Source organism: Ceratotherium simum, chromosome 8 (assembly GCF_057802395.1).
Source record: "Ceratotherium simum simum isolate JZ-2026a chromosome 8, ASM5780239v1, whole genome shotgun sequence".
NCBI lineage: Eukaryota > Metazoa > Chordata > Mammalia > Perissodactyla > Rhinocerotidae > Ceratotherium > Ceratotherium simum.
The window spans coordinates 59863769-59935857 of record NC_141907.1 but is presented as its reverse complement, the minus strand read 5'-3'; the positions used below and the strand labels follow the sequence as shown (position 1 = coordinate 59935857).

Below are 72089 nucleotides of genomic sequence, written 5' to 3'. Positions count from 1 at the left end.
ACCACATTCACACAGAAACTGAGAATGTGTAAGGGGATGTGTGTTGGTGACACTGTACTTGTAGCTATTACCCCTTTTTTTAGCTGGTATCTTTAGTGACTAGGAATCTGCCTGCATTTGTAATTTTCTCAGATTGTTATTAGGTGAATATTTAAGGCAAGAATATCCGGTTTAAGATTTAACCTGTATTACACATTTTTCTTGCCATGAAGTAGTTTCTTTTATTCTAATAGTACCGAGTATTGAACCATTTCAAAGAATTTCTATTCTTCAAAACATACTAATCATGGATCAATGTCCTTTGAGAATTTGTAATAAAAAAAAAGCAACTTTTCTCAGAGGGTATAAAACACATTTTTCCTCAATTTTTTGGACTATTGTAAGGCATGAAGTATCTGATGCATTTATACTGTAGCCAGGGTCATTAGTCATTTGAAATATAAGTATAAAATACAAAGTTTTTTTTTTTTTTCTTTCAGTCTCCATTGCTGGATCATCTTCAACTTTCTGACTCCTAAATGCTGGCATGTGCCCAAGTCCATCCCATGACCTCTTCTTGATTTTATCTACAGTCAAGATCTAGGTTAACTTACCTAATTCCTTGGCTTTAATTACCACTCATATGCTGATAATGCTTCCATTGATATCTCCTCCTGTTGCATTTCCTCTGCGCACCAGACTCAGACACCTCTGACCTTTTCTCTGAGCATCAGAACAGGTGTTGCAGCTGTCCACCATGTCCACTTAGATATCTAACAGACATCTCAAATCTTGCATGTCTAAAAAAAGAACTCTAGGTACCCTCCAACACAAACTTACTTATTCCTAGTCTTTATTTAGTAAAAGGCACCACCATCCACTCAGTTGCTAAGACCAAAACTGTGTGGTCTACCTTGATTCTTCACTTTTTTTTCACACCCAGCATCAAATCCATCAACAAATCCTCTTGACTGTATCTTCAGAATATATCACTCATTCAACATTTCTCACTCCCCCTACTGTTACCTCCTTAGTCCAAGCCACCATCACTGTCTCATATGAACTACTGTAATAGCCACCAAGCGTTTCTCCGCCCACTCTCATCCTTACTCTCCATTCTCTACACTCTAGCCAGAGCGATATTTAAAATGAGACCAAACATTTCCCTCTCTTGTTCTCAGCCCTTCAATGGCTTCTCACGACACTAAGAATAAAATCTAAAATCTTTTCCACGGATGCAAAGTCATTTATTATAGTCACTGGTTACCCCTTCAGCTTCATTTCTGAGACCCTTCCTCTCACTTATTTCACTATTTCAACCTTTTTTTTTCTTGATTTTCCCTAGAACTTGCCACTCACAGTTTCATTTCAGGAACTTTGCTCTTGGTCTTCCATCTGCCAGGAATGTTCTTCTATCAGATACTCACTTGACTTGCTCCCTCAAATTATTTGGTTTTCTGTTCAAATGCCCCCCTCCTCAGGAAAGTCTTTCTAGAATATCCTAGCAATTTCCTTGTCTATTTATTTTTCTTCCTTGCCCTATCTCATTTTTCTGATATAAATATCAGAATTTATCATAACATAATCTGATATTATGTGATATATTTGTTTCTTTGCTATTGTCTTATCTCTACCACTATGATATAAGCTCCCTGAAGATAGAGTTTTGTCGTATCCTCATTTTCTAGAAATAGTGCAAGCAAATGGAGGCACTCAACATATATCTCTTGAATCATTAAATGCATGAATGAATAAATGCAAGTATGTCAGGTTACATGAAATGGAGTTTTCATTTATTAATAGGCCTCAAGCTGGCTTGGTCCATGACAGTGAAAGATTCTGTTTTCTCTCCATTTTCCAGAACCTGAGCTTAGAAACCGGTTAAACTTAAAACAGTTCTTTGTTCATTCTGCATAGCAAGATTATTAAATCTCTTCATCCTACTGTATCACTGCTCAGGGGAATAATAGCAGTACCTACTTCATAAGATTGTTGTGGTGATTAAATAAATTAATGTAAAAAATATTTTAAGGTGCCTGGCATAGAGTAAGTGCTCAGTAAGTGTTATCTATTGCCGTTATTATTATTGTTGTTACTTTAAATTTAGAATTGCCTTCTACATTTATTTGAACCAGAAATGGGTTGCTTTCATTCTCGGTATCTGGCATATGGAAGCATTCATTGAATGTTACTGTAATATTTACTCTATCTGATGTAGGCTGTTCTGTCCTCACTTTGCATGGAAGTGTGGAGCCACATAAATGACTGTGCAAGCTGCAATTATGCAAAGTGATCTCAATAATTATTGGAAAAATTATGATTTTTCCATCACCCTTAGTATTTTTGTCAAAACGTTAAAATCTCTCTTATTGTCAGTTATAAATGTGTAGGGAAATGAAAAAATAGTAAAATTAAAACTTATTTAGTACACTATAATTTTAAACATTATAAACTTTGAATGTTAAAGTGTTTTATTTCTTTGTAAAAAACTTATCAAGAGTAGTTCAAACAGTGCTTGCCTTCTCATTGTACAATTATGCTATGGACTGAGCATCTTCTCTATGCCTTGGCTATTAGATTCCTCTCTAAATTTGAATCAGCATTTGTCATTTTATCCTTTGCACTTTCAGTGTCATGAAATATCTCTGAAGTTAATTTAATGTGAAGTTTTTTGCTGGCATCACTTCCTCTGGGATATCCTCATCCCTTTCATCACAACCACTTTCCTCATTGACGACAAGTTCACCTTTGCCAAGTTCCTCTGGCTGCATAGCTGGAGTCTCTTCAAAGACATCAGCGTCAACATTCCTGTGGTCAGCTATGTCTTCTATAACTCCATCTACATTTGATTTTAATTTCGCCTCCAGATTTATCATTTTTCATTTATTTGCTGCACTTTCTTCTTTGTTGTCCAATTCCCTGTTTTGATCCATTTTTGTAAAATATCATGTGGCTTTACTATTGGGAGGACAGGGAGACAACAAGACTACACTGGTCGCTGTCTGTATGTGCACTCATAGCAGATGTGCAGTGACCACTCACCAACAGACTTTGTAAGAAGTGCCATGATTGGTCACTGATCGTGAGGTTCATCTGTTATTTACATACAATTGTACAAAATTTGTCAGACCACAAAATTCTTGTCATTCTCCAAATGGATCATGTCAATATAGGTAAACATAATCTTTTTAAAAAATAAATTGATAGAATAAATTTTCATTAAGCATTGTTTGTGCTAAGCCTTGCCAGGCATCTCAGGCTTTGTTTTCTAACCTTATTACCTTTTCTCCACTGGGGTCCTAACCAACTTTTCAAGAAAGAGACAGGTGACATCAATTCTTCCCTGCTGGCCTTGTTCTCTGTGTTCCCTCCTTATCTCCTCTTCCAGGCCATCCCCTTCTGCCACCCAAAAAAGATATCAGTTGATGAGTCAATGCAAGCTGGGAGTTGCCGGCTCAACAGTTACACAAATAGACTCACAAGCTTTAAAATCCAATTTGGCCTTAACTAGAACACCCTGCTATAGCTACTTAACAGATGGAAGAGTTATTTCTCCTAGAAATACAATGACATGGTACACATACATATGAAAACAGAATTCCAAAATGTAGGAAGTAGTTGCCTAGAGTGTTGACAGTCACCCATTTTGGGTGTAGGGTAAAGGATGGGGTAGACGTGTAGTCAGAGAGCAAACTTGACTTGGCTTGGAATGACCACGGCTTGAATAGATAGCACTTACCTCTCAGATGTGGAGAAAGCTAGTCATTGTCTACATCCCAGTTGTATTAAATGCTGCACCATCTCATTTATCCATCCACAAGGCTAGAAGTCCAGGCACAAAAACTTGTTCATAGCTGTTAAAATATAGGTATTTTGGGGAATATTTCCTAAGACAATTCCCATATAAAGGAGAAAAGTCTGCAATAGCAAAGTCAGATGGGGTGACATCCTATTATTTAAGCAAACAAGCTGGGAACACATCCTTATGAAATATAGTCCCTTAGCCAGCAAGAACCCTATCTGCCCAAATAGAATAGAGTTAACCTTCCCCCTAATTCTCCAGCTGCCCACAAATTTCTTCCTCATTGCCTTATCATAATGCCTGCCATTCTACTTTTTTATTCGTTTTGGGGAGCTAAGGTTTATTTGGTTTCCAAAGCCCGCTCATTAGTAAAGGCCTACTTCCTCAAGCTCCCACTTACCTTTCAAATGTCAGCTCCTGTGTGGCCTCCTCCCCAAACCCCAACCCCTGGCCCTCTAGGGCAGCTGTAGCCACTCTCACCAGGTTCTCACTACCCCTCCCCTGTCTGAGTCCCTACTCTACATCCAGCTCCTTGTAAAGTATCTTAGAAGGTTATGTGGAACAACCAAGGAGACAGCAGGATAAGGGGACCAAGGATGCTAGTGAGGGTAGGTAGCAATTGTAAATAGACTGATCGAGGTAGGCTTAATTGAGAAGTTGACATTTGAACAAAGACTTGACGGAGGAAGGGAGTTACCCATGGGGATATCTGGAAGTAGTATATTCCAGGCAGAGGAAACAGCCAGTGCAAAGGCCCCAAGGAAGGCATATGTATGAGTTATTCAAGGATCATCAAGCAGGTCAACAGAGCTGGGGATAGTGAGTAAGGGGGACTTAGTAGGAGATGAGGACTTATTGTTAGTGACAATATCATGGACTGAATGTTTGTGGACTCCCCAAAGTTCATATGTTGAAGCCCTTACCCTCAATGTGACTGTATTTGGAGATCGGGCCTGTATGGAAGTAATTAGAGTTAATTGAGGTCATAAATGTAGGGCTCTGATCCAATAAGATTAGTCTCTTTACAAGAAGAGACATCAGAAAGCTCGTTTTTCTCTCTTTCTTCCTGCCCTGTCAGGATACAGCAAGAAAGTGGCTGTCTGCAAGCCAGGAAGAGTGCTCTCACCAGAATCTGACCAGGCTGGCACCCTGATCCAGCCTCCAGAACCGTGAGAAAATAAATTTCTGTTGTTTAAGCCACCAGTCTATGGTATTTCGCTATGGCAGACTAAAACAGGATGAGGTAGGGGGAATGGAGAAGGGCAGATAACATAAGGCCTTGTTGGCCATTGTAAGAACTTTGGCTTTTTTCTGAATGAGATGGAAAATGATTGGAAAATTTTGGGTAAAAGAATGACACTATCTGATTTGTGTTTTAAAAACACCACTATGGCTACTATTTTGAAATACACTGTGGGAGTGAGGGTGGCAAGTATAGAAGCAGGAGGTCAATTGGAAGATAGTGGCATCTCCAGGTAAGAGATGATGCTAGCTCAAACCAGAGAAGCAGTAGTTGAGGTGGTGAGAAGTGGTCAGATTCTATATATATTCAAAGGTAGATTCCACAGGATTTCCTGACGAAAAATAATATGCAATGTGTGGGTAAAGAGAAGTCAAGAAAAACTCCAAGATTTTTGGCCTGAACAATTGGGAAAATGAAGTTGCTATCAACTGTGATGGAGAGAGTTGCAGCTAGATCAGGTTGTTGGGGGTGATCAGAGTACAATTTTGGACATGTTAACTTTATTAGATATTCAAGTGGAGATTCTGAGTAAGAAGTTAGATATACAAATTTGGAGTTCAGGAGAGGGTTCAAGGGTGGAATTAGAAGTTTGGGAGTCATTGACACACAGATGATATTTAAAGTGATGAGACTGGATGAAATCACCAAGGTGTGTTCTTTTTCTCTTCCTCTACTTTGAAATTCCTCTCCTCCTCCCCTACTCGTTCTACTGCTTCTGTATTTCTAGGATAAGAACAGGGATAGAAGGATATAGAGGAAAAGGGCAAAAATTCTTTTTACTTAATTGGTACTACTTGTGATTCTTTCTTGGCTGACACTGGCTGCTCATGCATTATCTTATAGCAGGCTACATATGTTAGTTTTTTATGGATATGTGGGTAGTTCTCCAAATATACTCATAGAAAATGCTCTGCACCATTCCATTCCCTGATGGGGACAGGATGGGATGGAGGCTCCACCTAACATCTTATGAACCCCTCCCCCTAACTTCTGCCCTCAAGGAACTATACCTCCAGCTTCCTTCTGTTGGTGTTTCCTTGATCTATCAGGAATCCCCTTGGTAATGTCCCTTAAAGATGACTTATGCCATTACACTTATAACTAAAATGTATATACACATGGGAAAACAGACTGGAAGGAGAAACGCTAAAATGATGGCGGTAATTATGTTAATATAGTAGGACTTCGGTAATTACTTTCTCATCTATTATCCAAAATATATTGTAATGTGGCTAAATTTCTTTTTCAGGGAAAAATTATACGTATATAGTATTTTTGTATAAAAATATATATAGTATATTTTGTATACAAGTATATATATAGTATTTTTATATAAAACACAAAATATTTATATACCTATATATTTAATACAAAAATGGTTTATGTATATAGTTTTTACTTAATATATATGCATACACAAATACACGCATATACTTGTGTGTGTGTATATCACACACACACACAAATAAACACGCACATATCCCTATGTTTAAAGTTTAAAATTACCTTTGTTCTTCCGGGAAGATGACACTGACATAATATATCAATACATTTTAAAACATGAAGTACTTTAAAACATCTTGGATTGACAAGATCTTTTAAACATAGGTTCATTATTCTTAGATATGATGTGTGTGACCCCCCCTCATTCAAAAGCCTGTTTTCCAGGACTCCTAATTTAAAGAATGTATATTTTGGAGATGGGTAGATGGTGGGAGGCAGTATCCTTTTTCCTTATCCCAATAAACTCCTATTTAGCATATTTTTTTAAGTAAAGGGAATCTGGCATAAGTTTTTTTAAAAGGTAAAAAGATGACTAAGGAAAACCTTTTGAAGAATTGAGTCATCAGGCTTAAGGTGGATCTCCTGGGAAAGGAAAACTAGCTTACTTTCCAATACAAACTTGCCAACTATAAGGTGTTAATTAATGTTTAAATGGTGAAGACAATAAGATAGATAGGAAACATTAAATTTTGAAACTTGTTTAGAAAATATGAAGCCTTGATTTAGATATACAGGAAAAATAAATATGTAGATCTTAACTGAAAGGAGCAAAAAGATGATAATTAACCACAATGTTACTATATGAAAAATAACAATAATATTAACAACAAATAATCACTACCATATACTGAAAACTTTATATATGTCAGGCACCTATGTTAGCACTTGGTGTGTATCCCTTACAGCACCCTTGGTAGTGGTGGTGGAGAGAGGCCACTATTTTTCTTTTTTTTTAAATGTCACTACAATTTTAATGGTTCCAAAATATTCTCACATTTAGATAGATGTGTTTTTAACCATTTCTCCATTGTTTGGATGTTTGTTTCCAATTATGAGTTGTTCTTAGTTTTGTTTTTCAAATTGTCCAAATGTTTTATGTATTTATTTATTTATTTATTTTTAATGGTGGTAACACTGGTTTATAACATTATATAAATTTCGTGTGTACATCATTATATTTCGTTTTCTCTCTAGATTACATCATTTTCACTACCCAAAGACTAATTACAATGCATCACCACACACATGTGCCTAATCACTCCTTTCACCCTCCTACTTCCCCCCTTCCTCTCTGGCGACCACCAATCCAATCTCTCTCTCCATGTGTTCGTTTGTTTTTGTTTTTATCTTCTATTTATGAGTGAGATCATACGGTATTTGACTTTCTCCCTTTTACTTAATTCGCTTAGCATAATACCCTCGAGGTCCATCTGTGTTGTCACAAATGGCCAGATTTCATCATTTTTTATGGCTGAGTGGTGTTCCATTGTGTATATATACCACATCTTCTTTACCCATTTGTCCCTTGATGGGCACGTAGGATGCTTCCATATCTTGGCTATTGTGAATAATGCTGCAATGAACACAGGGGTGCATATGTCTTTAGGCACTCATGTTTTCGTGTTCTTTGGATAAATACCCAGTAGTGGAATAGCTGGATCGCATGCTAGTTCTATTCTTAATTTTTTGAGGACTCTCCATACTGTTTTCCATAGTGGCTGCACCAATTTGTACTCCCACCAGCAGTGTATGAGAGTTCCTTTTTCTCAACATCCTCTCCAACACTTATCATTTCCTGTCTTGTTAATTATAGCCATTCTGACAGGCTTGAGCTGATATCTCATTGTAGTTTTGATTTGCATTTCCCTGATAATTAGAGATGTTGAACATCTTTTCATGTACCTGTTAGCCATCTGTATATCTTCTTTGGAGAAATGTCTGTTCAGATCTTTTGCCCATTTTTTAATTGGGTTGTTAGCTTTTTTGTTGTTGAGTTGTATGAGTTCCTTTTATATTTTGAATATTAACCCTTTATCAGATATATGGTTTGCAAATATCTTCTCCCAATTGTTAGGTTGTCTTTTCATTTTGTTGATGGTTTCTTTTGCTGTGCAGAAGCTTTTTGTCTGATGTAGTCCCATTTGTTTATTTTTACTGTTCTTTCTCTTGCCTGGTGAGACATGGTATTTGAAAATATGCTGCTAAGACCGATGTTGAAGAGCATACTACCTGTGTTTTCTTCTAGAAATTTCATGGTTTCAGGTCTTACATTCAAGTCTTTAATCCATTTTGAGTTAATTTTTGTGTATAGTGTAATATAATGGTCTACTTTCATTCTTCTGCATGTGGCTCTCCAGTTTTCCCAACACCATTTATTGAAGAGACTTTCCCTTCTCCACTGTATGTTCTTGGCTCCCTTGTTGAAAATTAGCCATCCATAGATGTGTAGGTTTATTTCCGGGTTCTAGATCCTGTTCCCTTGATCTGTGTGTCTGTTTTTGTGCCAGTACCATGCTGTTTTGATTACTATAGCTTTGTAGTATATTTTGAAGTCAGGGAGTGTGATACCTCCAGCTTTGTTCTTTTTTTCTCAGGATTCCTTTAGCTGTTCGAGGCCTTTTGCTATTCTGTATAAATTTTAGGATTCTTTGTTCTATTCCTGTGAAATATGTCATTGGAACTTTGATAGGGATTGCATTGAATCTGTAGATTGCTTTAGGGAATATGGACATTTTAACTACGTTAATTTTTCCAATCCAAGAGCATGGAATATCTTTCTATTTCTTTGTGTCTTCTACTTCTTTCAACAATATTTTATAGTTTTCAGTGTAAAGATCTTTCACCCTTTTGGTTAAGTTTATTCTTAGGTATTTTATTCTTTTTGTTAATTTCTCTTTCTGCTACTTCATTGTTAGTGTATAAAATCACCACTGGTTTTTGTATGTTGATTTTGTCTCCTGCAACTTTACCGTATTCATTTATTATTTCTAAAAGTTTTTTGATGGATTCTTTAGGGTTTTCTATATACAAAATCATGTCATCTACCAATAGTGACAGGTTCACTTCTTCCTTTCCAATTTGAATCACTTTTATTCCTTTTTCTTGCCTGATTGCTCTGGCTAGGACTTCCAATACTACTTTAAATAAGAATCGTGAAAGTCGGCATGCTTGTCTGGTTCCTGTTCTTTGAGGGATAGCTTTCAGTTTTTCTCCATTGAGAGTGATATTAGCTGTAGGTTTTTCATATATAGCCTTTATTATGTTGAGGTACTTTCCTTCTACACCCATTTTTTTCAGAGTTTTTATTGTAAATGGATGCTTTATCTTGTCAAATGCTTTCTCTGCGTCTATTGAGATGATCATGTGATTTTTTTTCTTCATTTTGTTAATGTGGTGTATCACGTTGATTGATTTGCGAATGTTGAACCATCCCTGCATCCCTGTAATAAATCCCACTTGATCATGCTGTATGACCTTAATGTATTGTTGTATTCAATTTGCTTGTATTTTGTTGAGGATTTTTGTATTGATGTTCATCAGTGATCTTGGCCTGTAATTTTCTTTTTTTTGTGTTGTCTTTGTCCGGCTTTGGTATCAGGGTAATGTTGGCTTTGTAGAATGAGTTAAGAAGCTTCTCCTCCTCTTCAATTCTTTGGAAGAGTTTGAGAAGAATAAATATTAAGTCTTCTTTGAATGTGTGGTATAATTCACCAGGGAAGCCATCTGGGCCTGGACTTTTATTTTTGGGGAGGTTTTTGATTACTGTTTCAATCTCCTTACTGGTGATTGGCCTATTCAAATTCTCTATTTCTTCTTGATTCAGTTTTGGAAGGTTGTCTGATTCTAAGAATTTATACATTTCTTCTAGATTATCCAATTTGTTGGTATATAGCTTTTCGTAGTATTCTTTTATAAGTTTTTGTATTTCTGAGGTTTTCATTGTAATTTCTCCCTTTCATTTCTCATTTTATTTCTTCGAGGCTTCTCTCTTTTTTTCTTGGTGAGTCTACATAAAGGCTTGTCAATTTTGTTTATCTTTTCAAAGATCCAGCTCTTAGTTTCATTGTTTTTTCCATTGTTTTTTTAGTCTCTATTTCATTTATTTCTGCTCTGATTTTTATTATTTCCTTCCTTCTACAGATGTTGGGCTTTGATTATCTTCTTTTTCCAGTTTCTTTAGGTGCACTGTTGGATTGTTTATTTGAGATTTTTCTTGTTCGTTGAGGTAGTTGTGTATTGCTGTAAACTTCCTTCTTAAAACTGCTTTTGCTGTATCCCATAAATTTTGGCATCTCACGTTTCTGTTTTCATTTGTATCCAGGTATTTTTTGATTTCTCCTTTGATTTCTTCTTTGACCCAATCGTTGTTCAGTAGCATTTTGTTTAATCTTCACATATTTATGGCTTTTCCAATTTTCTTCCTGTAGTTGATTTCTGATTTCATACTGTTGTGGTCAGAAAAGATGCTTGGTATTATTTCAATCTTCTTAAATTTAGAGAGACTTGTTTTGTGGCCTAATATGCGATCTATTCTGGAGAATGTTCCATGTGCATTTGAAAAGAATGTGCATTCTGTGGTTTTTGGATAGAATGTTTTGTGTATATCTACTAAGTCCAACTGGTCTACTGTGCTATTTAAGGCCAATGTTTCCTTATTGACCTTCTGTTTGGATGATCTATCCATTGGTGTAAGTGGAGTGTTGAAATTCCCTACTGTTATTGTGCTGCTGTGTATTTCTTTATGTCTGTTAATAATTGCTTTATATATTTAAGTGCTTGGCTACTGTTTTTCTTCTTATTTTACTGAGGCAGAAACTGAGGCTCAGAAAGGTTAAGTAATGCCACTAAGGTGCATGTGTGTGCACACACACAAATACACATATTTGAATTAGGGACAGAGATACTCAGTTCTTAGGTTAAAAAATTCAATAGTATAAATATATCAATTTTGCCTAAATCTATAATATATGTTACATTATTTAATATTTTATATTACTTAAAATATATGATATATTATATTATATTACATTATTTAATATATTATATTATGTTAATCTGTTAATATAACTCCAGTAAAATACAAGCTGCTTCATTTTCTTTGGACTTAAGCAGATTGATTCGAAAGTTCACACAAAAAAAACCAAACATTTGAGAAAAACCGTGAAATCTTTGAAAACGGGGAGTTACAAACCAAGGAATGGCACCACCAAATACTAAAGCATAAAAAGGCAGAGTAATTTTTACATTAAGAGAGTGGCTTATGAGGAAACAGATATCAGTAGAACAGAATAGGAAGTTGGGAACTAAATTCACATAGAGATTAAATATATGCTAAAGAAAGTATTTAAAACCAAGGGGAAAAAGGGATGAGCAAATAAATGGAGTTGGGACAAAGGGTTAACCATCTGAGAAAAGATGAAGCTGAGTCTCATCTGACTCCTTATACCAAAATAATTTCCAGACAGATCAAACATCTGAATTTGAAAAAAAAATGAGTTTTGGAATGAGGAAGTGCTATGGAAGCAAAACACAAACTCCAGATACCATCAAGGAAAAATTTAATGAATTAATTATACTAATAATATTTTTCCATGGAGAAGAACTGAGATAAAATAAAAATGCAAGTGGAAAGGAAAAAATAAATATTTTGCAGAAAAATGTTTATTTTCTTAATATATAAATATCTCTTACAAGTAAATCACAAAAGACTAACAATCAATAGAAAAACTTCCCAGATTATAAAATATAAATGGCTGCAAAAAAGTGAAAAGAAGCCAAACATCACTCATAATTAGAGAAATACACATTCAAACAATGAAATAGTAGTTTTAACTGTCAGTCTGGCAAAGATCAAAAAGTTTGATACACAGCACCACCAAGGGTGTCGGGAGATAGGCATTTTCATGGTCTAGCAGAGAGAGTTTAAACTGGTGCAAGTTCTTTGGAAGTGTTTTGGTAATGTTTATCAAAATGTAAATGCACATACCCTTCGACTCAGAAATTCCTGTTCTAGGGATTTATCCTATAGATATACTTACATTACACGTACACAAAAAAGTGAATACGTAAATATTCACTAAAACATTATTTATTGTATAAAAAAAAGTCTAGAAACACCTAAATGTCAATCAGAATGGACTGGTTAAACAAACAATGGTACATATCCTCAATAAAATATTCCACTCCAACTCTCCATCTTGAGTAAGTAAATAAACACATAAATAAAAATAGATGTAGTGAAATACAACAATGCTTCCATTTATTTAATCAAATACGCTGGTGCCCGCAGAGAACATTTCTGGGACTATATAGTCACCAAAATTGATAAAAGTCATTACTCCTAGGAATGGAAACCAAACAACTCAAAATTTGGGGTAAGAAGAAAACTTATCCCCTGCCCCTTTTTTTAAACTATAAAACTTCTTACACTGTTTGAATTTTTACCACGTACATGTTTTCTTTCAATAAATATAACACATGTACCTATTTGCTACTGTAAGTTTTGGCCCATGGATGAGAAATAGCAAATTGAATAAAATAATGTGACAGTTAGGAGCATGGATCTTTCTTTTGACTAGATAGCCCCAGGAGTATCATAATTTGAATGACTCCAAGAGGACTGGATCAGAGCTGGGTCCATTCAACATGTTTTGAGGCAGATCTTAAGAATAACAGATAATTTTCATAAAGGATCCAACTAACGGTCTTTCTTAATAATTGACCTGTCTTATAGGTGAGGGATTCTGCTCATCTGGTGAAATTTGCATTTTAGAACAATCGTTTTGCAATGAATAAGAGGAACAGAGACAAAGTGGAGTCATGGAAACCAGTTAGGAGGCTCTTTCAGAGATACAGGGGAAAGTTTGGGAAGGCCAGAACTAAGGCAGTGGTAGAGCGAAGAGAGAGGAGGGCTGACTGAGAGTTGAAAGAGATGAGAAGGCAAGATCTAGAGCCTGGCTGAATGGGGCAGAGGGAGAGCATCAGTCTATGATGACCTCTAAGTCCCTCGCTTAGACAGCTGGATGAACTGCAGTTTAATAAAAAAACAAACAAACAAACAAAACAAAACAAAACAGAGGATCAGTGGGTTTGGGGAAGACAATGAATGCACTTTCTCCTCCTTTAGCTCCCTGGCCAATGGGGTCAGGCATAGTCATGGATAAATGTGTGTTTCAGGGTGAGTGGTGGTGGTGAGAGGAGGGGGGACAATTCTTTCCAGCAAGGACAATGATTGAGTCTCAAAAGAAGAGAAAAATCCCCGTGTGAATGATAAGTTCTGGAAAGAGATTTGGCTAAATTAAGATGCTAACGTATTTTTGTTGGCACCAAGAAGAAAATGCAGAAGATAGGCGTCAGTCCAGACCAAGATTATAACATCTGGTGACTCAGTGAAGGGAGGCTAGTACAGCTGGCAAGGACTAGCAGTCAGGATGTCTTAGATGGCCTGATGAATTACCGAGTCATGGGAAAGAAATGCACCTCAGCCAGAAACACACAGAGGGTCTCTTTCTGGAGTCTATATGTCTAGCATCCCAGAGTCTGGGTGTAACCAGGGTGGAGCCAGCCCTGCTAGCTGAAGTGGGAGCAATAAAGATAATTGGGGATAAAAATCAAGATTCCTGGCTTCATGCCTTGGCTCTGCCACTAGCTGGTTTTACAACGTTTGGCAAGTCATTTATGTTTGTGTTGGTTTAAAAGCTTCCTCTGTGAAATGAGCTAAAATGTGAAGCCATTGTAATTTTCACAGCTTATATAGATGAAGAGCAAATACCTGAGGCTTGAGGGGCATGGAAAGGCCTCCTAGAGGAGATGTTATACAAACTAAGGTCATTCTTCAGATGTTAGTTCCTCTAAATGTTAGGTCAGGTGAAGGGTAAGGAGGCAGGGCAAGGGGAACTGTTCCAAGTAGAGGGAACAGTATGAATACAAGCTTTAAGCCAAGATATGGAATAGTACCTTCAGAAAGACTGTAAGCAATTTGATATGACTTCTGGAGCATAAATAGTTTGAAAGCATTAACTTCTTTAGTCCTTTCAATCACTCTCTAAAGTAGACATTAATATTTTATAGAAGAATAAACTGAAATTCAGAACAGTTACTTGCCTGAAATCACAGAACCTGTAAATAGTAGAACTAGTCAGATCTGTCAGCTCCAAATCCTGTTTTAACTATTAATTTTTACTACTTCCCCACATTAACACATTAAGATGGGTGGGTGGGTAGGAGCAGGAATGAAGGCATATTTTCTCAATGTATCCAGCAGGTTACATTTTGAAAAACTCTTTGAATCTAAAGAAAAAATCATAGTGAAGAAATGTAAAATGTGTGAGTCATTAGGTATATATGTTTGAACCACAAACATAAGGAAGCAAAAAGTTTCTAGTAAAATTAGTCAAATAAATAAATGAATCAGTAACCCTGGTTTCCTCTCAGTAGTTCACTATATCCTTTAGAAACCATTTCACATCTAGGCATAATTAACACAAGCCAAATTTGGGGACCTTGATTCTTCATTACAAACACGTATAAAAAACCACAGCAATTTGATATTTTTCTACAACTGATTCATCCAGAGCAACCATTTTAGAAAAACCATGTATTTCCAGAGAACTGCCACAGGTTTCACCTTTCCTCGAGTTCTCCTTCTAGGGCACTTGGCACATGGTAGGTTGTGCTTATTCATTCTTAAGTCTTTTCTCTGTGTTTTGGTTCTTGCAGCTTTACTACAGTGTAGTTGGGTATGAATTTTATTTTTCTCTTAGAAAAATAAAAGCTTAGAATCTACTGGGCTTCCTGAATATGAGAGTTTCATCTCAGTCATTATCTTTTCAAATATTACTTTTCATCCATTCGCCCTCTCCTCACTGTCTGGAATTCCTTTCAGAAATAAGATAGATATTCTCATGCTATTCTTGAAGTCTCTTAACTACTTTCTTGTGTCTTCTATATTTTTGTCTCTCTGCTGCATCCTAGATTTGTCTAAAATAGTTGTCTCTCTAGCTGAGTCTAACCTACAGTCTAATCTACTGTTAAAAACAATGACATTTTACTTTATATAACCATATTTTTATTTCTAGAAGTTACCTTTCTTTTTAGTTTTTTTTTTTTTAATTTGCTGTCCCTTTTCCTATTATCTATTTGTCCCTCTCCCCCAATCTGCTTGGTTTCCTAGTATTTTATTATTTTCTTTTGATTCAATTCCTTCTTTGATGTCAAATGATTTGAAACAATCATTTATAACAGTCTCCTTTGTTGATTTCAACACTTTTGATTTTAGAGATGCTGTTTACTGTGGGTCTTGACTGCTGTTTAGGGTAGATGGTTCCTCCAGAGTTTTATAAATTTGGACTATGGACACGTCTTCAGCATGGTTTTATCTTTGAGACTCTTGTGGGGTCCATGTTGAAGGTGTTCCCTACTATGGCAGTTTTATTTTCATTTCTGCCAGACATCAACCTGGGCCCTCTTCTATGCTAGCTGGGAGTTCCCAGAACATACAGGTGTTATAATGGAATCTCAAACCTGCCTGAGGGTAGACCCTTGGTAGAGACTTTGCAGGGAGGAAATTGGTTTTTTTCCCAACCATTGTCCATGTTGAAGTAGACATACTTCCATATCACAAACTTGTGATTTTAGTAGCTTTGTTTCTATTGAAGTTTCTGATTTTATACAAAGATCTTTGTTACAACTCTATCTTAACAAAGACCCACAATCACATCATCTCTCTTAACATGAGATTAAAATGCCAACATCTAGGTTACTGATTGCAACTGCCTTCAATCCTCACCCTGCACAACCCACAGCATTTACCTATGAAATTTCCTCTCTTAGCTTCTGCTTCCTTTTTTGAGGGGCCTGGGGAAAGATCCTGAGGGTTTTCTCTACTTCTGAGGAATTAGCTATTCATTTGAAAGGATGTATTTCATATCTTATCCAGTATTTCTGGGTGATTTGTAGTGTAAGGGTTTTTAGGTTATTTTGTCCAAAAAAAAAAAACCCAAACCACCCTCTGGAATCAGAAGTGCCACACTCATTTACCCTTTGCTTAGTTTTGAGAACAGGGCTCTCTGAGTTGTAGAGGCCCCACTGAGTTGTCTGCCAGCTGCTCTGGAGATTGCCTGCCTCGTCCTGGGGTGGCTCCAGCAGCCAGGTCTCTTAGTGTGACCCCACTCTCCTGCCCATGGAGGGCTAGACCGTGAGTGGGTGTATGACTCAAACTGTGCCAACTGGATCCTTTTCTCTTGAAATTTGGAATTTTATATTCTAAAATACTCTTAGTCTTCTATTGGTGGTCCTGAGATAGTTCTTTTATCAAACTCAGTCTCAGAGCCAATTGTTAGTGTTTAGCTTAATAACGTGATTATTATTTTTGTCATGATCCACGGCCGTAAAACTTGTCACCTGCTTCAGACGGTTTAGAGGCTTGGGCTATGTAACTGAGGATAAGATAGTGTGAATAGTTACCATAAAACTGGCTTTATTAAGTACTAACTGGGGAGTAATTTTATAATTTTAATAATAATAAGGACAACACTTTATACATAAATTTTCATACTAACTTCCAAAGCAGCGTCAATTTTATTAACTCCTCTTAACAATCCTGCGAGGGATGGAGAGACTTTGTTTTGTTTTGTTTTGCCATGTTTTCACATTTACAACTGAGTATAGAGAAGTCCAAATATTTGCTCAGAATCACAGAGCACAAATCTTTGGACTTTTTGCCTGGGGCTCTTGCAATCTGCATATCACCTCTCTAAAGAGCAATAGTTTCTCCTGAGGAAATGTGTTTTCTCCTTTTGTCTATCTGGCTTTTTTTTTTCCCTCTCGCAGTAGCAGACACGCATAGGCAGTGATAGAATCCTTTGGAGGTACCTGTGCAATTCACAAAAATGCTCACTTCTCTGGGAACTGTTTTTTCATTCTGCAATGGTGGGTCCCAGATGGGCTTGTTTGCACCATGTAACCACAGCCCCTTGGCCACAGTTGATTAGACCTGTGTGGATACCTGAATCAATATGGCCAATAAGGTCTTCTATCCCGTAAGGAAATTGAATGTTAGAGAAAGCAGGTTACTTTTTGTGGATGACTTGCCATAGAGACCAGAAAAGCTGGGAGAGAGAGAGAGAGGCAAAGACACAACAGATGACAAGAGAAAGTCCTGAGGGTTCCAGTACTGTGGACTGAATCACTTTCTGCTATGAACTGAATGTTTGCGTTCCTCCAAAGTTCATATGTTGAAACTTATTCCCAATGTGGTAGTATTTGGAGGTGGGACTTTTGGAAAGTAATTAGGTCATGAGAGTGGAACCCTCATGAATGGCATTAGTGCCCTTATAAGGAAAGGCCAGAGAGCTAGCTCTCTCTTTTTCCATCATGTGAAGACACAGCAAGAAGATGGCCATCTGTAAACCAGGAAGAGCACCTTCACCAAGAACCTGACCATGTTGGCACCTTAACTTTAGATTTCCAGTCTCCAGAACTGTGAGAAATAAATGACCTTCACCTTAGATTCCCAGCCTGCAGAATTGTGAGAAATATATGTTTGTTGACTAAGCTACCCAGTCCATGGTAATTTGTTATAGCAACCCCAACAGACTAAGACACTTTCTAAAGCAGCCTTTCTATTCATTGGCTCCATGAGAGCATCACTCATCTGTTAACATATTTTTTCATCAGAAATAGAAAAAAAAAATTTGATGTTTATTCACTCAACTCATCATATATGATGTTATATATGCAGAAATTTTACTAAGAAGAAGTTAAATGATTAGAACATAGCTTTAGCTTAGTGTTTTCCATCTCTTCTTTCTGAGACAGCATCCTCATGATCTTCCCTGGGTCTTGATGATCATAAATTTCCTCCCCCTCCTATCCCCACATGATGACTTTACAGTTTCCTAGGTTGGATCACTTCTACTCTCAGTTGATGTTATCTATTAGGTTTGCTTTATTTAAAAGTAAATTCTTAAAATTTAGACAATCCTATTATACCATTGTTGTTAGTTCTGTCAAGTCGATTCAGACTCCTAGTGACCCTGTGTATAGCAAAGCAGAACCCTGCCTGGTCTTTCCTCTCATCTGGCACTAAATCAGACAATGCTCCGCTACTATTCACAGGGTTTTCATGGCCAAGTTATTCAGAAGTGGGTGGCCAGGTCCTTCTTTCTAGTTTGTCTAGTCTGGAAGCTCCACTGAAACCTGTCCAACATGGGTGACCCTGCTGGTATTTGAAATCCCAGTGGCATAGCTTTCAGCATCACAGCAACACCCAGCCGCCACAGTATGACAACCGACAGACAGGTGGTGTGGTTCCATGACCGGGAAGTGAATCTAGGCTGTGGCAGTGAGAACAGTGAATCTTAACCACTAACCACCCGGGCTGGCCATAATACAACTGTATGACATCCTATTTCCTTCTTCTTAAATGCATTCTTATTTCAGATGTTATAATGAATGAAAAATTTCTCTAAAAGAGGTATTTGTGTTTTGAACACTGTAGATAAACAACCTTACTTTATACTGAGATCCGGGGTTGTGGGTGAGGAAAATGGGGTGGAGATTAAGGTCTTTGGAACTCAAAGATTGAGCAATCAAGAGACCAGAGTGTTGATAAGTTAAGAAAAATCATACTGATGTCATTAAGAATGATTTCAAAGGATGGGGTGGAGAGAAAAACAGTGGTCAAATGCCCAAGTCAACTAGGAAGTTAAGCAGACTAAAGGGTGGTAGGGGACAGCATGGAGGAGGTAGAATCTGTTAAGATATATTGAGCCTAACAGGAAATCTTCTCACCTACTATCTGAGTTTTAGGGACTGTCTTTCTTACATAATGGAAATTTCATCACCTCTCCTCTCATTACTCCCCTCACAGGTAGCCAGTCACCTGCCTGAAAATAATGTTTATGTCTCCAGAATAAGTAGAGAAAGCAGTTCATTCTAGTCCTAAATTAGCATAAACTAATTTGTGCTACTTTCAAAGAAAATTCTGGAGAATGTCCAAGCTCATGATGATCCTCAGGGCTCTTGATACCCTTAGGATGTGATGTTCCTGTGTGGCCATCAGCTAGGGGCACTACAATACAAGCAGAGTGACATGTAACTGTACAGATACACAGGATTACCCATGTGTAGTCCCTTGTAAAAAAAAAAAAAAACGCTAAAGAATAAAGAAAAAAGCCCAGGTATTTGGTAAGTTGAAAATTAATAATACCCATAATTAAGCACTTTACATGTATTGTCTCTACTTCACCCATGATAGAGCAAAGTAAGAACAAACGAAAGCGTGTAAATCCCCAATGTTAAGTGAATGATCCAGAATGACGTAACCTGTGGCTGGTGGTTCTGGAACACTAAACCATAGCTATAGGATTAAAAAACCAGAGCTCTCCCGCCGCCATGTTGCATCACTCAACCACCAAGATGACCCTCAGCTGAATCATAAACTCCACATACCCTTAATTTGTTTTCTTTTTTATTTTTTAATTTAAAAAAACCACAAAATTTAGTTTTTTTATGAGTGGTCATGTCTCCCTTCCTACCCACTGCTATAGCTTAAAAATCCAAAAAAGCTCCTAGTTTTTTTTTCAGAAGTTAATCCAAATACACTCCCGTATCATCTGCCAGTCCTTATTATACCCTCTCCATCTACCAATTTGCAAATTGCATTTGAAGTTTAGTTTCTAGAAATGTTCTGTCAGAAATAATTTTTTTCCAAAGGGGGGGGATTTTTTTTCTTAAAATCTCTTTCATCTAATGGATCTATTGCCTGCCTAGCTGGTCTGCTTACAACAGCTTCTAGCAATTTTAAATCACTTTTATCTTCGATGGAGATATTTATAACATAGGTCAACTTAGATATTATGCTAAATAGAAGGTGTGGACCAGTGGTTTTTAAACTTGAGAGTACATCAGAATCACCTGGACGGCTGTTAAAATGGACTGCTGGGCCCACTTTCAGAGTTTCTGAGTCAGTAGGTCTGAGGTGAGGACTGAGAATTGGCTTCTCTAACAAGTTGACAGGTGATGCTAATTCTGCTGGTCTGGGGACCACTTTTTTCAGATTCTCTGAATAGCCTTATTCTAATCTTACTGTAATTTTATCCTAATCTATAGCAGAGCCTGTATATATTTTAAATGTGCGTTTAATCAAAAGAAAAGAGAGTGAGAAAATGAATATGAGAAACCCTGGTATAAATTGTGCCTGTCCATAAATTGTGCCTTTTTGATAATAGTTATCACCCATTCAGCCTCAGGATCCAAAGAAATTAATTTCCCATCTTTCAATGTGACTGTGAAATGAAAAGAGTGTTGTGGCTAAATAATTACTGTACTTAATTTAATAATGCTTTAAATTTATTCATTAGAATTTCTGCAACGTAAAATGCATATGCTTAAAATGAACACGTGGTTTTCTCAAGCTATATTAAACATATTTTTAGAATATGACTTTTAGTAACATCAATGTGTATAACTAAACTGCTTTTAATCAACTAAAGAATAGTATCTTTCCTCAGAGTCTTTTGAGATAACAACTAATCAGCAAACATTTATTGGGCTTACAATGTACCAGGTACAGTGCTCAACTCTGGAGAATCCACAGAAATGTAATTATCTGTCAGGCTGCCAAGTTATGAACCACTTACTATATATTCTTTATCATTATAACTGTGCTACTTTTATTAGCTTTTAGGACCTTGCTAAAGCCTCACCTATTACTGGGGAGGGGAGCGTAAATTGCTTAGTTAAATTAGTTCTGTAGTTTTCAACTACGTTTCACAGAACCGCAGAGCTCCACCCCTTTGAAGTTCATTACATGAGGACCAGAGCATCTTACCACACTCTGAGCAGGGGTGTACATCCCAGAGATTAAGAAAATACAATTTAACATCTGATTATGAAAAATAATAAAAATTATAATGATAATATAATAATAACTCCTTAGAAAAGTACCCATACAAAGATAACCACAAGACATTGTACATAATGGTGAAAATGTGAAAGTATTCCCTTTGAATGCAGAAACAAGACAAAGGTGTCTGCTGTCACTACAGCCATCTCAGCAAAGCTGGAAAGATAAACAAAAGACATAAGTTTTCCAAAAGAGAAAACTGAACTGCCGTTGTTCCCAGATGAGGTGACTACGTAAGTAAAGAGTTGCTACAAAGTCAATACAAAATTTTATGTCTAAGCACTAATGACAGTGGGAATGTGAAATTTTATAAAGATATTCTTTACAATAGCATCAACAAATATAAAGACCTGACTAGAAATGTTTCTTTTAATAATAAAAATGATATAGGAGGTCTTTATGGAGAAAATTATAAAAGTTTGTTTAAAGACATTAAAGAAGGCCTCAATAAATTGGGAGCTGTTCTACGTTCTTGAAATAGAAAACTCAGAATTGTAAAGATATCAATAATTCACAAATTATAATTTCAAAGAAATTCCACTCAAAAATTATAATTTAATTTAGTGCAAATTTTCGAGATGCTTCTAAGATTTATATGGAAGAGTAAAAGTCCAAGAAAAGAAAAACCACTCTGAAGATGGGAGAATTTTCCTTTCCTGATATTAAGAATTATTATAGGGGCCAGCCCCGTGGCTTAGCGGTTAAGTGTGCGCGCTCCACTACTGGCGGCCCAGGTTCGGATCCCGGGCATGCACCGACGCACCGCTTCTCCGGCCATGCTGAGGCCGCATCCCACATACAGCAACTAGAAGGATGTGCAGCTATCACATACAACTATCTACTGGGGCTTTGGGGGGGGGGAAGAATTATTATAAAATGTTAATAATGAAGATGGTGTACAAGTATAAACAAATTGATTAATGGGACAGAATAAAGAGGTTACAACCATCCCTACACATTGAGGGGAACTCAATTCATGGCAGAAGTAGCATTGCAGATCAGTGGGGAAATGATGATATTTTAATAGATAGTGCTGGAACAATTGATGAACCATATAGAATAATAAAATAAAATTGGATAATTCCTTCACATCACATACAAAAATCAATTCCAGATGTATTGAAGTCTTAAATGCAAGGAAAAAAACTGTAAAAATTTTAGAAGACAATATAGAAGAATATTTTTTTTTATCTACTTATTTTTTTTTGTCAGGAAGATCAGCCCTGAGCTAACATCCATGCTAATCCTTCTCTTTTTGCTGAGGAAGACCAGCTCTGAGCTAACATCTATTGCCAATCCTCCCCCTTTTTTTTCCCCAAAGCCCCAGTAGATAGCTGTACGACATAGTTGCACATCCTTCTAGTTGCTGTATGTGGGACATGGCCTCAGCATGGCCGGAGAAGCGGCGCGTTGGTGCGCGCCCGGGATCTAAACCTAGGCCGCCAGTAGCGGAGCGCATGCACTTAACCACTAAGCCACGGGGCCAGCCCTATAGAAGAATGTTTTTTTGAACTCTGTGAAAGGCAGTTCTTTTGAAACAAGACACTAAAAGTGCTAACTAGAAAAAAGTGTATTGCTAAACTCAAGTACATTAAAAATATAAACTTACGTTAATTGAAAAGACAGGATAGAAAGAATGAAAATATGAGCTACAAATTGGAAAATGAGCTGTGTTATCTATAAATCTGTCGAGGGATTAGTATATGGAACATGTAAAGAACACCTGTGAGTCGGTAGGGAAAAGATGATATCCAAATGGGAAAAGGTCAAGAATGCAAGAAGCCTAGAAGCTTCCACTCCTGCCTCTTGAAATGCTGCTGCCACTGTAAGAAGAGAGCCAAGCTCATCTGCTAGAGACGTGAGACCCAACCAACAGCCAGCAGCAACCACCAGACGTGTGAGTGAGGCGGTCCTGCTCAAGTCATCAGATGACTGCAGCCACATGAGTGACCCCAGAGACACCATCAGAAGAACCAACTAGCTGAGCCCAGACCAGGCGTTGCATCACCTAGCCCAAACTGATGACCTACGGGGTTGTGAGCCAAAATAAAATGGTTGTTGTTTTAGGCCATTACATTTTGGGGATGCAAAAGATAACTGATAGAGTAACTTAGCTGATCACACAAAGTGGATGAACCCATTTTTGACTTCAAATTGTTTAGCCAAAATATGCATCATATTTCCTTTAGACTACCCTACAGTAGCTTGTGGTGTGAATGGGTTATTAGGTATTAATTAGTAGCCTGACACTGCTTCTACAAATTTTAGAAAGCCAATCCTAGAACCAAGATTCAAGCTAATAATCCTCATTGGCAATTATGAGAATGACCTAGTAAATGAAAATAGTCCTGTACTAAATATCACAAAACTGAGTTCTAGTCCATTTTTAAATAAAATAGTTCTGTGACATTTGGTAATTCCTTAATGGTCTCTGAGCCTCCCCAGTCCCATCTATAAAATGAGACAACTGATTTTTTGTGGGTGATCTCTCAGGCTTTGAATCAAACTCCTGCCTGGCTGCCAAAACATTTGTTCCTGGTTTTAATCTTGATTTGTTTATTCCTCTCCAGACTGTGTGGTTTCTTCTTCAGGAAACTGTTGAAAGCAAAAGGAACAATTCCAAATACCACCGGCTTAAAAAAGAGCACATTGCTAAAGACACCACGGAAAGAATGAAAATAAGAGCTACAAATTGGAAAGTGAGTTGTGTTATCTATAAATCTAACAAGGGATTAATATCCAGAATATGTAAAGAACACCTGTGAGTCAATAGGAAAAAGATAATATGCAGATAGGAAAAGGTCACTTTTAATTTGGAAGACAAAATGTCACTAGGAGTACCATCCTCTTCTCAGGTGAAGATAAGGTCCTGGATGTGGGTTTTGTAGATTCTACCTCCTCTCCCCAACTTTAGGGTCTTATGGATCCAGCTTTCCAGGCTTTGACTTCAAGTTCAGCCCAAGAAGAGAAATCAGAGGCGGATGCCCTGCTGTTGGAGTGATTTATGACTCTCTAATGTAAATCCAGCAACTCCAATTTCTTGATTTGAGTTGGTTTCATAGTTTCTTCAGAATAAGAAAGCAAACACTCACAAGAGCCTCTAGTGAGATGAAGAACTCAGCTGTGCTTAGCAATGGTCTGAGTGGTTGTGGTTTAGCACTCTCCTATTAGTTATCACTTTTCCCCTGTCCCACTTCACGTTTTCCTTCCTCCTGATTCTCTGCTATTATACTCCTTAACAAAATAGTAGTACATAAATCTTAGCCCTGAGATGCAATTTGTGAGGAATCCAAGTGACCAAGTTTGGGTTCCCCTAAAAGCAGATTCTGAAACAAAGACTTGTGTGTGGTAGTTTATCTTGGAGATGATCGTAGGAAGAATAAGTGAGGGAGTGGGGGAATACAGGACAAGGAAGAGAGATAAGCTAATGAAGTATATGCAATAGATGAAATATCACTGCAGATAATTAAGGCTTAATCTTGCTGTGGGGCCTCTGAGAAACTTTGTAAAATGTTCCTCAGAATTGTCCCACCAAAGCTTCCATTCCAGCCATGTTGGAGTAAAAGGAAACAGTCCTAACCTCCTGCTGTAAACAACTAGAAAACTCAACAAAATATATGAAACAACTGTTTTTAGACATTGAACAACAGACAGCAAAGGACTAGAGCCCCTGCGAAAAGGAAACAAACATGGTTAGGTCCATGATCACCCCAGCTTTTTTGCTGGAGAAATTCTGGACCACTGTGCAGGAAGGGAGATACCAGGCAGAGTGCAATGGTCTTGCTGAGTTGAAGAGATGCAAATTTTAATTCAGGGAAACTGAGGTGACTAGAAATTATGGAGCAGAGTTGTAGAAAGGAGAGATCCATGCAAGAAAATAGAGCTCCAGAAATCTGCATTTCTGGACGAGGTTCCATTGCGTCTCTTTGATTAATGCTAAGTCACACGTGCGTAGGGTGAAACTCCATAGGGTCAGACAGAGTGGCCAGAGATCAGTAAGCTGAGCAATTCTCAGACCTTGTATGAGACAGGGAGATATTTGAGGTCTGACTTGTTAGAGTGGAGAGAACTTGTGAGCACTCAGGGCATTCAATAGAGACACAGAAGGGACATGACTTAGCAATATACCTAAACAAGCCCTTGGACAAAGAACTCTCTCTAGACCGTGATAAAAATGCTTAAAAACAAGCCTCAAAAACTAAGAAAAAAAAAAAATACCATACAATCCAGCTATCCCACCACTGGGTATTTATCCAAAGAACATGAAATCAACAACACAGAGGTTTATGCACCCCTATGTTCATTGTAGCATTATTCACAAAAGCCAAGATGTGAAAACAACCCAAGTGCCCATCAACAGATGAATGGATGAAACAGATGTGGTATATATATGCAATAGAATACCACTCAGCCATAAAAAAAGACAAAATTGTGCCATTTGCAAGAACATGATGGATCTTGAAGGTATTACGTTAAGTGAAATAAGCCAGACAGAAAAAGACAAACAGCGTATGATTTCATTCATATGAGGAAGATTAATAAACATATGGATAAGAAGAACAGATTAGTGGTTACCAGAGGGGAAGGAGGTGGGGGATAGGGCAAAAGGGATAAAGGGGTGCATATATATGGTAATGGATAAAAATTAGACTATTGGGGGTGAACAAGATGCGGTCTATATAGAAACTGATATATAATAATGTACACCTGAAATTACACAATGTTATAAACCAATATGACCTCATAAAATAATTAAAAAAAAATCAAACTGATGCTCCAGTAACTTAATGGCCTGCCAGAACAGAGATCAAGACTCCAAAGGAAGAAAACAAAATCTTGACACTCAACAACATAAGATTCAAAATTTTCTGCATGCAATAAAAAATTACTACACATGCCAAGAAGTAGTACAGCATGAGCCACAACCGGGGGTGAAAAATATCAGCCAATAGAAATAGACTCAAAAATGATAGAATGATAGAATTAGTAGACAAGGATTTTAAAAAATCTATTATAAATATACTCAAGGATTTAAAAGAAAATGTGAACATAGTGAAGGAGAAGTTGAAAAAAAGTATATATATATATATATAGATACACATATATAGTGTAACTTCTAGAACTGTCCAACCAAGGGACTGGAAAATAGAATATTGATCCACTAACTCCTTCCCCTCAATGATGGTTGCTCTGAGGGCATTAAATCACAGGTCATCCTGCCTGCGAGCTGAGCAAACTCTCTCTGCCGTGCCTGCCTCCTCATGCCCAAATGGAGAAAGCCCTCAGGAAGAGAATCAAAAGGACAGAGGAACTTGAGTTGGGAACCAGTCAGCATGTATGGATGTTGCTCATTGCAACTGCAAAACTCACTGGTAAGCAGAGGGGATATGGAGTAGGACATCAGTTGTGAAGAAAGGACAAGGCCGTCCCCTTATTATTTGTGTGGGTAGTCAAAAAACAGAGAAACAGTATCATCTTTGCCCCCATTACGCTATTGCAGGCCTGCCACCTCTGCCATACTCCCAAATGTCAGTCACTTCTGGAAGTCCTGAGAGAACATCTCAGTGGAACTCACAAGGAAAGACTCACAATGACAGAACAGGGTCAGTCATATTTCCTCCCTTCTGGATCTAGCTTCTTTGGTGTCATTGCTCAGGAAACCTCAGTCATTCTTGCCGTTGCTCCCTCCCGCTGATGACCTCTCAAAGTTGTGATGTGTCACATAATATTGTTTTCCTACTTCCTTCACCCCATGACCATCACCTCACAGACTCTTGTGTCACATTTCCTGCCACTAACACTCTCAATGGGAGACCGCCTTGTGCTTGCAAAGTCTCAGGGCAGTTTGGTAAGAAAACGACACCACATATCCACTCATCCGGGACTGACACTGAGACAATGTCCGTGAAGTTGGCCTGAGGACCAGTGACAGATTTCTAGAGCCATTAATAATACTTAATTCCTGCAACAACTTCAGAAAGTGTATTCTGTTATTATCTTCATTTTACAGAAGGGAAAATACAGTTGACTGAAGTCAAGAAACTTGCCCAAGGTCACACAGTCAGCAAGTGATAGAGCTGGAATTTACTTCAAAGTCAATCTGACTCTTTGAAATCTTTGTGTTTAACCACCGTATGAACAGAAGTGTCTCCTTTCTCCTTTTTCGTGCTCCATGTCCTGTACTGACCAGAGCTAAGTGGCCAGTACCGCAAGCTCCACACGGTGTTTGAGTGTAAGGACTGGTCTTAGGTGTGAGGGCTTTATCGAGCCCTTGGGGTCCTACTTGTAAACATTTTCCAATGTCCTTTGATTTGGGGTTAGGGAGTGAATGCTAGCTTTTATGGAGCTTCTAGAACGGTTTGCTTTTACTTCTATACAGTTCACAAATTTGCTTTCTTCTCATTTCATCTATAACTAATAACATTGGAGTTATGAAGAGATTATTATTCTTAACTTTTTTAAGTGGATGGAAGCTCACAGAGTTGTTTCTTGCTACTTAGAGCCCTTACTTACTCAGCTTCTTGGAGCCAGCCAGAACTTGATCTCAAGTATTCAAGATGCCAGCTCTGCCTTCTTGCCTCTGCTGAAGGCTTTTACCTAGGGCTCAGGATTTCCTGAATGAGTCCTGAGGCAGAGCCAAGTACACGTCCCACACATGCACAAACGTTCTTCCTTTTCAGGTTTGGATTATATTGGTTTCGCTTATAGGGATCTTTCCTTCTTTGACATAGCAAATTTTCTTGTCTTGGAAACCTGGAGTGCTGCTGTCATCCTGGGGCAGTGTTGAATACCAAGTTCTGGGACTTTCTCAGGCTAAATAATCTATCAGTTTCCATAAATATGCACTCAAGGGCCGGCCCCATGGCTTAGCGGTTAAGTGCGCGCACTCCACTACTGGCGGCCCGGGTTCAGATCCCAGGCGCACACCAACGCACCGCTTCTCCGGCCATGCTGAGGCCGCGTCCCACATACAGCAACTAGAAGGATGTGCAGCTATGACATACAACTACCTACTGAGGCTTTGGGGTAAAAAGAAGGAGGATTGGCAATGGATGTTAGCTCAGAGCCGGTCTTCCTCAGCAAAAAGAGGATTAGCATGGATGTTAGCTCAGGGCTGATCTTCCTCACACACACAAAAAAAATGCACTCAAATCTTAAAACTGTTCTATTTGACAAATTGGTACAAAGGATTGGGATAACATTAAAATCAGTGGTAGTTTCTTATAAATGAAGGTTAGAACCCAAATATCCATTAGATCTTTTCATAGATGAAGTACTCAACCATTCACTTTTTCTGCTTCTATTGATGACACAAATTTTTTGTTTTTAAGAAAAAACTACTTTACTACCATTTCGCCCCCAGTTTTATTAAATTGTCCATAATTGTTTGAAAAATTGTTTAGCAAAGGCAATGAAACAAGAGTCCTTGTTAAGATAGCTATAAGAATGTACATGTTTTTAAGGAGGTAAACTTGAGTAGCAGGTAGAAAGGAGCCCCTTATAAAAAACAGCAATATATATCAGTGACTCTCACACTGATGGGGACGAGGCAGCCCCCACTTTGGAAAAGCACGTTCTTGGGTAGGTGGGAGCCAAAGAGAATGACAGCTACCACCAGATGAAATTAAGAATAACTTATAGTTGATTTATCTGTGTAGCAAATTGAATGCCTAGCAGGAAAAAAAAAAAAAAGTTGAGAAACACTGATGTAAATCATCAGAATATCCAATAAAGATAGCCCTCTTTTTTTTCCAGAAAATAAAACAAACATTATTCATCTTGAAATACTTTATTGTCATGCTTTTGCAAAATCATCAATAAATATTTAAACCTCTCTGGTCTAAGACATAAAGAAATACTGCATAATTAACACTAAACAAGACATTATGCCTTACAAGGTAGACATGAAATGTCCAAAGAATATTTAGAACGTTGCAGTTCTTAAAGCTTCAACATGAGAAATGTTGATCAAATACTGTAAAATCACTTCAATAAATAGCTGACATTCTTTTAAATGGTTACAAAAATAGATATACATATACATTCCCCCACCCTGACAATGACCTCACTGTCTATTTGCTTAGATCCCGCAGCCTCTGTGACAGAGGCTGGCATGCTTTGGGCTCCTCAAAAATATTAGTTTAATGACTGGAGGACATTTGCTAACCTTCTACCTTCAAAATAAATAAAAATCAGGATTGTACTAACTTAGGTTTGACATAAAATAAACAATAAAAATAACGGTACAGTGCACAAGTAGATTCAATCACATCCTTAATTATTTTATATGTAAGATATTAACATAGAATCTTTGAAAATCAATCAACAAATAAATAAATAAATTAATGGAGGAATGCTCCTAGAGATGCTCAAACATATTAAGCCCAATCCAGGTGGCCTAGGGAGCTGATGATTCATTTCTCTTTTTCCTCTTTGATTCCTGTAAGGGCAGGGCTTACTCCAGGTACAGCCACTGATCAGCTTTCTCCTTCCTCTGGTCAGTTGGATTTGCCCCTATAATGAGAAAAAGGTACTTAGTTAGGTGCTCAGGGAAGCTGGCTGTGCAACACTCTTCTCCTGTCCTGCCTCCCATGTTCTGGAGCTTTCTGAATTTAAATTTCCCCAGCCTGGCACCAAGTGGCTACTGCCTATACTACGCTGCAGAGACTTCTAGGCTCTTAGATGCTCTTATTTAGGGATGCTCTTGTTTAGGAATACTGAATTATTAGCTACAAATTGCCAGAACCTATGACTCTTTGTCTGTCACATTGGGCCTCACTTAAGCCTCACAGCAACCCCATGCAGTAGCTGCTATTGTTTCCCTGTTTTACTGGGCTTAGATAAACCAAATAACTGTCCTTGAGTCACATGGCTAATAAGTGGTGGAACCCAGATTTGTACCCAGTGCAGTGTCACTGCAAAGTCCCTGCTCTTCTTCATAAGCTTTAGGGCCCATGTTGCAGAAAATCAAGGGTTCTGCTCTTCAGATGTGAAGCCCAGAAAGAACTGAGGAAAAAATGCCTGTGTTTTTTAAGAGGTGAGAAGCTTTTTAGCATAACTGGCCAACACCAATGAGATTTTTAATGAGGGCAGCTTTATCCACACTCATTTGAACCGGGATAGGGTCAGGGGTGGGGATGGAGGGCACTAGCAATACCCTTCTGGCACCAGACCAGATTAATGATCTCAATGGCAAATTTAATTGTGAAATAATGATTTTCACTCCCTCAGCTAAACCCTGGGTTTCTCTGATATAATTTTCAGGAGACAGATGCCAATATTTGTGACCACTTGCTCTTGTTACACGCGTGAATAAAACCATAACTCACTTGTTTAGCATCTTTTCTATGATTTTCTTAACCATGGGGGCTTCGGGGTTGAGACAAGTTTCCTGTCCATTCTTGAGAGTGGCTCTGCAGAGAGAAGGGAGAATACACGTGAGGCAGAAGGTCGGGCTGGGGGTCAGGGTGGGGGACATTGGGACGGTGGGGGTGACAAGGACTGTAGCAGCGGGGGCGCGCGGCGGCACTTACATGACTTCGGTTTGGGCGCAGTGGGAGCCTGGGGACGTCACCTTCACACTCTGGATGTTCTTGAGGTGAATCCCCTGCACGGTCTGCAGGCACTGGCAGCGCAGTTCAGAGACCACGGGCGCGCCTGCGGGGAGAACGGACTCGGTTAGCGGGGCTGTCCCCCAGTGGGCCCACCCGACCCCGGTCCCGCCCCTGGGACCCCAGGGCGCCGAGTGGCACCTGCTGCGCGCCGGGCGGCGGCGACCAGGAGCAGGAGCAGCAGCGCGGCCCGGAGGAGCCGGGGAGCGCGGGAGGCGGCGGCGGCGGCGGCGCGGGCCATGGGGCTCAGCTCGGAGGGTCGGGGCGGCGGTGCCTGGAGCGGGAGGGCCGGCGGGATTGCTGGCGGAGCGAGCTCTGTGGCTCCCCGAGACGGGAGCACCCCTTTTATCCATGGTCGGGGCGGGAAAGCTCACAGCCCCGGGCCAGGGAAATTCCCGGACCTGCAGGTCTCTCCCGGGCGCGGAAGGAAGCGCGGCCCCGCCCCGGGTGGAGCGGGGTGGGGGGACCCGCCGGTGCCACCACCCAGCGTGTCGCCTCCCGCGTGACTGTAACTCCGCGGACTCCGAGTTCTCTGTTCACTTCCGTCCCCAAATCCCCAAAGGGGGAGTGAGTCGCAGCCACGCTGGAGCTGCCGCCTGCGAGGGAGGACCGTGGGCGCCGAGTGACCCCTGGTCTCGGGGTGGGGAGAGGGGAAAGCGCTGAGGGCAGGTCCGCGAGACCCCCGACAGGGGTGGTACTGACAGCTTTAGAGAGAGAAAGTTAATGTCGCTTTAGTTATCACATCTGGGGGAATTAAGGAGAGGCAAGGGGTTAAATTTTGCTTAGTGATCTATCCTCTATATATAGTCTCTGTCTCGGTCTCTCTAAAAATTTCGGTTTTGCTTATATCATACGTCTGAAACGAATGCTCTATGTCAAAAATACAGCTGTTACCTGGGATTCCAGAGAAAGATGTTCGACCTGTTCCTCTTGTTGTATATTCTCAAGTCACACTTTGCCTATCTTGGTTATGTTTTCCATTTGGTGGAACAGGAATTAGTGTCAAAAGTTGAATCCAGTATTAATTTCAGTGAAGTCGACGGCCGTGACATAACCTCTTCTTTTGTAACCTGCTGAACTTCCTTCCCTCTGAAGTGTTGGAACTTCTAAAATTCTCGGGAGATCTCCTTTCCCATGTATGAGGGGATCGGATCTGATCTATGAAATTCGCAGGGGACTGGCGGTCACTCTGAAGCTGCGGAGGGGCTAGTTGGTCAGGCTCAACCAGTTCACCTTTGCTGGTCTATCCTTGGACAAAATACCTCATGGACACTGGAGAGTGGATACGTGCTGTGTAGCACCCTTAGTCCGGATGTGTGCAGATCAAATATGAAACGCAGAACCACAGGTACAACCCGGTTCCATTTACTACCAGGACCTTCAGTGTTGGTTCCCCCTTTCTCTAGAAACAAGCATTGACATGTCTTTGTTTTCTGACCAGGAATTTCAGTGTTTTAACCTGATGCCCTTACTATTTTTTCACCAGAAGTTTTATAGATTCAACATTGAATAGATTCAACATTAGGTATGGAAGGTTTAAGTGTGGTAAAAGGCAATATTCAACTGAGAAAATCTGAAGATCTAATTGGTTTTATTAAACAATTCATGCATCCGGCAGCATCCCACCTAGCAACTAGAAGGGTGCTCTGAGAAGTTGTACAAAAGGGAAAGTTTCTATAAGAAGAAAGGTGGGGCAAGGGAGCTATTAGCAAAAGAAAAGAAAAGATTATTTTTAGGCCAGGCCTTCTCCTCTTGGGGGAAGGGAACTGAAAGGCAGGGGTCTTTATCATGCAGATTGCGTCTTCTTCTTCTGTGGGGGGCGGGAAGAGAAGGAGAGGGCCCATGTGACAGATTACCTTACTGGTGCTTGACCAGAAAATTCCAGACTGGTCGATTAAGATTACATTTCTGGGAGAGGTTGAAACTGCAAAGAGATCAAGTATTACATCTAGATGTGGTATCATGGGCTTTAGCATGAGTGATGCCTTTTGGGGCCTGTGGTTTTCTTTTTAACAAGTGTAGTTCTTCAGGTTGGATTCAGACCTCTTGGAGATGTGGAATACGTTGGGAAGGGAAAGAAGAGAAAGAAATGGCCTCTAGCCCAGGGATGGGTGTCTCGGGTCAGGGCTCTCGGCAGCCTGGCTCAGTGGATCAGAGCCTGCGCCCCATAGCCAGCCACCAGGGGCGCAGCCAAAGTCCTGGGCTTAGTTGTCACCCATCACCTGCAAGTTGTTAGATATTGCTTTGCCTGCCCCAAGGTAGTGTTAAAAAACAGAATATTCAACCCAGTAGACTTGAAGATCTACTTGGCTTTATTAAACAAGTCATGAATCGAGCAGCATGCCACCTATCAACTAGAAGCGTGCTCTGAGGAGTTGTACAAAATGGAAGGTTTTTATAAGCAGAAGGAGGATGGGACAAGGAAGCTATTAGTAAAAGGAAAGAAAGGACTGTTTCAGGCCAGCACATCTTCTTTTGAGGGGCAGAGAACTGCAGCGGTCTTTATCATGCAGATAACCTCACCAGTGCCCATCAGGAAATTTCAGATTGACTGTTTAAAGGTCACGTTCCTGGGATAGGTTGAAACTGTAATTAAGCCTTGGTTTGATGTCCTGGGGCCAAATGACTCCATTTTTGGCCGTTATTTCTTTTTTAACAGTAGTTATGAGGAATGAGTCAACATTTGTGAGAGCCAGCACGGATTAAGCATCTTATAAATGTTTGTTAAATAAATCAAGTGGAATTAGCTTTTTCCAACATTGCCTAAAGAGAAACTCAACATTTGTGAATCCTTCTATAAAGAAAAATAAATTGTAACGGAAAGGTTAACTCTCCAATTTTTCTTTTCACATTTAATATTTTCTGTATCAGGCTTTCTGAAAGGAAGGCACATCTGTTCTCTACTGGGAGATGCACTTACATGAGTTTGTTTTTTGATTTTTGTTTTTACTGCTGACATCAATCATTGATTTATTTTATAGTGCTACTTTCCATCATTTTATCTATAAAAAAGGAGATTGAATTAAAGACTCTCCATCTTATTTATTGGAAAAGATTTATAAAATGAATGACTGTCTTTAAAAATACTGTAGTGTTTCTCAGTATAATCCTGGGAGAAAAACCAGAGAAATTAAAGGGAGGTTAAAACTTGTATTAAGCAGTAGAAAATGAGAAGTAATCTAAAGTTATAAAATATGGGACTAGCACATGAATAATTGAGAGTTTGTGTGGTTACTCCTGTTATCGATGGCTTTCTGGGATTTGGTGGGAAACTGGCCCAGAAATAACAAAAGTTATTCTTTAAAACTTGAAAGATGTATTGTTTTGTTTTCTAACTGTGAGTGTAATACAAGCTCGTTTTATAAAGTCTATAAAAGCCAGAAAAGCATGAAGAGATTATTTTTTCTCTAATCTCTCTTAACTTTTCTCTGTGGAACACACTTTAACAGGTCACTGAAAATTTGCTTTTTTCTTCAACAAACACAGCAGCTGACAAATTGTAAGAGCTTCAGGATTCTGAGTAAATATGAAACAGGCCTCTTCTTTTATTTTTTTATTTTATTTTTTTTGTGAAGAAGATCAGCCCTGAGCTAACATCCACGCCAATCTTCCTCTTTTTGCTGAGGAAGACCAGCTCTGAGCTAACATCTATTGCCAATCCTCCTCCTTTTTTTGCCTTTTTCTCCCCAAAGCCCCAGTAGATAGTTGTGTGTCATAGTTGCACATCCTTCTAGTTGCTGTATGTGGGACGCCACCTCAGCATGGCCGGAGAAGCGGTGCGTCAGTGCGCGCCCGGGATCTGAACCTGGGCCGCCAGTAGCAGAGTTCGTGCACTTAACCGCTATGCCACGGGGCCGGCCCCACCTCTTCCTTTGTTTAATTGCCACATACCATAGGTAAGTTACTAAACCTCTGCACCCACCCCAAGGTACAGCACATTTATTTTGTGCTCAATTCTAGGTGCTGCTCTAAGAGTTTTACAAATGTTGACTCACTCAGTCTTCCCAACAAGGGAAGGAGATAGTGTTATTTTTATGGGACTTGAAGGTTACAAAAAAGAAACTAAGGTGCAGAGAGGTTAAGTAACTTCCCTCAAGTCACAAAATATTGAGCCTGGGACTCAAACCCAGAGAGAATGGCTTTTCACTATTATGCTACGATAAAAAAGCCCTGTGATATATGGTTAATAATATCTGAAGAGGAATGATTTTTTAAACATCCGTTTGTTATTCCCTTGGATGAATGGTTCAAATTTACTTATTCTAAAATGCAAACACAGCAAAATGGTTATACATGTCCATAGTTTTGTTTCACTAACAGCATAACTCCCTCCTGTGGTATTGATATGGCTTGTTATATTTTCCTAAAGTGTCCAATTCTGAAAAATAGGTAACTTTACCATGGAGAAATCTGGCAAACATCCACTTTACAAATGATGAAGGTTAATATCATCAGTGTGATGTCAGTTTGAGATCAGGTATCCCCTCATACGGTGTGATGAGAAGGGCATTTCACCTCTTTGTATTCTTTCCAAAGTTCACAACCTCAGTCTAACTATGAGAAAAACATTCTTCAAACCTAAATTGAGAAATATTAAATAGCTGACTAGTAGTCTTTAGACCCACCAAGGTCATGAAAAATAAGGAAACACTAAGAAATGGTCACAATCCAGAGAAAAGTATAGAGACATGACAGCTAACTGCAATGTGGTAACCTGGATTGGATCCTGGAACAGAAAGAGGACAGTAAGTGGGAAAACTGGTGAAATCCAAGTAAAGTCTGGAGTTTCATTAATAGTAAAGTGCCAATGTTTGTTTCTTAGCTTCGGCAAATGTACCATGTTCCATAATGAAAATTGTTCACAATGGGGGAGATTGAGTGAAGGGTACACAGAAACTGTACTATCTTTGTAACTTTAGTAAATTTAAAATTATTTCAAAATAAAAATATGGTTTTTTAAAAAGTTTATCTTTTCAAATCAATTTAGAATACCACCAAATGCTTTACCCAGTAGCTTCCTAGAAAGGGAGTTGAGTTTTTGTTGAGTTCATATTACCTCAAATATGAGTATAGAAATATCTGCTGCCCCAGTTTGGCCACTTCATCATGTTTCATGGGTTTACATAGTTTGTCTTCAGCATTAATCATGCTATCCAAATCTCTCATCTATTTCTTGTAACTGAAGAAAAACAGAAGTATTTGCTGTAATGGTCTCCAGACTCAACCCAAAGCTGACGTAAATGAGAACACATAGGGAGAGTAGAACTCCAATTCATCTACAAGAGTTGCCAAAAAAATAAAGCAAATGAAGTCTATCAAGAAGCAAACAACATTTGTAGAGTGTGTAGAATTTGACTCCTGGGAATGACAATCAAAATCACTGGTTTTTGGAATTGAAATAAAAAGAGAAGGTTTCTTTGGTTGTTGTCATTTTCTCCTTAATATGCCATTTGAATCATGAGATCTCCATGAACCCAAATGCAAAACTATTTATAATCACAAAAATGCTGTAGTCTAATACAATAAACAAATTCATTGTCTTGTTTGAACAAGTGTTTCTCCAACCCAATTACTTTTGCAAGTGTTGAATGCCGGGTTTTTATGCACAATCTTTAAAGCCATGCAAGCAACAACTCCTAAAGAAATGGAAGAACCTTTAAAATGGAAGCTTTGCTGGCTAATTCCAGGTGCTTTGTAATCATTATGAATCTTTCAGAATTGACAATTAGCAGAATCCAGGGTGCTCACATCTTCTAGGCCCGTTGTTTTACCGCAGTCATTGCTACAGCCAACAGCTGCATGCAGATATAAATTTACAGCTCCTCACCTTAGCTGTGTCTTTCCCTTTTTGCAAAGTTTCTCCAACACTGCCATGGAAACTCTCTTGCCCAATAGGGAACAGGAGGGAATCAATAAATATTTCCCCCTCTTTTACATTTCAGGCAGATGTTCTGATGCTGGCCCTGATAATCAGTTTCCCTACATTAAACCCAGTATGTGTGGGGTTAAAATCAAAAGCACTCATGGCCTTTCCCTGTTTCTCTAAATTACATTCATATGTAAATATCAGTTTTTTTAACCTTTGTATCCCTGAACTTCACAAGGCAAATATAAGTTACAAATTGTTAGAGCCCAGGGGGCCTCATGCTAACATTTCGGCTAGTTAAGGGTCCTTTGAAGTTTTATTACAGGGAAACTGATATCCAGAGAATATCAAGAAGCTGAAATTTCCCAGACACCAACTCCTTGACTTCCTGGCGCCAGAATCCACCCTCCACCATGGAGGCAGACAACCAAGGACACCCACCTGCAGATTCCCTTATCCGCCATCCTCCTCCCTGCAAGCAGCCTCACAAGGCCAAATGCAGGCTGGTAGGAAAGCGCCAACCAGCAAGGCCACAGGCTCCCCCTCCCTACCAGCAGCCACATTCCTCGCAAACTTTAAAATCCCTTGCCTCCCATCTTTCAGGGAGATGAGGTGAATTTGAGGGCTGACTCTCGTCTCCCGGCTGACTTCACCCAAAATGAAAACTCTTTCCTTGCCATAAGCCTGGTGTTCCAGTTTTGTTTGACCCCTCTTGTGTGGTGGGTAAAGAACCTGTGTTTGTGTCTGGTAACAGTTCTACATGACTTCTCAGAGGGTCTCTAGCAGGATTGAATCCCAGTTGCCCACATCCTGTTTCACTCTTCCCAGTTCCCCAGTCCTGTGCATTGGGACCGTTTCCCCAAATAAATCTACCCACATGGCAGGCAATGACTCAGGCTCTGCTTTTCTCGGGGGCACCTTGGCTAAGACACTGCTACATCCTGAGAACTAATCATGCTGACTGACAAGCAGGAATGGGCAGTGTAGCTCTGCTCTACCCCTAGCTTGCCTTAAGAACTTATTCCCTCACAACTTCCATCTCTATTTCCCTACAATGATGTCTTCTAATGTAGGACTCTGGCTCTGTGGGGAGAAGAGTGGAGATGTCTGAACATGATGTTAAATTCCTGGGTCAATCGACCCCTACAGGCCAAGGGCATTAGCGTGTACCAGGACCAGGGTCAGCCTCTGTACTCAATCTCCCAAGAGACTGCATGTCTGGCTTCCCTTTCTCTTCCTGGGGTAACACATCCCAAATTTACCTGCTCTCAGTCCACAGGGTTCAGGTGGGATAATATATTTCTCAGTTTCTTTCCTATCAGGGCCCACCCCCCAACCTTGCTGACTGATTCAGAGATGGGCAAGTAACTGAAGCCTGGTCAAATGAGAAACAGTCCCAAGAGTTTTTGTTGAAACAAGTGAAAAAGAAGTTCTTAATTCTACCTGGGGTTGCTAAACTGGTGAAATGGGGTCCTAGAGGTTAGCCAATACTTGAGGAGAGCCTACCTGAGAATGAAGCTAGCCCAGAGGAAAGCACATAAAATGGGGCAAATTACTAAGGACCTTGTTTGGGCACCTATGTCCTCTAGCTGGCTTTGATTTATTCATGGACTTTTCAGTTACATAGTCCAAAGATTTTCTTTTTTATTTTTTTAAGATCATTTAAATTAGATGCCTATCTCTTGCCAATGAGATGGTCTTGCTTAACACCGTCCATCTTCTACACTTCTGCTACAGATAACTTTCCAACACAAATTACTCTATTTACTCTATTTAATCTGTCTATTCATTCATCCCTTCAACATTTATCTACCATTTATAAGCTAGGAACTAAATTATTAGGTTACAAAGAGGGAAAAGACAGACTTTGACACTACGGAAGTCACAGTCTATGGGAGTAGGAAAGAAAGATATGGAGTTGTCTGGAGGTCCATGATACTTAGCAATGTACAGAGCTTTGTAGGCACTCAGAGTGGGGTGGCATCTGACTCCCCTTCTCAGTAGGGTTGGAGCTGTCAGAGAAAACTTTATGAAGGAGGGTGCTACCTAAAGTGAATGGGTAGTGGACCCATTCCAGAACAAAAGGACCAAGTGAGCAAAGGCATGGCAGCTGGAAGCAGTGTGGTATGACATGAGAACAAAAATAAGCAGTTCATTTTTTTTTTTAACTTGGAGTTTAACACCGAGGCAGGGAGTGCAGAGAGATAGAACAGGAGGATAGGCATAGCCCAGTCACCAGAGGTTCCTGCTAGTCACTCAGGAGCCATTTCAAATGTCACCTCCATCAGAAAGCCCATAACTCAATCCAAGGGCTTATCTTGGCCCTTGGATACAGATCACATTATGGGGGACCATTGGTTTACATATTCCTGTGCTAGATTGTGTACTCTTCACAGAAGATATCATATTTCATTTCTCTTTGCATTTCTCCATCTTCAATATGTCTGGTTCATACAAACACTCAAGAAGTGTTTGTTGAAATAATGCATGAAAAAATGGTTTCAGGCCACTGTTTCCTGTAACCAATGTGTCCTGAGGTCAGGATGTCAGGAAATTGTCCTTGAAGGACTGCAACAAACAGCCTAAATTTCCTTACTTTCTTTTGCCTATTTTGACCACTCAGCATCTGAGTAAAACCTCTCTGGGGATATAGGTGAACCTAGATGAGCCAGAGTTTGAATTAAGTATAAGAACTGGGGAAGAGTATCCTACCTGGGGCAGCCATAGAAATGAGCCTGAACCAAAGTCCCTAGAAAGTTCTGAGGCCAAGGTCTGCCGACGAGTCCAAAGAACACAAGAGGGACCTGCAAATATATTCAAAGCTAGAGGACCTGAGCTGCCCAGGTCTAGAACAGAATGGGAGCAGTATCAGGAATAAAGCAAGAGAGGTCCTGGTTGACTGACACAAATGGAGCTGGAATATGTTCAGCATTTATGGACCATCTGCCTCATCCTAGATGGAGGATCCAGCTAATAATTAAAGGTACAAGGTCTGGACAGGAAGTAAGTGGAAAATAGCTATTCAACCCATACATTTTTTTATTCATCTATGTGTACAAGGCAAAGCGATAGGTGTAGAAGGAGATGTAAAGTTGCATAAAGTCCAACTTCTAACATAAAAGTCTTCATTTAGCCTGTCTACTTTCTTCTGCAATGCTAGATCATTTATTTTTCTGTTCCTGGCATGATAATCTGATGATATAGTCTGTCTGCAAATACTTAGAATCATTCAGTTAACACTGAAAATATGTTAGCTTTTAGCAGGTTTCTTTTTTTTTTTTTTTGAGATTTATTGATTCTTAGAAATGTTTTTATAAATTGCTTTTCATCTCCATTTTTTTTAAAATTGCTTCCTGAACTTGAACTTTCTGGAAGTAGTACTTACTAAATAAATGATGTCATGATCATATAGTATAACAAAAAGAAATACAAGATTGCAAAATTTGCAAATAAGGAAATGAGAAAACTTTTCATAGAAATAATCACACAAGAAGCTGTTTCAGAGGTGAAAACATCAGTATGACATCGTGGTATTATGGAAACAAAATTCAGGGAGTTGAAAGATGAATGCACAAACTGCAAAAGAAAATAGCATGAATAGCATAAACATACAGATTTCAACTAGGAAGTTTATGAATCATGGTAAAAACTTGATATTGAGCATGCTGACCACAGTATTTTCTGATGTGCATTATCCTCCAGTTTTTTGGCTTTCTTTTTCCCTTCTAGAGTCTGTCCGTATATTTAGGATGTCCATATAATCTGTCTATATATCTAGGTTCTGTTCATATATCTGAACATATATTCTGTCCATAATCTTGGATGCAAAGGATTCTGAATGATTATTATTTTATTTTTTTTATTATTTTTTTTATAATTTTATTTATTTATTTTTTTCCCCGAAAGCCCAGTAGATAGTTGTGTGTCATAGCTGCACATCCTTCTAGTTGCTGTATGTGGGAGACGTTCTCAGCACAGCCGGAGAAGCGGTGCGTCGGTGCGTGCCCGGGATCCGAACCCGGGCCGCCAGCAGCGGAGCGCACGCACTTAACCGCTAAGCCACGGGGCCGGCCCTGAATGATTCTTATTTTAAAGGGGTGGCTCTGCTGTCCGACTCAGCTAGTTCGTTGACTGACATTTCTGAAGTAGTTGAGGACATTAAAGAAATATAAGATCCAATTACATAGGGTGGAAACTGTGGTGGAAGTGGAGAAAGGAGAGCTTAGCTGTGTATATTTTACATATGTGTATGTTATACATGGAATGTAAATATCTATCATCATATAATGTTTAATGAGTACATATTATAGCATCTGTGGATGGTGTGTGTGGATGGACAGATGAGGGGAACTCTTAGCAGATTCCCTAGTAGTTACACATGATAACTTAAAAATCTAACTAAAAAATCATACAAATCACTGATGGGACAAATAGCATGAGTATGTTATAATGTCTCTGAATAATTTGTTGAAATCTCTGAGCCTAAGAAGGTCAGGCATTGGGAAACAGACCCTTTAACATTTACCAACTTTCTCTTTGCTAAGCACCCTGTCTAGCACCCAACTGTACCATCATATCACAGTGCTAACTGTGTTATTGTTTCCCTCCATGTAGTTAATATTTGACAAACATCAGTTTAGTACCTACTCTGTCAAGCATTTTTCTGGAAGTGAGAATGAAGAGAGGTTAATAGGCATGACCCTTATTCTCTGATCTAAAGGAGGAAAACAGACAAATAAATAATCATAGTACAGTTTAGTCGTGATTGATTCTGTGGAGATATGTATAAATTGCTTTATTCCATATTCCCCAATTGATCCTATCATCATCCCTAGAATTACTGGAAAAAAGAGATTGATTCTCTAACACAGCTGATAAGTAAGAGCTGATTCTGTCAGCTCTGCTTGTTGAGTGCCCTGCTTTCAAGTTTTACTATCTCTTACCACAACTCTGGCTAATAATAGCATAATCTCCATGTTGTGTCTGCCTCAGGAAAGAAATAAATATTTGACAATGTTACATCCAAAGTTTCTTTCTTTTCCTTATTTTCTTTAGTAGATAGACCGTTAAGCTAGGCTCCCAATTACCAGATGTCCTGTATATTTTACAATCTTCTAGATATGCTGGTTGATAAACATCGCAGTTTTGTTATTCGATTTTCTTTATTTTTTAACATGAATGGAAAACACAGTTTATGTCTATCATGTTAAACTTTTTTCTTGACTAGTTACTTGCACCCAAGCTTTGGGTTGTGGTTCTGTGTTGAGGGAAGTTCTGGCTTGTTGGCCATGTTCTTAATGGGTTGTTTATTACCTCAAGGATTGTGGCCACTGCTGTTTGGAAATGATATGTGCTCTGAGGGTAAAACTCCAAAGAAAGGGAAGAAAAGTAACTTTTACTTCTTAGGTTCCAATTTTGAGTCAGTCTCATGCTGGGACTTATTATAAATGAGACTTGCTCCTGTCCAGAGCCCTGTGAAGTGGATATTACTGCCCTTGTTTGGCAGATGAGCAAACTGAGGAGACTCAGGGTCACACAGAGTCAAAACTGAGATGTAGGGGCCGGCCCCCTGGCTTAGTGGTTAAGTGCGTGCGCTCCGCTACTCGTGGCCCGGGTTCAGATCCCAGGCGCGCACTGATGCACTGCTTGTCCAGCCATGCTGAGGCGGCGTCCCACATACAACAACTAGAAGGATGTGCAACTATGACATACAACTATCTCCTGGGGCTTTGGGGAGAAAAAGGGGAAAAAAAAAAAAAAAGGAGGATTGGCAATAGATGTTAGCTCAGGGCAGGTCTTCCTCAGCAAAAAGAGGAGGATTGGCATGGATGTTAGCTCAGGGCTGATCTTCCTCACAAAAAAAAAAAAAAAACACAAAAAACTGAGATGTAAGCCCAGGATTGTCTTATTGAAAAGCCCATTGGGCTAAAGTCAGCAACTACAAGGATAAGGAAAAGAGCTACAGGGGAAGAAGAAATAAGTATAAAATCATTAATTAAATTCACCAACTGTCTTCGCTTTATTTCCAAGCCCTCCTAGAAAGCAGTGTATTTTTTGCCCTCAATTCAGTTTGCATTAAATCCCAAGCTAAGATGCTCATGGCTGAAGTAGAATGGGCAGTAAATATAAGTAAAAGCCCCCAGTTGAGATTAAAGGGGGACTACAGGCAAGGCAATTTAACTATCTTGCTGGTCCTGAGCATCCTGCACCTACTGACTCTCCAAGAATCTTGGGAAGCACTAATAGAATGTGGACTCCAGTGTGGAATGTTAAAACCTGACTCTGATGGGGTTAAGGGTAGACTACCCCGAGATGTGCCATTTTGGCATGTGGATTATTTCGAGCTGAAAACAATCAAAGCCCAAAAGACTCAGGAAGAACCTTCGATCTTTTCCCTAACTGCCTGTTGTTAGTGTCTTTGAGTTGATTTTGACTCCTAGCGACATTGTGTATAGCAGAGTGGAACCCTGCCCTGACTTTTTGCACCATCCTCTCACTTCCAGCACTGCATCAGACAACGATCTACTACTATTCATGGAGTTTTCATGGTCAATTTGTTCAGAAGTGGGTGGCAAGATCCTTCTTCCTAATCTGTCTTAGTCTGGAATCTCCACTGAAACCTGTCCACCATGGATGACCCTGCTGGTATTTGAAATACAAGTGGCATAGCTTTCAGCATCACAGCAACAGGCAACCACCACAGTATGACAACCGACAGACGGGTGGTGTGGTTCCCTGATGGAGAAGTGAACCTGGGCCGCAGCAGTGAGAGCACTGAATCTTAACCACTGGACTATCAGAGCTGGCTAGAATGGAGCTATTGCCATAGTTAACTTCAATAATATACGAACTAGGTGTGGTAGATAGGGAGGAACCTAGCAAAGTCTGACAAAATTTCTCTCTGTGTCCCATCGTTTCTGTGGGGCCCAGCAAACATTTGTTTACTGAACATTTACTCTTTTCATCTTCCTGTGAAGTGCCTTCCTTCCGTTTGAAGTCCCAGACCCCTACTCCCTTCTCCTTAGTCCAGGATGACATATATACCTCATTTTACCTGACTGTCTTTGGAATCCCTCATGCTTACGTGGATTCCCCACATGTACAAAGTTGAATTTCTTTTTCTCCTGTTAATCTGTCTTATGTCATTTTCATTACAAGCCATAAGAACTAAGAAGAGAAGAGGGAAATTTTCCCTCCACAATAGTTTTGGAGTAGCCAGAAGGATCTTCATTAGCTAGAAGACTGCTTGCTCCTGGAACTGCTACACAAGAGATCCTGGCAGAAGGATCTGGCAGAAGGTAAGATTTCTTACCATGTCGGCCTCCTGGATCTCTGTCTGTCTACAGGGTCTGGTAGAAGCAAAAGTGGTGAGAGTTCTTTCTCTCTCTTTCTAAATTTAGATTAGCAGGAGAAAATATTTGTGGAAGTAGTTTCTCGGGCATAGCGACTCTGGTAAAATTTTGGTAATGAATACTCTCAGTTTTTAATTAATCCTTTTCCTCCCAGAGACGGTCACTGTTTTTCTTCGTCTCTGTCTATTGGTTTGTGTGTCATGAAGAGGGAAACCATAAGGCAAGGCACAAGCATAAGCCGTATAAGCTTCCTGTTCTAGCCGGCCTCACAGACTGGTGAGCTCGCGATTCTCACCAGACTAGTGTCTGTTTAGACAACCTGCTGTGGGTTAATATGCACATGAGGTAGAAGCTCTTGCTAAGAGATATATTGGAAGCCAAAGCTGCAAAACTGGTGGGCACAGGTCAAGCATTTAAGAGCTGTTAAAGTGCTCACCACCTAACCCAAAGACTCTCATGTTAGGGTAAGTTGGTCACAGAATGGGTTAGATTGACGCTAGATGATCCACCAACCTCAAGAAAACTTCCATTCGACGAGGTACACTGTAAAAACATCACACAATCCCCAACACCATGGCACATCCCTCTTAGGTATTAGTTTGGCTCAGAGGGACCCAAGGCTTGGCTAAATCTGTTAATGTAAGTAAAAACAAATGAGGTTTTTCTTTTGTCTTGTTCTATTTCCTGAGAGCTTAGCTTTGTGACCAGGGAGAATATTCTCTTTGGTCTCCACTGTCCAGGAAGGTGCACTTACCAGGATGCATCTGGTCACCAGTCAAATAGACTGGGGTTCTGAGACACAAAGTCACAAGTAGCACTCTGTCTGGCCACACCAGCTTTCAGGGGAGTTTGTCATAAGAAGTCCCAGTACATAAGGAGCCTTTGTCATCTCAATCTTTGTTGCTTTCTTAGTGCTGGAGAGGTCCCATTTTGGTAGCACCTACTCAGTGTCATCACAGATTAGTGGATCTGTGACTGGGGGTGCCTCATGTTTTCACGGGGAATCGGAGACACCATTTCTACTACATCATTTGTACCACCTATCACAGCAAAGGGCTTTTACTCTCTTAGACTATCTTTGAGAGTAAACTTTCTGTATCTTGTGAGGGCTGCATATTTTGCACTCTCTTGTGGGATGACTCTTGTGTCCTTGGTTAAGTCATAAAAAGGCTTATTGGTCTGAGTCACTATTGAGATTAATATAGGATCCTATTTGTCAATGCCAGACGAGGGATCCTTTGAATTGGCTGTATTTAAAAGAAAGAAAAATATTTTTTAGAGAGCTCCCATTATAAACAATTGACTTATTGGCACCTGTGGAAAGACCAAATTAAAAACTGGATAAAAAGAAATATAATGGCTAGCCTTAGGGGATTGTTTAACAATATGAAAGAACAGAAATTAGACTTAGAACAAAAATTAAACTCCACATCCAATGTAAATTTCCCCTTCTTAAAATCAAGAGTTAAATGTGCCACCTTCCAGCATACTTGCTTATTTTATGTTTAAGAACTGCCATCCTGGAAGCTGTAGATATCTACAAAAAATGGCAAAATCTTACTAAGCTTGTTTTGTGTCCTGAGAACCTGGCTTGGCAACTGTCAGGTTAGGGGCTCTAAAATATGGGCAGACAGAAAATGTGGGTTAAACTCCCATTTGTGGATAGGATCCTACCAAACTGCTGCCAGCTCTCAGGGGAATACAACCTAGCATCATAATGGCCACTATAGGGAATGTTCCAATTAGATAAGATCATTTAAGAAGTGCACTGAAAAGCATGGGCTTCCAAATCAAACAAACAAAATGGGATACCTATTTTAATTGGTATACAGAAGCCTCCAAAAGGCTTTAAAATTCCAAAATAGCTTCATTGAAAGTTTGTTGTAAAAGGCTAATGAAAAAATTAAAGATATAAGAGGTACCTAAAACAAAAGACTATAAGGTTGACATAACTCCTACTGCTCCCCTCTATCTTCCTTTTTTTGAGTACTCATTCTAATAATCCTTTGTCTGAATTGCCTTTTCACTCTGAGGAGACTATTAAACAGTAACCTTTTAAAAGAAGACCTCCCAAGGCTACAGATTATACTCCTCGGATATGTTTCATCCAAACTAAGGGCCATAATTAAAGAATTTCTTAAACTCAGAGAGGAGCCTCAAAAGTTTTTGTAAATGGATTACATCTTGAGATTAGTAGGTAGATAAAAAGGCAGAAAATAAGATGGGAGGCCACTGGTCTGACTGAACTCATGACGGTAGATGATATTAAAAGCCTGGTGATTTCCTTTTAGGCTTTCTCTCCTAAGTTAAGTTAAAGCTATGTACCCAGAAGGAAAGAAGCAAATTGGAGATAGTGTGGTTGGATGGGTGAATCAACCCCTTGATATCATTTAGGTGGGGCAACCTAGTTTTTTGGGACATTGAAAACTACTGTCGTTGTCTTGCAAATCTCCACAAAACCAGAAATATGGCTCTAAAAGCAATTCAAAAGCTTGCCTATCTTTACCAATTCCAAAGCCTCACCTATTCATCTCAAAATGCTTGTAGCTATTGGGACACAGAAATAGAATTGCCTAGCACTTAAGAAAAAGGAAGAAGTATTTGAAAATTGGGCAAAGGAAAAATACTCTCCACAAATATTAGTAACTATAAGATCTCTGTGTCTGTCTGTATGTTTATATGTCTTTCTCTCTCTCTCTCTCTCTCTCTCTCTGTATCTATATGTATGCATATATGTGTTGTAGATGTATGACAGTTTTCTACCTCTGGATGGTACTGCCAAAATTAATTTGTAAAAGAGATGTATTTAATTGAGTTAAAGGCAAGCACTTGTAAGGATTGGCTATTCTAAAATTCTCAAAAATATGAAAACTAACCCAAATGTTTTTCAAATTCACATGATCTAGGATTGATCTCTAATAAATAAAAGCTAATTGAAGCTCATTGGTTTAATGAGACTAGGCCTGTCTTTAGAGTTATCAGCATTAAGTATAATACTTTTATTCTATCTAGGTTTACTAAAGGTCAAATTAGTTCATGCTATCTGTGCTACAAAATTTGTCAGCAGGAAAAATAGCTTGGGGTGATGGCTGACTTTATCTAATGTCTCATGAAGTTTTCATGAGTAATCTAAACATAATTGTTAAGAACTAGTAAATTAATCGCAAGTAGGATAAAAGGTTTTTAGGTCAACTTTTTAACAATAATTATGTGTTTTGTTATGTGTACTTAAAAATAGCTTCCTGAATATATTTGGTAACTTACAACTTCAAAGTTTTGTTAAGTTAAATAATGGAAATTTATGGAATATGAAGATCATTTCCAAATAAGATAAAATAATAAAACATTAATTGTTGAACATAGATCTATTTACTTTTTGCTTCCTTTTACAGAGGAATTAAAGATATTTGGATCTATTAGTAAACATGTCTTGTGCTATACTGAAAGATTATATTATTTAAAAGGGCACATACTTCTAGAAATTATGAAATGTATTCATATATTTGCCAAACTAAAGAATGATGGTGTAACAGACAGTTCACAATTACTTACTACTTAGTTTTCAGTAGAAATTGAAGTTTCCAAGAGTTAAGAATTCTAATATATGTGATTGAAACTAACAGAAATAACAAGGGAAACATCACCATATGGAAGAAAAGTAGGATGTATGTTTTAAGTAAAAGAAGGTATGAGGAATGGAGATGCATTTTTGTTGAAGGGAAAAATGTAAATGGTTTATGGAAAAGGAATCTTTGGGAGGAATTTTATGCATGGTCAGGACTGGCTGAAATTGGAATGAATGAGTTTTAGTATCAAAAGTAAGCTGGTACAAAATTAGAATTTGGTTTTCTCTCTCATAAAAGGAAAAAGTTTCCTTGAATTTTTGGTCTGCTTTTGATAACACATTGTGAAAGTTTCTTTACCTTTTAAGTAATTTGCCTAGAAAGCAAAGCTTCTGTGTTTTATTAAAATAATATCCCGTCTTGTTTTTCTTAGGTCTTTGATTACTTAGAAAACCAAGTCTTCTTAATATTAAAAGAGTTAAGTTTAGCTTACAACTGTGTAACCTTTTGTATTTACTTTTGAAATCTTTTATTCTCACCTTGGTCAAATAGATAATTAAGTATTACTTCATAATGATCTTTGATCCTATTTGGTCAAGTGTCCAAATCTTTTGATAATATTGACAAACTTTCCAAAATCAATCTCGATAAAGTCCTTTAGACCTCTAGCTAACTTTGGGATTTTTCAGAGGGTCCCTGAAACATCTCAAAGAATTTGCTCTCTCTTCTTATAAAAAGAGAGATGTTACACTAATTAGGCTTATTTGACATGTTAAATTATATGGGAAGCATTGTCATTAAGTAATACTAAATCTTTTTTATGTTGTATCTGTATAAATATAGGTTACAAGTGTTTCAGAAATTGTATAAAATTCCTAGAAGTCTGATACATCCTGGTATAATGTTATCAGTCATAATTCTAGTTATTATCTTGAAATGTTGTGTGTTACAGAAATAACTAAATTTCTTTGCCAATTATATTGTAATGAACTCTCATCAGATCTTTAACCATGGCCGTTTTTAAGTCTTTTACCATTCACAGATAGTTATTGTTTTACTCTGATATTTTTGCAGAAGTGTCCCTGCAAAAATGCTTCATCTTTGGGAAGATTCATGGAAAGGATTTTTCACAAGTGCAAGTTTCTGATTACTTTAAGATCATTAAACTGAACTGGGTAACAATTTCCAGAACTAATGAAAAAACAACTGGATGCAAACTGAGCAAATATTAATTACATGGGACCAAATGAACTGAGGATGATTATAATTTTTATTGCTTTTTTTAAAAACCTTTTGTCTTCCAGATACAAGGAAACCTTTCCTCTTAAGCTGACTGTGATTTACAGCAATTTGGTAAATTTTACTCTCATAAGTAGAATTGAAACATTTATCTTTTTCTTCCTACATGATCCCTCCAGAATTCAGAAGATCTTAGTCAGTATTCTTATTTTCATGGAAATATAGTCATTTGAATAAGTTCAATAAAAATCTGTTTTCCTTGTAACAGGATACAATTGGAAATTAGTTATATTACTAAGGCTTTGACTAGAATGTCATATTTGAGAGAGACGTACATAGACTCAGATATGACCAGACCGATTTAAGGAACTAAGAGTGACTTTATAGAGCCAATAAAACCCCTTATAAAAACAGCCTAGTACCTCACTTACAGAGTTCCCAACAGCCTAACAAGGTGGCTAAGAAAGGTTACTTTCTGACAGGCCCAGGAATCTCAAGCTATTTTGGGGACCTCAATAAGAGAGGAATTCACCCAAATCTTGAGGTATTGTAGGTGAAATCTGATGGCAACTGCTTGGCTTGGCTTTCCTGGCCTTGAGAGGTCTTTAACAGGTCAGTCTGAGATTCCTTAATTAAAGTTCCACAAAGAAGGTTTAAAAGAGCCTATGTGGTCAATCACTATTCTTGCTGTACTTACATAAATAGTCAGGCCATGTTTATTGAAACTAGATTTATTTTTCAAACAAATTTGTCTTAATTTGACTATCTTTGGTAAAAATGAGGGTGATTTTAGAGAAAAAATTATGTTTCAGTAATACACCTTTGTGGATATTAGATTCTAGTGCTGTTCCTTGTCTTTTAATGTTTTGTGTTCTGTCTGTAAACTGGACTGGATCTTGTATTCTTCTAGTTTCCTCAAATGTCTGGTTAAAACATCCCCAAACTAATGTTTCCAATTTTCTCTCTTTTTTTTTCAGTAAGGAAGATTCACCCTGAGCTGTTGCCAATCTTCCTCTTTTTGCTTGAGGAAGAGTGGCCCTGAGCTAACATCTGTGCCAATCTTCCTCTATTTTGCATATGGGATGCCACCACAGCATAGCTTGATGAGCAATGTGTAGGTCCACACCCAGGATCCGAATTTGTGAACCCTGGGCCACCAAAGCAGAGTGTGTGACCTTAACCACTACGTCATGTGGCCAGCCCCAGTTTTCTCCCATTTTTTGACTTTGGGTTACTGAGAACTAAAACTACCCTTTTCCTGAAGCTTTACAAACTATAGCTAGAGACTTGATATAAGCTTCAGAGAAATCACCACAACAGCTCATGTACAGACTATCTTCATGCCTATTGCTGTGTGGGTTACTCAGGAAGATCACCAGAGACATTCAAACTGCAAACCAGGAAAATCTGTCAGATTGCCACTCCCTGCTCTCTCTCCACCTAAAGATGCTTTGAGCCAGACACATAGAAATCTTCTCCACTAGCTGCTTTCAAAACTCAAAAATGGGATTATAGTCTGCTCCAATCCTTAATCATTGTTTTTCTTTTATTTCCATGGAAATGTCTCTTATTAAAGACCTGTTTGCTTGCTTATGCAATATAGGCCTAACTTTGAGAGCCCACCTATAACAACACCTCCTGAAATTGGAAACAACTCTTTAATTAGACTGACCTATTTTCTAAACCAAGAAACTAGTTCAATGAGATGGAGTACTCTACCAATTCAATTTCTGGACTGTGAAACTTCCAGGGAAGTTTCAGACAAGGGAATTGATGGGGTTCAGGGCAGACTACACCAAGATGTGCCACTTTGGCATGTGGATTATTTTTAGCCAAAAACAATCAAGACCCAAAAGACTCAGAAAAACCTTTGACTTTCCCTGTAACTGCCTAAAAGAATTCAGATAGAAGACCTGTTCCAGGATGGGAGTTATTGCCATAGATAACTACAGTATAATCAGCTCTAGGGGTGGTACATAGGGAGAAACTTAGCAAAGTCTGTTTGTTGAAATTTCTCTCTGTATCTCATTGTTTCTGTGTGTCCCAGCAAACATTTGTGCACCAAACATTTACTCTTTTCATCTTCCTGTGAATTTCCTTCCCTCCATTTGAAGTCCCAGACCCCTACCCCCTTCTCCTTAGTCCAGGATGACATATATACTTCATTTTGCCTGTCTTTGGAATCTCTCATATTTATGTGAATTCTCTGTATGTATAAAGTTAAATTTGTTTTTCTTCTGTAAATCTGTCTTATGTCATTTTAATTACTAGCCAAAAGAACTAAGAGGAGAAGGGGGATATTTTTCTCTCCCCAACAACTCTTTAATCAAAAAGTAGAGCAATATTTTTAAACTACAAGTTGTAATCCATCAGTGAGTTATAAAATCACTTTATAGGCTTGTGGCCAACATTTTTTAAAAAGTGGATAAAGTCAGATAAGATAGTATAGAAAATAAAATATCAAAACAATTTGTACAAAGCAAGTATAAGTATTGTACAGGCATACCTTGGAGATATAGTGGGTTTGGTTCCAGACCATCACAATAAAGCAAATATTGCAATAAGGCAAGTCACATGAACTTCTTTGGTATCCCAGTGCATATAAAAGTTATGTTTACATTATACTGTAGTCTATTAAGTGTGCAATAGCATAATGTCCAAAAAACAATGTGCATACCTTAATTAAAAAATATTTTATTGCTAAAAAAAAATGCTAACCATCATCTGAGTCTTCAGCCAATTGTAATATTTTTGCTGGTGGAGAATCTTGTGAAAAACACAATATATGCAAAGTGCAATAAAGTGAAGCACAATAAAATGAGATATTCCTGTACTGTGAACTTGTTTTAGGGGTGTGTGTGTGTGAATACATATAGTAGGGGAGCAGAATTTGCCACTCCAAAATATGCCTCTTTAGCATAAGTATTATCTTGAGCTGGTTATTTTTTGAAAAACTACAGACACAGGAAAAGCTTTAAAACCTGAGTAGAAGTTACTCTTTTGTAAAAGACATCTACATATATAAGGTAAATCTCCATTTGTAAATATGTCTTCCCACTTGTACCAGGAAGAGAGGGATGACTCAATTTCTAGAAATTCTCATCAATGCGGAAGCAATGACTTAAATATGTAAAACAACATTACCCTTGTTTACTGTGCTTTCCCTGGTAGCCTTTTAATAACTGACTCCCCACCCTCAACATCAATTTTTGTCTTTAGCTGACGATGGTTTTTAAGGTGATGGCTTTGGCCGTTTTGGAGAGTTACTTAGTTTTCCTAGGTCTCTCCCATGTGTATAGGAGTATACATGTTAAATTTTTGTTTGTTTTTCTCCTGTTAATTTGTCTTATATCAATTTAATTATTAGACCAGCCAAAGAATCTAGAAGGGAAGAAGGGAAAATTTTTCCACCCCTACAGTACATACATACATGCGTACATACATACATATATGCATACATACATACACACAGTGACTATATACATACACAATACCTAGAAATTTATAAGTGAATGCTAGATCACATGGGCTCGATATTCTTTCTCTGGCCAAGGAAAAACTTACTCTGTTACCCAAAATTGGGACAGAAATGCTCCCTAACTAGTTTCAATGCAATGAAGTGTCAACGAAAATGACGAATAACCGTTCTCTAGATAAGGGAGATAAGGTGAGTTTTACATGAGCCAGAGTGAGGATTATAAATCAGGAAGGCCTTTTCCAGAAAGGAAGAAAGTATTCAGAGAAGCATGGTTTTCAGTACAGTCTTGTATTTTTTCAGAACAAGGAACATACGTTACACACGCCCAGGATGCATATTCATCAAAGTTTCAAAGAGGTATTCAGTTGCAAATTAGTAGGTCAACGTGACACTGATGTCCCAAAAGGGACTAATAGGGGCATAACCAACTGGGCCTAGGAGGGAAAGTATGCATTCTTGGCTTAAGAGAGTGCATTTTTTACTTTAGTGGTTAAGGCAGATGCACAATGTGTGTTTGATAGGCCATAAGTCAGGCTTCTATAGTTCAAGCCGAATTAGTTTTTGAACCCAAATAGTTACCCCATATACCTCATATGTGAAAATATCTTGTCAGAAGTAATTACTAAATGTTTCCTTTATAATTGTGTACAATGATATTTTATTGAAAATTAGCAGTTTACCTTATAACCATATCAAATGACTAATATTTTGAAAAAGAAAAAAAACATTTTAGAGAGGTGGAATTACAGTTTTTTAAAGTTTTCTCCTTATTTCCTCTGAATTTTCTTTGTTATCTGTAATGAGCATGCATTCATTGTCCTTCATAAAGAGAAAAAATACGGATATATCTTTAATCCAACTAAACCCTCAATGCTCTGTGAACTAAAGAGGAAACTGTTTTTGCCACAAAGGCCTTAGAAGGGAACAAAGCAAAAATTAGAAAAATGCAGAATAACTTCCAAGAGCAAAATATCCTTTGGTGGTTTTGTTTCTTGATAGGGGTCCATGACTATGTAGTAAGTGCCTAGTTTGTGGACGTTTCCAGCTGACTGACTCCAGCCAGCAAAGAAACAGAAAGTTTAAGTACATTCAATCTTTATCATTCCATAAATGTTTAAACAGCAGTGAGCTACAATAAATTGCTGTCTGACTTGTGCTTTTCTAGGCAGGAAAACCCTTTCCCAATGCCATGGCTGATAAAGGCGGCAGCTTGAAAGTGTTCTCAGGATAGTTAGCCAGGGTAACTCCGAAGGGAGGGTATACAAGTCACCACATTGGTTGGCTTTGCAAAATTTTGTTTTGGTCCTTTGGCACTTTGAGTCATACCTATTAATTTTTTTTTTCAATTTTTTTTTCTTTTTGGGGGGGAAGATCAGCCCTGAGCTAACATCCATGCCAATCCTCCTATTTTTTTTTTTTTTTTTTTTTTTTGCTGAGGAAGACTGGCCCTGAGCTAACATCGTGACCATCTTCTTCCACTTTATGCGGGACACTGCCTCAGCATGGCCTGACAAGCGATGCTTTGGTATGCGCCCAGGATCTGAACCTGGGCAGCGAGCAGTGGAGTGAGCCGGCCCCCCTACTAATTATTAAATCCAACTAAGTGTGTTGTTTGAGGCACGTAGTGAAAAGAAAATAAGCAAAAGAATATTGTTCCACCCATACCTCATTTCCAGTGTTTCCTCTCCCCAAAATCAATTTCAGGACATTTTATTGCTATTTCAGCCTTTGGTTTGCTGCTTATCACTATTGGGGCCCAAGGCAGGCTACCCCTAAATATCCCACAATAGTATACTGATTATTTTGAATTAAAGTTACTTGAGGAGGTAAAGGGCATTCTGATCCTCCTGTAAAAGTAGGAAATAAATCTCCCCTGTGACAGGTGTTCTCCCTGCATCCTTATCACCAAAGATGGGGAATTCCGGGTTAAGAAGCCTGAATAAATAAGCCTTGGTAATTTATTACCTCAAGCCTAAACTCTGCTTAAATTCCTCCCTAATTACATACCTCAAATCTAATTTTCTTTGTCCTGTCATTCCTCATAAATTTATGATTTCTTTGTGTAAAAGATATATACAATGACTGCATTGTTCACTCTCTGAGCATCATATCTCTATGATCTCTAATATGTACATATTAACCTGGGGTTTTCTCCTATTAATCTGGTCTTGTGTCAATTTTATTATTAGTCCAGCCATAAGAACCCAAGAAGGGTACAAAGGGGATTTTCCCCTCCCCAACAGTTTTGGCAAGCCAGCCAGGAGACCTCACCGGCTGGAAAACTGCTTTCTCCCTTGGCTTACTGCAAATTAAGAGATCCGGGGACATCTGACACAAAAGCTGGCAAAAATGTAAGTCTTCTTACAATGTCAGCCTCCCAGATCTCTGTCTGCAGGATCCAATGGGAATAAAAGTGGTGAGAATCTTTTTCTAACTCTAAATATAGATTAGCAGGAGAAAATATTTGTGAAACTAATTTCTTGGACAAAAGTGACTCTAGTAAAGATTTGGGATGAGGACTCTTGATTTTGTTGATCCTTTCCTCCCAGAAATGGTCTTTTGTCTCCGCCAGCCAGAGGACGGTTCTGTATCTGAAGGGCACCCGAACAAGCTATGGATCTGATCTTAGAGAATCTAAACACCCTATTCTGTTCAAAAGGTGGAAAACACATGATTCCCTGTGTTTTGGAACAGCTGTTTAAAAACAGGTCCCCCCATAATTCTTAGGCTAACGTTGGGAGTGAACTTTTTGGATCTTGGGACAGCTGCATCCTTTGCCTTCTCCTTTGGGATGCCCCTAGCATCCATGGTTAAGCATTAAAAAGGCTTATTTGTTTGAGTTGCTATTAAGATCCTACTCGTTAATGGCCAGATGATGGATCTTTTAAACTGGAAAACTTCTAAATTGGAAAAACTTTTAGCGAGCTCTCATAATAGTGTAACGGCTAGCCGTTAAGACTCCCTTAATAACATGGAAAGTCAGAAATTAGAACAAAAGTCAAAGTCCACTCACACTCCTTATTTGCCTCAGACATCTGCAGATACTGTAAAAAAATTAAGACGTTGGAAGTACAATTGCCTGGCAGTTAAGAAGGAAAAGGAAAAAAATAATATAACAGCTAGACTTAGCGACTCCCTAACAAGATGAGAGAACAAAAAATTTAGATCTAACACAAAAATCCAACATAAAACCCTCTTTTTAAAATCCTGCCCCATCTGCCTGTTTTAGCTTCCTTTTCCTACAATATTTACAGAGAACACTCCAGCCTAATCTCTAAGAGTATACAGGTTACTCATGGAATTGCTGAAAGCCAGAAACTAAGTTTAGCAGAAGCACCTCGGACAGGCAGTAAGGCTGACTTTGCTGGTCTCCATAACCAGGCTCTGCCAGCTTCAGGCCTTCCTATGCAATATCCTTTGCAGATATATCCTAGAACTCCCTCTTAGGGAATTCATGTTCCCTGGACAACAGCCCTTTTACCTCCACTCCATGGCTACTCTGTAATGCCCAATCAAGAGAAAAAAATAAAATTTCACATTGTCCCTTCCTTTCCAAATCCAGACCCATTGGTCATTGACCTTTTCTCTCTGGGTGGTAGCTATTGTGCTCTTGCGTGTCTTGTTTGTGTCCTCATGGCTTGGCTTAACTTTCCGCCTGCCTGCGACATGCATGCAGGCTGTCAGTCCTTTCTTTTGGCTTTCTTCGGGAGTGACTTTGGATCTGGGGAAGATAATAACCTTTGAGGACGCCTCTTGGGTTCATGGAATTGTTTAATACTGCCAGAAATATTTACTGTTTTTCTCAGCTGAAAACTGAAAAGATATCTAGAGGGATTTCTTTTAGTAGCTCTATGGTCAAAACATGGCCACACTGAAAGCTGATCTTCAGAGCCTGACAGGAATATTTTTATGGGCCTTCTTATCTAAGTTACAATAAAACTATGTACCCAGAAGGAAAGAAGCAGACTAAAGATAATGTAATTGGATGGGTAGATCAACCTATGATGTCATTCAACTCACAACCCAATGTGTGAGGAATTGAGAACAACCTTATCTTACAAATCTCTGTGAAACTGAAAATGCAGCTCTAAAGGTGGTCCCGATTCCACCCATTCTCTTTCACCAATCCCAAAACCTCCCTTATTTATCTCAAAAGGCTTGTAACCTCTCCAGGAACTCTTATTTAGACCATCCCCAATTCCTAAGACTGAAGGAAAATTTTAAATCACAATTACCTGAAACTCGCACAAAAAAAACTTGCATTTTTCTCTGTCTTTTGAAGTTATAAATTTTACCATGTCTTTAGAGAGTAAACACCCCAGAAGATAAGAGCCCACAATTGCCTCAGACCACAACTGGCTAGCTCAATCAGTAAAGCCTAAGGTTAAAGAAAGAAAAAAAATGTTTCATTTTAAATGCAGGCTGGGCCGGCCCCGTGGCTTAGCGGTTAAGTGCTCACGCTCCGCTGCTGGCGGTCCGGGTTCGGATCCCGGGCGCGCACTGACGCACCGCTTCTCCGGCCATGCTGAGGCCACGTCCCACATACAGCAACTAGAAGGATGTGCAGCTATGACATACAACTATCTACTGGGGCTTTGGGGGAAAAAATAAATAAATAAAATTATTAAGTGCAGGCTGCTATAGAGGCTCTCTCACCTCAAATCTAATTCACAGCCACCTAGTCTAAAGCAAATATACATTTTAAAAGTCTTTTCCACAAATATTAACACCAATAAAAAAATTTTAAGCAGATAACCCTAACTCGTTGCATCTGCTGGAGACACAATTATTTATCAAGTAGTGAGTTTTGTATTGTACCTGATTCATGGCTGCAATTTTTAAAATAAAAGCTGTAAGATCTCTGTTTGTGTCTGTCTCTATATATGTATGCATGTTATAGATACAATATTTTTCTACCTGGTGATATTATCAAAATTAATTTCTAAAGAGCTCTATTTAATTAACTGAAAGTGCCTATATAAATTATTTCTAAATATAATAAAATCTAACTCAAATGTTCTCCAAGTTAGCATGATATAAAATAATCTTTGGTAAATAAAAGCTTGGTTTAATTAAAACTGGCATGTCTTCAGAGTTATCAGCATTTGATATAATGCAAACATGCATTTTATTCTACCTGGGTTATTAGTCCAATGAGCTCATGCTATCTCTGTTACAAAATTTGTCAGCAAGAAAAAAGTTAACTTAAGATAATAGCTAACTGCTTTAATATCTCATGAACTTTTCATAAATAATCAAGTATGTTTGCTAAGAGCAAGTGAATTATATAGCTGTTAATGAAATAAGGATTTTTTAAATTATGTTTTATGGTATGTGTACTTTAAAATAGCTTCCTTAAATTTTTTGGTAACTTGAAACTTTAGAGTTTTGCTAAATAAAATTAAATGATGGAAAATTCATTCAATATCTAGGTCATCTCCAGATAAGATAAAATAATAAAATATTAATTACTGTACAGGGGTTTATCTACTGCAGGCTCCTTATTACAGAGAAACTAAAAGATAAATTTGGGTCTATTAATAAACATTTTCTGTGCTTTTTTGAAAGATTGCACTATAAAAATGTTTCTAGAAGTTATAAAATGTATTCATAAATTTGTTAATCTAAAGAATATGGTATAACATACAGTTCACAATTGCTTACTTCTTAGTTTTCACTGTAAAAGAAGGTTTCTAGGGTTAAAATTCTAATTAATATATGTAATTAAATCTACTAAAAACAATAAAGGAAAAATCTCTGTATGCAAGGAAAATAAGATGTATATTTTGGTAGTTAAAAAAAAGTATGAGGAATGGAGATGCATTTTGTTGAGAAAAATCATAATTTTGCCCCGAAATAAATCTGGTTATTGCTAAATAAAAAAGAGAACAAGAGACAAACTAAAATAGATATAGAAATTTATAGAAGGTTTGTAGAAAAGATCTTTGGATAGGGATTTTATGTGTGGCCAATGCTAACTAAGATTGAAATGAACTTAATTAAATGAGTGAGTTTTATTATTAATATTAAGCTGGTACAAAATTAAAATTTGATTTTCGTTCCCTGTTTAAAAAGAGAGAGAGAGAGAGAGAGAGAGAGAGAGGAAATCTTACCTTGTGTGGTCAAGTTAGCTAAAACTAAATTGTTATTTTAAGAATTTTAAAAATAAGCTTTAATATCAATAGTGTATATAAAACTGGAACTTAGTTTTCTTTTCATCTCTTAAAAGATCAAAGTATTCTTGGAATATTGGTCTGCTCTTGATAAGGGATTATGAAAGGTTTTTCCTTACTTTTTCACGTTTTATCAGAACTTTTCCCTGTGCTTTATGTTAAAAACTGAGTCTTATCTATGAAAAAGAGCTAAGGTTTTACAGCTATGTAACCTTCTATATTTGTCTTTGAAATCTTTTTGTCACTATGGTTAAATAGATAATTAAATATTAAGTTTCATAATGATCTGTGATCCTACTTAGGCAAATGTTTCAAAAAATCTTTATTTTTACAAACTTCCCCAAATCAAATTCTAAATGAAGTCTTTTTTGACCTCTAGCTAACTTAGGGGTTTTTCAGAGGATCCCTGAAACAGCTCAAAAGATTTGTTCTCTTTCCTTATAAACAGAGGAGTATTAAGCTAATTAGGTTTATTTGATATGTTAAATTACATGGAAAGCATTATCAAATAAGAAACAACATTTAGCCTTCTTTATGTTGTATCTACATAAGTATATGTTATAAGAATTCCAGAAATTCTGTGAAATTCCTAGAAGTTTAATGTGTTCTAGTATAAAATGTTGCCTGTCATCAAATTGAGGCTCACACTAAATATCAGGAAAGCATCTTAGCTGGCTTTCAGGCAAAGCCAGCAACAACAGAATCTAAGTCATGACACACGTGAATCAAGTCCATTCTGCTTCTGCAAAAAAAAAAAAAAACAAATTGTCCCCTCATTGCCAGACTTTTGCCAACCTAATGTCCTTATAAAATGGCAACAGTCTGCTCCTGAATCAGAGAAATTAAGATGGGTATACAAAGGCTCTAAGGTAAACAGTCAGGGCTATAGGAAACCCAAGACACCCTTTTGCTTCTTCCTGACTCCCTGGCAAACCCCACTTTTCAGTTTTTACATTTCTGAATCCACTATGCAAAAAACTATTTCTGTTCCCAGAGGCCTCAGAACTCCCTGTGGGTCCTTTGAGCACCCGCAGCTAGATTTCATTCAACTGCCACTTAGTATGAGTAGTCAATATGTTCTTGTTATCGTATGTCTGTTTTCCAGATGAGTTGTAGCCTTCCTTTGCCACAAGGCTGATGCCCTCAAAATGGCAAATAAAACAGTTAGAAAATGTGTTTCCCACTTGGAGTATACCTTCCACAATCTACACTGATTTAGGCAATCACTTCACTGGGCAAATCATAGGAGCCTTAACAAAAACTTTACAAACTTCTTGAAATTATCACTGTTCCTATCACCCTCAATCATCAGGCAAAGTGGAGAAAACTAGTGGGAAAACTGGATTCAAGCAGGATAAGAATTAATTACACGGGACTGAATGAACTGATGAGAATGATTATAAATTTTTTGACTTTTTGTCTGAAATATTACTGTCTTTTCAATCTTATGTTTTTCCAGGTTTAAGAAAATCTTTTTTTCTTTTCTTGTAAGCTATCTATGACTTTCAGCAATTTGGTGAATTATAACTTTGTAAGCAGAATTGAAACAATTACTTTTTCTCCCTACCTGATCTCCCCAAAATTCAGAAACTTTCAGTGAGTATTCTTATTTTCATGACAATATATTTATTTGCACAAGTTCAATAAGAATCTGTTTTCCTTGTAACAGGACACAATTGGAAACATTGGCTATATTTAAGGCTTTGACTGAAATGTCATGTTTGAGACAGACATGCATAAACTCAGATCTAACCAAAGAGCTTTAAGGAATTAAGGTTGACTCTATGAAGCCAATAAAACCCCTTGGCAAAACAGCCTGGTACCTTATTTACAGGGTTTCTGATAGCCTAACCAGGTGCGTAAAGAAGATGCAAGAAACTCAAGATACGTTGGGAGCCTCAAAAAGAGAGGAATTCACCCAAATCTACAGGTATTACAGGCAGAACATCTGCGTTGGCTTCTTAGCCTTAAGAGGCTACTAACAGTTCAATCTAGAGATTCCTTATGAAATGTTCTAGCAAAGTAAATTTAAAAGAGCCTATACAATCAATCGTTATTCTTGCTGTACTTATGTAAGTCACCGAGCCAAGTTTATTGAAACTAGACTTATTTTGCAAAGAAATTAGCCTTAATTTGACTATCTTTGATAAAATAAGGGTGATTTTAGAGACAAAAGTTGTATTTCAGTAGAAACTATAACACACACTTATGGATGTTAGATTCTAGTGCTGTTAATTTGCCGTGAAGTTTTGTTATTTACCTAAAAATTGGACTGGATCCTAAATTCTTCCAGTTTCCTCAAATATTTGGCTACAATTCTCCAAACTAACATTTTCAATTTTTCTCTCACTTTTGACCTGGAATCATTAAGAACTAAAGCTGCCCCTTTTCCCTGAAACCCTGCAAACTGAAGCTGAATAACTTGTAAACTTGAAAGACTGCCACAATAGCCCTTGTTTAAACAAACTTCATGCCTGTTTCTGAGTAAGCCATGCAGAAAGTTTACCTGAACATCCAATGACATCATTAGAGACATTTCAAACTGCAAAAGGTGCTTTGACCCTGACATTTAGAAATCTTCTTGACTGGCTTCCCCCTAGGCTCAGAAACTGTTTTATAATTTGCTCCAACCATTAACCATTTTTTTTCTTTGTTTCCATAGAAATGCCTCTTGCTAAATACCTGATTGCTTGCATCATAGACCTAACTTTGGGAGCCCACCTGCATCACCACATCGTGAAATAGAGACACAACTGTTTAACTGAGCTGACCTATTTTCAGGTCTAAAAGATTAATTCGACGAAATAATGAAACAATCTACCTGATCAACTTTTAATATGTGAAACTTCCAGGCAAGTTTCAGAGGAGGGACTTGCTGGGACCCAAGACACTCCACCCCAAAATATCCCACAATAACATACTGGTTATTTTGATTTAAAGTTATTTGAGAAGCAAAAAGGGCATTCTGACCTTCCTGCCTCTCTTCCCCCTGAAAGCAGGAAATAAATCTCCCCTGTAAAAGGTGCCCTTCCTGCATCCTCATCACCAGAGCTAGGGAATTCCAGGCCAAGAAGCCTGTATAAACAAACCTTGCTAATTTACTACCTCAAGCCTAAACTCCTCTTAAATTCCTCACTAACCATGTGCCTCAAATCTAAGTTTCTTTGCCCTGTTGTTCCTCACAAATTTATTGTTTCTTTGTGTAAAAGATATGTATACTGCCTGCTTTGTTCATTCTCTGAGCATCATTTCTCTACGGTCTCCAATACTGGGTTTTTCTCCTATTAATCTGGTCTTGTGTCAATTTTATTGTCCAGCCATAATAACACAAGTGGGATAGAAAGGGGATTTTACCTCCTCCCTGACTTCACCAAGAATCACACCGTTAAATGTCGTACTCAACACTCCAAATTGACCAAGATGGTGCATTGAGAACAATATTGAGAGCAATAATAATAATTAGTAGTTGCTAATTTTTAAGCACAGACCATATATGTATGAGCAACTATGCCAGGTGTTTTGCATATATCATTTATTGAGTCCTCACAGTAATCTACGAAGTAGAGACTCATAATATTTCCATTTCACAGAAGAAACTAAGGCACAGAGGGGAAGTGAGTGTGGCACAGCCTTGGAAGCCATGCTAAGGACATTGGATCTTGAAGGTTTTATGCAGGGAAGTATCTGTGTTTTGGAAAGATAATTTGGGTGACTGTACATAAGGTGGACTGAAAGTGAAGAACACCAAATGGGCAAAAACTAGTTGGAGACCATCATTCTCTCTCCCTACTCTAGCTCTGCAGAATGATAAACGTGCTGAGGACTTAATGGTCCTGTGTCTCTCTACTTAGTTTTCACCTTGTGGCAGTTCCATTCTTCCCTTTACCCCACGGCAAATTCCTACTCCACCTCCAAGAGCTGGTTTATGGAACAGTTCCTCTCTGAAGAATTAGCTAACACGCCACTGGGCTGTGTGAAAGGCAGCATCGTGTGAGAGCAAGAGAAGGGAGTTAGGAGTCAGACTGATCTGCTCAGCCTCTAACAGACTGTGGCCTCTGGAGATTCCTTAACCTTTCTGAGACTGTTACCTCAACTCTACAATGGAAATAATATTACCTAACACGCAAAGCAGTGTGGAAGTTTAGATGCTACTCTGGCATTTCATAAGCCTCTATAAATAGTGTCTATTTCAGTAGCTTGTCATCTCAAAGCCCCCCGCCCCCAAGGAGACTGAATTGTACCATTCTCCATTTTCTCTCAGCAGTCTAATCCCACCTCTACACAAACATTGTCACATTACTTTGAAATGACATTAGTTCATGAGTGAGAGTCTGTAGTTTTCTCCTGCCTCAACTAGATTCTGCCTTCTTGCCCATTATGATGGGCTGAACAATGCTCCCTCCTTCGAGATTTCCATGCCCTAATCCCTGGAACCTGTGAAAGTGTTACCTTATATGGCAAAAAAGTCTTTGGAGATGTGTTAAGGATCTTGAGATGGGAAAATTATTCTGAATTATATGAGTGGGCCCAAGGTAATCACCAGGGTCCTTTTAAGGGGCAGGCAAGGTATAAGAAGCAGAAGGGTCAGAACAGATCAGTGGTTACCAGAGGCAAAGCGGGTAGGGAGGTGGGCAAAATGGGTAAAGGGGCTCGTACGTCTGGTGACGGATAAAAACCAGATTATTGGTGGTGAGCGTGATACAGTCTATACAGAAACTGGTATATAATAATGTACACCTGAAATTACACAGTGTTATAAACCAATATGACCTCAATAAAATAATTTAAAAAAAAGAAGTAGAAGGGTCAGCGGTGACAACGGAAGCAGAGGTTGGAGTGATGTAGTTTGAAGGTGGAGGAAGAGGCCATGAGCTGGGGAATGCAGGTGGCCTCTAGAAGCTGAGAAAGACAAGGAAATGGATTGTCCTCTAGAGCCTCCAGAAGGAATGCAGCTCTGAGGATGCTTTGAGTTTAGCCTGTAAGACATTTTGGACTTGTGACTTCCAGAACTGTAAGATAATAAATTTTGTGTTGTTTAAGCCATTGAGTTTGTGGTAATTTATTACAGAAGCAATAGGTAACTAACACACTCATCTTGCAACACCTTCCTTTCTCCCCAAAGTAGAATAGTGTCTTCCTAAAGCATGAACGAAATTACAACCTTGCGCCTCTCCTGGTTTCCACAGCTGTTTAACATATAATCTCAATATTTCCAGTGTTAAAGGATTCATGGAACAGTGGTAGATTGCAAATAAGATTTTACAGAACCTGAGAATACTGAAGGAAAAACCTATTCAAGACATTTGCATGCTTATAGCAACACTCATGGTCTATAAATGGAATGTAATAACCAATTCTGTAGGTTTGCCAACTGTGGGATTCATTACAGGTAGTAATGTGGGTATGAGAACTGTTTTTAATATTTCATTTTTGTGAAATGTCAGCCTTTTCAAAGGACCAATAAAGCGTAAAAATATTTTAACGTAATTCTGTGGAAAGTATCAATATGCTTCCATTAAGTAGTATAGATTCTTGTTTTATTTTTATGAATTTTCTAATACTGGCATAGAGTATAAATTTTAAGGGGATAAAGCAGTCTGATTTATTTATTTAATTGTTTTTAAAAAGCAGCCCAGTAAAGCTTAAGTGCTATTAATATTTATTGACAAAGCTAATTATACCATTAGTATGCAAATAAGTAGCTAAGTCATACAATCATGTAAATATGCAAATATGTATCAGCCAACATATAACACCAAGCCTTAAACCAAATCTTTCTTCAAAATATATTTTTGCTTAAAATTCTAGAGATTTTTTCTTATATGAAATTGTGATGCATCAACACTATTTCTTTGCTCTATTAAGAAATATTTTGACTATACCACAACTTGATTTATTTTATTTATTTAGAATTTAAAGGATAATAAAAACATCAGAAGATTTTTCCACAGATTGAAAATGAAAAAAACAAAACAAAACACGTTATATAGCAAATGTACAGATTCAGGCAGCTGATAGGTGACTCTCCAAAATTTTCTTGATTATTTTCTTATACAGGGGGGCCTGCGGGTCCACGCAAGTTTTCCTCCCATTCCTCATGGTAGCTCTGCCAGGGAGAGAAGAGGCGCCCTTCAGTCGATGGGTTTGAACACAGGATTAGGCTCAGGGTGCAGGGGGTCATGGAGGGGCGGTAGGGAAGGGCAAAGGAGGCTGAGGGTGGGCGCAGAAGAAGCAAATGCAAAGACTCACATCAGTTGCGGGGTGCGACAGTAGACGCCGGCCCTGATCACCTCCAAGCTGTTGACTTGCTTGGGACGGACTTGGGAGCTGGTCTTCGCACAGACGCAGCGCAGGTCTCCATCTCCTCCTTCAGGATCTGCTGGGGGTGGGGGAGAGGTTGGAGGAGGGGAGGGAGAGGTGACTTCATGAGTGGCCAAAGGTTCCTTAGGGACCTTCCCCACTGCCTTCATTTCCTCACCCACAAATCATACCTCTTTCAGAAGGAAGTATTATTGACTACGTGGTAAAGCGCACGGGGCAGCGCTTGGCACAGCGCCTAACCACTTAGCAAGCGCTCAACAAAGTGCTGGGGGCTGCCCCGGGTCGCTCCCCGGGTCCCTCCCGGCCTTGCCTCTGTTCTCACCGCTGGCGAGGGAGACTACGGCTGGCAGGAGCAGCAGTCCCAGGAGCAGGAGTCCCAGGAGCAGCAGCCCCGGGCGGGGCCGGGGGCGGGGGGCGGCTCCGAGGCTCATGTCGCGGAGGCGCCAGCAGGAGCCGAGAGCGCAGAGGCGGTAGGCGCTACGCTCCTCAGGCCGGTGGCTCCCGAGACTCTCCAGGCCCGTTTTATCCCCACTGTCTGTCCGGTCCGGAAACCTGGGATGGAGAGTGGCAAGCTGCGTTGCTGAAGCTGAGACATTTCGGGGAAGAGCTTGGCTCTGGCCAGCCAAGATTAGGGGAGTCAAAAAAAAAAAGAGCCCAGGGTCTGCAGTCTTGGCTGGGAACTGGTAGCAGAATCCACACACCCACCTGAATTCGTATATACGCACATTTGTGCAGTTGAAAGCAGTGCTTGAACCTTAAAAAAGTGTGTTTTCTTTGCTCTGTGTAATACTAGAGCTCGCTGTAGTCACCGTGTTGCCATTTACGCAGCACGTCCCTTCGGGACTGAGAGTTTCTGCCCCCTCGCCAGCTCCCAACTGCCTTATTAGGAGCTGCTCCTTCGGTCCTGCTTTTTTTGTTGATTACTATTGAGTTGAGTTTGGCGGCTGTGTGTGTTCAAGGTGTGTAGTTTGTAATCATTTTCTGCTACTAAAAAGCTGAATTTGGTCTCTAGGCGATGACTCGAAGCTGAATTTCACCCGGAGGTGGAGGGCTTCCTCACTCTCTTGAATAGATCTACCTGACTCTACCAATCATCATCCAATATACTCTAGGAAGCAAGGTCTGTTATCCTCATCTATCCTTTTACTCGGAGAAAAATTATAAAAGTAGTATTTGAATGCATTCTTTCTATAAAAACTTGATGCGTGGATGTTTCTCCATTCTGCTCAGCCCAGAAGAGAGGTCAAGAAGGAGAGTTTCCAGGCCAAATCTCCCAGTGCCTGCTGTGACCTGGGCCAGTACCAGTGACAGGGTGAGATAGGCTGCACTGTTGGCGGGGGCAGTGATGCTCTCAGGAGGACACAGAGCATCTGGGAGCCGTGTGGAAAAGATGTGGAAGAGATGGTGGAGGGTATGCAACAGAATCCTGCACAGAAAAGGTTGAGAGAGCAATATGGACCATTTTCCATTCCCTGAGAAAGAATGACTTTGGCTCTTGATCAGGACAAAGTATTCCCTCATCTCAAAGCCAGATGCTGTCTGTCACACTGCTGAACAGTGGTGAAGGGCATCAGGAGGCCACTGCATGGAACTAGCTGACCTCTTAATTCTCAGCAGGACCAGACTTCTGCAAGGATGTGCAATTTGATTCCTAGGCCTAGAATGTTCTTTCTCTTACTCTACTACCATCTACCCTTTCAGTTGGCTAAGTTGTCTTCATATTTCTGGTGTCAGCTTAAGTATCACTTCCTTAGAGGGGACTTCCTGATAGCTAAAGCTATTTGTGTTCCCTGTTGTTGTATCTTGTAGCACCCTCTGCTTTTCCTGTTTCTCACAGATCACACAAACACACACACACACTTGTATATATATTTACACACAGATATACGTGTGTGTGTGTTTAAAACTATTTAAAATGGTTTCTCTCCTGTTTTGTGTTGGTCTCAGCCTATCAGTAAGCAATGTTGTGGATGAACCAGCACTTGTGGTTCTTAATATGATTGCAAGACCCCTTTAGGCAATAACCATCAGGAAACTTTGAAAAAATAAAGGTTTGTTACTTACAAGACCTGGAAATTACACAGTGGGGTTGTGGGGAGAGAGAGAGAGAGCATGCGCAAGGGCCTGGAGTTCTGCTTTTATGGGAGTCAAGGGTGGGGGCCTAGGGTTTCGTGGGCTCACTATTTATTGGTGAATAAACATAAGAGTGGGAATGTAAAGCATGGGGTGAGTTATCTAAATCAACCATTATCTCTGAAACAAAGGAGCCTGGTGGGGGGCGAGAGGGCTGGCTCTTTATCTAGCTGTGGCACTGGCAATGTGTTTATTCCAGAAAGCCCTCTTGAAGTGGATGCCTCTTTGAAAATGGATGTCTCAGCAATCAAAGCTTAAGTCATGCATTGCATTACAAAAAGAAAAAATGAAAAACAAAACAAAATGAACAACTGTCAGGACTTAAACTACATCTCCCTAAATGGAAAGCTCTGTGAGGTGAGAGATGATAAGGTTTATCTAGCACACTGGTAGGAAGGAACTCAATATAAAGCACTACGTTAGTGAAGATGATAAATGTTGAAAATGAGGAGGAGGAGGCTTTGACTTGTTCATGTGTTTGTTTCTTCGCGCAGTTGGAGCATATCTCTATGTTAACGTGTGTCACGTGCAGTTGTGATTATGTATTAACCTGTCTGCCTCTCCCATCAGACAGTGATCTCTTCAAGGACAATTCTCTGTGACTTACATATTTTTAAATATCCAGCATCCAACACAATGGCTGGTACAGAATATGTTGTGATTCCTACATGCATGCTTATGGAACTGAAACTTGAGATCTCAAATTGGGTTAGCAGCAGAGGGAATGGATAGAACGGGTGGTTTGGATATGAATGGGCAGCATAGTGGATGTGTACAAGCTTACCCCCAGATTTCCATATTTGCAGTGTAAAGGAATCCAGGAAGCAGTAAGTGGCAATTAAATCATTCTTTCTCTGAGTTAAATGTAACACTTCAATATGTACACACAAAAATAAAAGACGTCTGCATCTTAGGAGGTGTTAGCATAGTGCAAAACCTGTGTCATGTCTTAGGAGCTGGACTTGGATTTCAGTGGGAAACCACCAGAGAAATAAACAATATGTCTGAGCTATTTAGAATTGTTAGAGAAAAACTAATGAAAACGACTGCAATCCCTATTTACTGCTTTATTATGTGTTTACTTATGTATATTTTTTGTTAACTATTTACTTTATAAATGCACTTATTTTGTAGACAAAACATTTTAAGGCATTGAGCCTATAATAGTGAGGAGATAATAAAAGGAAACCTTAATATGCAATGTTTGTGAACTAAATGCTTAATACATAAACGTTCCCCACGGTCCATGTGCAGGTTGGAGTGGGTAAACTTATTTCTTCTCCTATAACCATCATAGTATATGCAGTATGCTATTATGTATCGAGTCCTAATTTGTGTGTCAATAGCATTAGGTGATATATAATGTAATCTCTTCACTAGAGAAAACAGAATCAAGGAAAATGGTGTGATGGCTAAGAACACAGTTTCAAATCCCCACTCAGTCACCTACTTAGTTATCTGATCTTGGGGCAAATTTTCTAATCTCTTTGAACTTCAGATTTCTTCCCTGTGACACTGGAGATGCTAATAGTAACAATAGTCAATAGTCAGTGATATTTATGTATGGGTCATCATGTGACATGCATTATTTTCAGCACTTTGAATTTATTAACTCTTTTAATTTTCACGTCAGCTGTATGAGATAAACAATATAATTTTCACATTTAGAGATGATGAAACTTAGGCCCAGAGAGGTTACTCAACGCCCACAGTTAAACAGCTAGCAAGTGGTAGAGCTAAGTTACGCAGTTATTCTCTCTCCAGAGAACGGACATGCTCCTAAGCAGATCGTAGCTATCTTGTAAGAATTATTTAATTCAGGCATGCAAAACACTCAATATGCCTGGTATAGTTATTCGTAAAGTTTAGCTATTATTATAGTACATTAAAAATGGCACAGATCATTAACTAGTGACTTTTGTTGTCCGTATTGTGAAATATCAAAGTGTAAAAAAATATAAAAAGATAATTAAGGCTTTTTTCCACCAACGATTCTGTTAAAATTAATAATATATGACAACAAAGCAATACAAAATTTTGATTTGATGGTAATACTTCTGTAAGAATAGTGTGGGTGTAAATTTAAGGAATTAAGAAATGCATGAAAGTTCTGTTGATTATAAAATAATAATTAGAAGTCTGGCAAAGTTTAAATTCTCTATTGTACTTATTTGCAAGGCTGATTCTAATACTAAAATTGTAACCATGTAAGTATTAAGTAAAGGCAAATATGTACAAACATGCCAGGGCAAAACATTTGACACCAAGTAGAACCTGTATTTAGCCAGCCCTGGTGGTCTAGTGGTTAGGATTGGGGGATCTCACCACAGTGGCCCGGGTTCCTTTCCCGGTCAGGGAACCACACCACCTGTCTGTCAGTTGTCACACTGTGGTAGCTGTGTGTTGCTATGATGCTGAAAGCTAGGCCACCAGGATTTCAAATACCATCAGGGTCACCCATGGTGGGCAGGTTTCAGCACAGCTTCCAGACTAAGACAGACTAAGAAGAAGGACCTGGCCACCCACTTCCAAAAGAATTGGCCATGAAAACCCTATGAACAGCAGAGGAGCATTGTCTGATACAGCGCTGAAAGGTGAGAGGGTGGGGCAAAAAGACCAGGCAGGGATCTGCTCTGCTGTACACAGGGTGGCTAGGAGTCAGAATCAACAGCATTAACAATAAACAACCTGTATTATTATTATTATTAATATTATTATTATTATTGTAGAAAATACTGGTTTTTTTTTAATAGAGCATGTTAATACTTTTCATCATATATTTTTTGCTCTACTAGTATTAAGTATATTCCCTTTAAAGTAAATAACCATGGCTTACAAGACTCACATTCTACAACTTTATTATTTTTAGTATTTGAAGGCTAAAACAAACATTAGAAAAATCTTTCAGAGAATGTTTAAAACAAGACATCCTAGGACTAAGACAATGAAAAACTCTATTAAGTCCCTAAACATATTAACAAGCATTTATTGAGCAAGTGTTCTATGCTGGACTGTGTGTGATTTCTAATATCGTTGACATTATGGAATCTATTAATCATCATGGGCATGTCTAGACCAACAGCAAAGTAGAGCAAAATAAGTTAACACAAATGTACTTGGAAAGAAATTTTTAAATAAAGAAATGCAAAGCACAATGCCACATTTTAGCCACAGGTTAGGGGGTAAACCATTATCATATTTTGAAACTAGCCTTGCTTACTTTCATCTTCTATCATCTATTAACCAGTCTTCTCAGAATAACATGTGACTTTTTGAGGCAGAATGGAAAACGTATCCAAATTTTCATACAGTATGAGTAGGTATCCTGGATAAATAAGAACTCTAGAAAGTCAAGGCTTCAAACTCCTATTCTTTCTGGGAGACAAAGAGGTTTGACAGAAAATGAACAGATTAAGCAGCTAACTAATCACTTTTCAAAATTTTCTGGACTATTTTCGCGAGTCTGGGATCTTCTGGGTCCAGGCAGATTTCATCCCCATTCAGCAGTGTGGCTCTGCAAGAGAGAATAGAGTTATCTGTGAGTGTCCTGGCCTGACTATCAGAAGGGATCCGCCAGGCTAGATAAACTAGTGTCAGTGGGGATAGAGGTGGAGGGCTTCCTTAATGACGCATAACACAGAAGCAGGGACTTACATCACTTCAACTTTGTGGCAGTGGGGTCCTGCCCTCATGACCTTCAAACTTTGGATTTTGCTGGGATGAACGCCAGAGGTGGTCTGCAGACACAAGCAGCGAAGTTCAACGTACAGCTCCCTGTCCACACTTGTAGCTAGGGCAGAAAGTGTGACTCTATTAGTGGTCATGATTAGTACATGATTAGTGGTCGTATAATTATTCCAGCAGAATGCCTAGCACATGCTGAGTGCCCACTAAGCATAGCTCCTCCACTTAGAGTTGTTGGTATAATGACCTCTCCAGCCCCAGGAGTCCTGGACAGTCTTTCCCCCGGACATAGCTGCAGCAGAAGCAGCCACAGCCACAAGGAAGCACAGACTCCTCCTTCAGCTTTCCCGAAGTTTCTCTTACGTTCTCTGATGGCGATGGAGGGAACCAGTGCAGTCAGCAGCAGTGACAGTGGCAGCAACACCCGTAGGACCCAAAGTGGGCTGGCACTGGAACAGGAGGAAGTGGCCTTGGGTCTGAGGCTCATGGTGGAGAAGACTGAGCTGGAGTTGTTCCCAGAGCGAGGAGACCTCAGGGTAAGAGTGAATGGCTGCCTAGGAGTCTGCAGCTAAGTGACTTTTCACCCTCTCTCGACGTCTTTTATACACACTTTCTCAAGGCCAGTAAAGAGAAAAACGGTAGGGACAGGGGAAGTGAGGATGTGTGGTAATTTATGTATAACGGTGGTCGAGTTGTGCCCAACCCAGATAAACACCAGGCAAGTTGAATTTCCTGCTAAATTTCATTTTATGCATTACTTCACCTTTCCTTTCTCAATCCTATCTCCCTTGCACATATTTAACACTCTACTTTGGTAAGAACTGGAATGTAATATTACATATATTTTCTTTGTATAGCTGTGTAATATGCCCTGCCTTTCCTATAATGCAATTTATAAGCCTAATAGACACTTGGTGAGTACCTGAAAGCATCAATATGCGGCCCTTGGAAAAAAGAGTTATCTTCCCTTTCCAATTGCCAACGAAAGCAGATATTCCTATCCTGCTTGTTGATAAATGTTGGGATTCATTTGGAGTATGTGGCTAAAATATGAGCCAGTTACCATCAAAGGCTCGCATTGCATATTAGTTTATGGGCTTCTTTCTGTCTTCCAAATGCATTATCTTCTGTAATTTTATCTAGAAACTAGAAGCAAACATCTTCCCTGTGTTATAAAATAAACTACTTGTTTTTACCATCAGAGTGTACCCTAAAAAGCCAGGCCCAGCATCTTTATTTTTCCTCTTATTTGTAATCTATCAGAGAAATATATAATATAACTTATTTTAAAAGATTCATACACTGCAGATGGATGTGGAATAAAACATGCAAGTTCCTCTTCATCATTACTCCACATTCGCGCTCTCTGGTGGTAACAACTTGGCGTTAGTTTTCTATTCTATTTGTGTTTATATACACACATATACATAGAGACACACACATAATACATAGA

General features: G+C 38.8%; 3 protein-coding genes across 3 annotated transcripts; all 3 read right to left on the bottom strand.

Annotated features, from left to right (window-relative positions):
- Nucleotides 1-28995: 28995 nt before the first annotated feature.
- Nucleotides 28996-31260, bottom strand: LOC101393933 (permeability factor 2-like). The gene is made up of 4 exons (XM_004419170.3): nucleotides 30969-31260; nucleotides 30750-30873; nucleotides 30546-30629; nucleotides 28996-29730 (listed from the first exon to the last, which is right to left on the bottom strand). The coding sequence occupies exons 1-4, from the start codon at nucleotides 31066-31068 to the stop codon at nucleotides 29715-29717; spliced, it is 324 nt and encodes a 107-aa protein (XP_004419227.1). The 5' UTR covers nucleotides 31069-31260; the 3' UTR covers nucleotides 28996-29714.
- A 33126-nt stretch (nucleotides 31261-64386) lies between these two features.
- On the bottom strand, nucleotides 64387-65338 carry LOC147916479 (platelet factor 4-like). Its single transcript, XM_087434430.1, has 3 exons — nucleotides 65142-65338; nucleotides 64748-64877; nucleotides 64387-64604 (listed from the first exon to the last, which is right to left on the bottom strand). The coding sequence occupies exons 1-3, from the start codon at nucleotides 65248-65250 to the stop codon at nucleotides 64502-64504; spliced, it is 342 nt and encodes a 113-aa protein (XP_087290556.1). The 5' UTR covers nucleotides 65251-65338; the 3' UTR covers nucleotides 64387-64501.
- A 4887-nt stretch (nucleotides 65339-70225) lies between these two features.
- Nucleotides 70226-71166, bottom strand: PPBP (pro-platelet basic protein). Its single transcript, XM_087434431.1, has 3 exons — nucleotides 71000-71166; nucleotides 70607-70742; nucleotides 70226-70466 (listed from the first exon to the last, which is right to left on the bottom strand). Exons 1-3 carry the CDS (start codon nucleotides 71121-71123, stop codon nucleotides 70376-70378), a joined length of 351 nt encoding a protein of 116 aa, XP_087290557.1. The 5' UTR covers nucleotides 71124-71166; the 3' UTR covers nucleotides 70226-70375.
- Between the last annotated feature and the right edge of the window lie 923 nt (nucleotides 71167-72089).

Bases quoted from the DNA above. Each gene is read 5' to 3' on its own strand.
- LOC101393933 (XM_004419170.3), bottom strand. From the start codon at position 31,068: ATGGCCCGCGCCGCCGCCGCCGCCGCCTCCCGCGCTCCCCGGCTCCTC. The intron at 30,874-30,968 runs GTGCCACTCGGC...TTCTCCCCGCAG, and splicing joins CGCCGCCCGGCGCGCAGCAG to GCGCGCCCGTGGTCTCTGAA. The intron at 30,630-30,749 runs GTAAGTGCCGCC...TTCTCTCTGCAG, and splicing joins TGCGCCCAAACCGAAGTCAT to AGCCACTCTCAAGAATGGAC.
- LOC147916479 (XM_087434430.1), bottom strand. From the start codon at position 65,250: ATGAGCCTCGGAGCCGCCCCCCGCCCCCGGCCCCGCCCGGGGCTGCTG. The intron at 64,878-65,141 runs GTGAGAACAGAG...CCCCACCCCCAG, and splicing joins CGTAGTCTCCCTCGCCAGCG to CAGATCCTGAAGGAGGAGAT. The intron at 64,605-64,747 runs GTGAGTCTTTGC...TCTCCCTGGCAG, and splicing joins TGTCGCACCCCGCAACTGAT to AGCTACCATGAGGAATGGGA.
- PPBP (XM_087434431.1), bottom strand. From the start codon at position 71,123: ATGAGCCTCAGACCCAAGGCCACTTCCTCCTGTTCCAGTGCCAGCCCA. The intron at 70,743-70,999 runs GTAAGAGAAACT...TTTCTGCCCTAG, and splicing joins CTCCATCGCCATCAGAGAAC to CTACAAGTGTGGACAGGGAG. The intron at 70,467-70,606 runs GTAAGTCCCTGC...TCTCTCTTGCAG, and splicing joins TGCCACAAAGTTGAAGTGAT to AGCCACACTGCTGAATGGGG.